The following is a 72089-nucleotide window of genomic DNA, read 5'->3' on the forward strand; positions in this document are numbered from 1 at the left end:
TCATATGGGGACCTCATCTCTCAAACCACAATGACTGCTCAGTTTAACTTCTGTTGTTTTCTCCCTGCTATACCCTCCCTGTTATTTCCACTGCCAGCAATGGAAACCTATACGCGAGTGAGAAATCATACTTTGTGTAAGAAGAGCAACAGTCTCCTTAAATCTATTTCAATGGGGAGTACAATATCAGTTCCTGCATAAAATGCTTTTAAGTTTACTTTTTTATTGTAAGATTTAATATATTTATGCAATGCAACATTACTTACCTGCTGCCTCTCCAGTATTAGCTATTCCCCATGTAACAGCTACAGGCAGGTTATTTCTTCCTTAAACTTATTACACACAGCAATAAACAATGTTTTTAAGTAAAGAAAAAAATTACAACAGTACTGTTCTGTTCGTAACCAACACCTATTCACAGAAAGCAGGAAACGAGTCATGACTTGATACAACTTTCAGTTTTACAAAACTTTAAAAGGCAGTTTTCATTTGCAAACAGGATTAAACAAACATGTCAAATATCTTCTCAGTAGCAAATAGTTCAATAAACACCAGTGATCCCATGCATGAGGAACTGAGGTACACAATTTAAGGAAGAAAAAAATAAAGCAGGGGTGAGAGTCTGAAGCTGTAGCCAAGTCCAACAGCATCGACCTGGCTGCAGGAAACCTGGCTGAGCGGTAGGTGACAAAAATATTGGAGCATTTCAGACTTGGGCAAAACTTTCGCAGTTGCACAGGCTACTGGTCCCAAATCAGTAAAGCATAAAAATCACTCACGTATGCAAATAAGGTACTTAAAGCATATGTTTACACTCCTTGAAATCTATGGATTGTTAGCACATGCTTTAAATGCTCTGGAAAACCAAATGGATTTAAGTGCTTTCCTGAACTGGGTAACATTTTAGGTTGGCTGTAAAATCTTTAAAATCGGTTTTAAAAAAAAAAAAAAGAAATCAAGAGTTGTCCAAGAGTTGCCTTGTAAAGCCATCTGAGGTCTTGAAACTTAACTTAAAACATTAAGTGCAGCTATTTGAATAAGTGAAAACCCCAAGAATAAATCTGTTATGTAATGATTTACAGTAGACTAAGAGTGAGCCTTTGTGCAAGGCTGCCAGAAATTAAGTTTTTGCAACTTAGAAAACAAACTTTCTATTCACTTGCATTTCACACTTAATGAAATGTAAAACAAATTCTTATAATTTGAAGTCAACTTTCACTGTGAGCTCCAATAATTTGTTTTTAGGTAAATTTACAAAACCTCATCTGACTGATTTAATTAGAGCCACTTTTTGCTAAGACATTTAAATATTGCCCGTCACTGAACGAGGCCATACAAGTGTACCTTCTCTTTTATATGCATGTGTGAATAAACCCCAAAGTATTAAGAAAATAGCAAACCCATAAAGTCTGAAGAATGGGAACATCTGGTTTCTTCTGGCACATTTCTAATATACAACTATGTACAGTCTGCTACAGCCTTGGAGGTGGAGGGGGAACACACACAAGCACTATTACTATAAAACTGTAAACAACTGCAGGGTTTTGTTTTGGTTTTTAAAGCTAACCTTTCCACCCCTTATAACAGGCAGTTTAAGTTCACATGAACAGTTTAAGTTTCTATTAACTGTAGTGTCAATCACGATCAAGTCTGTATGAGAAAATTTGAAGCATGCTAAAAATCACAGTCCTGGGACCACCTCTCCTTAAAACAATAGACCACAAAGAACTGCAGTTTTTACAGTTTTATATGTCAATTAGCAAATTCACAAGCCACCTAGGTAAACACTGCTAGAAAGCAAAATAGCATTAAAGGTTTTATGTAACCACCTATTTTCATATCAAAGTTGAATGCGTGAGAGCAACATTAGTATGTTTAACTCACTGAATGCAAGATTAGGTTGAGGCATACGCAAGAACTATTGCGATGTTTTTAAAGACAGCATCAATGTTCTTATTGTAACATTATCTTTAAATATTGCTGAACACAAGACTTTCCCTGAGGTGTAAACATCAAATAACTTGAACAGCTTTACACATCAGCCCCATTAAACAGTTTATTACAACACTACATCTACTGTAATCAAAGTGGTGCTGTGTACAGACATTATCATATGAACAGTTTAACATGAACAAACTACTATAAAAACAAGCATTTACTTGACTTTTTCCAATTGCTTGCACATTATAATTGCCAAATGTATATAACCAGTAATAAAGTTGCAAAAGCTATAAGGTTTAAATCACACAGGTTTCCCTCAAATAAAACAGTTAAGCAACATAAAAAAGTAAAAGAGCTACTGGTTACCATGTATGCAGATTTGCTTTATTCAGATCTATTCCTGTTCATTTTATCCATGAATCCTTACAGGCTCAGTTCAATCACATGAAGCAAACTGCTGGACAAGCATCTTTCCTTGAAGAATGTATCTTGTCTTGCACGCTGTTCCTCTTCCTTCAGCTGTAATGTGTCAAAATTTGTGATGTAGATTTTGCTAGTCCCCATAATACACAGAAAATTGTTGGCTTATCTATACATACACAAGTCGTGCATCTACTTCACCATAATGTAAACTAACACAAAATACCCAGAAGCAGTAGCTACTTGTTTGTGCACGAAATTGTTTTCTAATACAATAGTTAAAAGTAAAATTAATGTTGTTGTACAACAAAGTTGAAAGAATAGAAATTTCACAGTTGAAGTATTGAATGATAAAGGAAGAAATAGCTACTGTTCCTGTGACTAATGGAAACATTTATATAGAACATTTCCTAAAGTACGCATTCTGCAAGAGTAAATGAACAAGCACGTAAGGTAATTTTGCCACAACTAGATTTTTACATTTTTACCTGCCCACTTACAGAAGTTTTAGGCTGGTTTGACATTTAAGTAATGCACTGATTGTATAATCAAGTGGATGGCTCACAACTCAGTAACATTTAGAAGTGCACAGAATCTGATACCAGTACTTCAAAATTTTCAGACTAACAGCAAGCAGGATGGGCTTTGCGCATCTAAAATACACGCTTGCAGTTCAATCACAAGAACCCACTTTTCAAATAATACAACATAGATTTGCAGGTTTCCTCATCTACTTGCCCTAGAAAAAAAAACCCAAGCCCTATTTCCTACTCTCCTCTATTTTGGCAAATTAAGGAACCACACCATTCAGAGTTAATGTAAGAGTTCACAAAATACTTGGGATGGTATAATTCCATACACTGGATTTCAGTTGAATTCCATTACAAAACAATTAGCTAGCTTCATTTCATTAATAATTAACAATTTCAACATTCAATAATTTCAAAATAGTTTAAATCAAGCTGTTCAAAAACCAACACATTAAATTGTTCATTTGAAAAACAAGACATTTAGAGGAGCAATTTCATGAACGTGCACGGGTACACAGCTGTCAAATATTCTTCTACCAGTATAATAATTTCAAAGCAGTTGGGAAAACAAAGTACTCAATTTTTGCATGAATAATTGACACATTTCTTCTGCCTTTCCTCAAAATGACTGTTAATAACAACTTAAAAAAAAAAGTAAAACCAAGTAGGCTCTATACACTACCAGTATGCACATAAATTAATCCAAATCCAAAGCAGTGACTGTAATTTTTCTTATTCGCAGACTTTGCTCCCAAGTCAACCAGTCCCCAATGTATCAACCAGTAACCACTTTTGGGGAAGTTCCTTCCCCAGAGAGCAATATTTCCATAGGTGTTATGATGTTCTTAGCACCATGACGAAGTGCTGTCTCCACAAGAAGATGGGTTCAGAGCTGCGAGCTAAGTTAGCACACAGGGGAGAATCTCCCTCTGTTTTTTTTAGTGGAGAAAGTAAGTATATGACAGCTGTGAGACTGCATGTCAGAATTTGCTGCTCTCATCATACAATTCCTGTGGCAAGAATTATGGATCTTTATCACTTCTAAGGCAACAGTTAACAGATCCAAAGCACCATATATATGATTTAAAATACTCGCATGAGAAAGCTTCAGTTCCTGGGAATAGCTTGCTAGATTTGTAAGGGTACTTATGGAACTACAGGAACTTTAAAGAAGGCATGATAAACTCGACTTAGGATAAATGCTTTTCAATACAGGGCTCTTAAGATGGTCAGCACCACGCTGAATCTTTATCTTGAAAAAAAATGACCAACTAAAATCCAAAGTGGTGTACATTTTGGCTCCAAGTATTCTGCCACTATAGCTTGGCAAAATCGTAAACCTTTGTGGTTCCAAAAGGAAGAAATAAATCGGTATGGATTATACCTTCATGCTCAGCCCTTTTCAGTATTCTACAAGCAAGTAGAATATTGAAGTAAGAAACAACTTTTAAAAAAAGCTTAAATCTCTAGTCAGTACTTCTTGGCAATGCTATTTTCGATCTGCCTCAAGCTCATATAAGCTATCCATCCCAAGCATGTGTTAGCTTTGTACAGTTTAACACCACACAGCAATCAGTTTCTCAGCATTTCTACTAACAAAATCCAAAGTTCAGGCTTATCTGTTAAATAGTTACTTTGTGGTTTAAAAGTTAGGGTCTTATGCCAGAACATTTCACAAATGAAATCCCAAAACTTAAGTGATCAAACAGTTTTGTATTTATGCAAGATGCAATGTGAGCATGGTTTTCAGACGCTTACAACAAAAAACAATAGATTTTTTAAATATATAAAGCATCTTGCAGTAGCAACTATAAAATTTCTTCCTGTAATTTGAATTACCCAAATAAGCATATAAAAAGCTTTAAACAGCTTTTAAGTGTGAAAATTTTACAGTAGTTTAAAGCTGTATGTGCATACACCCCTCAAGTTTAGTTATACAAGCAGAAATTTCTGATATTTGAGATTGAATTTCAATCTCCCAACACGTTCACATTTCAGTAAAATGCATGATACACATTTGTCATTATATCCTAATAGCTCCTAAGAATTACTTCATGTAATTCTTTTATTCTATACATAAAGAAAAAAATACACAAATCAAAAATCCCACAGAAAGTATCAGCTTGAAAGCCAAAATTTAACTTAACCTACATTCCAGAACACCACAAACCTCTAAATACTGTGATGCTTTAGCCATAACACAGTGAGAAAGAAGGAATTCCAAACTTGTCTCTATATTTGTCTTTCTGCATGTAAGCTGAGATACATGTAATTCGGTTCATCATACATGTACAGACAGACTATTTTACCACCACTAGCACCTTCTTCCATTTGTAGCATACTTCCCTCCTCCCATTATTAGTGTACTTACCTGGTACCTTTGTTCAACCTTAGTGTATAATTTAAAGTCAACACCAGAACAGTTTCCTGATTTTATAAATCATTTTACATGGTAAGAAAAATAACATTCCCAAATGAGTTTCATTCATTGTATGTCTTTTCTCCTACAATCCAGGCCTGTCTATTCACCAGAAATAACTGATGAACAGAGAGGTGTGTCCAGAAAGGTCAATTTTTAGTTTACAAATTAAAGAGATGTGAATTATTGGCAGGTATATTTCACATTAATATATGAGGAAGACACAAAAAGGTAGATCAGGCTGCCACAGGAAAACATAAAAATTAAGATCTCTCTCATTTCTCTTTTTTTCTTTTTTTTGAAGAAATCTTAGTTCTCAAACCACAATGAGCAAAAGAAAAAAAAATTGTTCATTCTTTGGAGAACACTGCATCAAACCAACATTTTCACTTGCAAGTAACTTCTTTATGTTTCAAATGCTAGAAAGCCTGAAAGTTTCTTGGGGAACTTTCACACAGCTCAAATTTGTCAAAACTAGTGATTTCACAAACAAAAGAAAAAAGCTCAGGATGGGGCAACACAAAAGTATAAGTGTGTCTAATGACACCTCAGAAGACAAAATTCCAGCAACAAGTTAATGGAAAAAAAATAGTAAGTTATGCAGTTATGCATTTGAAAATAAAAAATAGCATAAGATTTTCAGTTTGGTTTTTGAATTATCACTCTCAAGAAAATGAGAAAAACCACCGAACATTAAGAAACAAGCCATATGTTTCTGTAAAGCATCAGAGTAGCCATAAAATAGACTTTAAGAAGCACATAAAACAGTGGCACAGCTTGCCTCTTTCACTCTATGGTAGATTTCAAATACCGATTCAGATGCACAAAACACGATTTCTCTGACAAACGCTAGATGGAATAGATTAGTGCCAGCCCCACATATGTGCTTCCTCAGAAATACACATTTTCAAAAGATAAATGAGGTAAATAATGTTCATAATAGCTTAATACTAAGATGATCTGAAATAATCCTAGACAGGTGCATATACCCTGGTCTTGAACAATGCTATCACATGACTCACTTAAAATTCCATTATTAACTAGAAGCTTATTATTAAAATAACATACAAAATCAGGCACTTTTCTATTAATTTACAAGGTTTCTTAAAAGGCTAATTTCATACCTCACTTGACGTTTAAGTGGTTGCTAACACACTGTTACAGGACAGTTCCTACTCATACAAGCAAAAATATAGTGAAAATTATTCAAACTACCAGTAACACCCCTCCTACTGACAAACACACACAAAAACCCAACCACGTTAGTTCTTAGATCACTCCAAAGCTGAAACTATTTCAGAGAGAGCTGAGAGCAGTTTTTGAAGAAGCATATGAGCCCCAGAAGTACATTAGACTTCAAATTGTTTTGCTTACAGTGGTTTGAGAGCAGAAAAAAAAAATCAGAGAAAAAAAACATGAAATATGGAGTACAAAGTCTACATACATATCAACTGTTACAATGTTAGTGTGGTTTTGTCTTTGCAATTCTGTCCAAATCCAGTTTAAATAGGAAATAATCAGTCCAATAACAAAAACATAAAATGAAAACCTTAACATTCAGCAGTTATAGAAATTCAGACAGGATAAGATTGGGACAATGTATCAGCTAGAAGTACATCATTGTGTATCAGTTAAACTAAAAAACCACTGTCTAAAAAAATCAGGACTCATGCTGATGAAGTTATATTACTATTCTGTTTGTACACATTAATTCTGCTGTTAATCCTTCTAAATATCATTCTACTGTATTCTTAGTTGTCTTGACTAATACAGGTTAGACACTTAAATCTATTTTTCTTTTGTATCTATAGGCTTTCTACAAGCAAAGGCAAGATGTTTCAAGAAAACATTCAGTTTTCTGTAGTAATTCTGTAGAATGGATTATCAGTGTACATGAAGCCTTACTCAAGTCAAGGCATAAAATCTTGCAAAAATTGAATTTTAAATCATGAAGTGTACAAACAGAAGTGTAAATACCTGCTATGGTACATCTAAACTTTTTAATAGAGTTTTATTATTATAAACACATTTAGTAAGTTATTCCATTTTAACCCATCTCTGTAAATGTAATACAGTACAAACTGAATTTCACTGCATACAAAAATGTTCACAATGGACCTTTAAAATCCTTCTAAACTAGATGTGTAACACTTAAAAAAATGCCAGTACAGTATCACAGTTATGACTATAGGTACACAATAAGGAGAAGTAAAGGTGCCAGTCATAGGTTGCAGGCACAGAGGCAACTTCATGTTATCTGGCAAAACACAGTAATATGGGGAGTAACCCTTTTCAGCACTGCTGATATTTATTAATTAAGACTGTTAAATCCGTTTATGAATATTAATCAATGTAAAGAATGAAACAAAAAATGTATGGCAACATACATCTTAGTGAAAATGAAACATACAAACCAGAAGATAACTGTATTTCTTTTTTGGGGGTGGGGTGTATGTGTATATATATATATAAAAAAACAAAACTACAATAAAGCCCTTCATTAAGACAGCAACAAGACAAAATGTTTACAACTTAACTTTAAAAAAAAAAAAAACAAATGCTTTAATTTACATGCAGCATAAGTTTCCCCTTTAAATCAAGTATTGAGGACCTATTGTCGTCTTTGTACAAGGGAATCTTACCTACTCAACCTCTCTGAAAGAAAAGTCCCAGTACACAAAGTTGAAGGGAGCTGCATATATAAATCCCACTGGAGCTGAGACTGAAACCACAGTCCATTTCTAAAATAGTGCCTTGGAAAATATAAAATGCAACCTAATGCTATTTGGTATGTTTTCTTGGGGTGAAAGGGTAGGGAATCTGTACATGGTACAGAAACTCCATGACTACACGCACGACACTAAATACACAAAAATTAAAGCTAGATTAATAAAAGGGTACAAAAAAAAAAATCTTTAAATTCCAGGTTACTAACAATTTTTAGTATGGCTTGCTCATCTCCACCAGAAGAAAAACACGCTGGAAATGCATCCATCACAGCTCAATAGTTACCTCCTATTAATAACAACTATTTGCAAATATCAAATACTCGTCATCATAAAAGGTAAAAATCCAGTTCAACAAAAGAAACTACATTTACTTTTGTTAATTCTGTATTTTTATGTTCTGATATTTTACAAATAAAAAAACACAGTTGCTATTTTTATGCAAATGCAGAAGTAATTCTACCAATCAATTTTTTATGACAAAAAGTGGCATTGAGAGATAGATACTGCCAACTTTATTTCAGCTGCCATATTTTATCTTCCTACTTCAGCTTCTGACTCCCCTTCTCTAGGCTGATTACCTCTTTGCGTGTCCCTGTTAGTATATAAATCCAAGACAACATCCCACTTAATACTCAATAGACTAGAGCATTTAGTATCAGAATTTGTTCCCTCCCAAAGGAGTTGGCAACAGAAGCCTGCCTGAAAAACTGAAAATTAACTAATACAAAATTATATTTTCACTTAGGAATACGCTACGCTTAAATAGATCAAAACCTTTTAGAAATCATATAATCTTCTGTAAATGCACTTCCATGCAAATCTGGAAACTAAATCTGAGGGTAAATGTAAGAACTAGAAGCTGGGCAGACAGGCAAGTCTGCAAACTTCAATTTTAGTGTAGACGTAGTGGAAAATTCTTCGAAAAAGGATAAAGTCTACTACAGGGAAACTAATAGGTAGGGTTTTTCCCCCACTGTCAAATATAAGGAATTATGGGTAGCTTGAGTTCCCAATTCTCAAAATGCTACATTATATAATGCGATGAACATTTCTGTGTGTTTTAAAGCTCTCAGCAGTACACTGAAAAAAGTATTACTTAGCATGCTACTCTGTGGCTATCTAAACATTTGATGCATGCACAAGTGCAGATATATGAAATAAAAGAACACATTAGTTTGTGAATAAGCAGAGAAGAAACAATCCTTGTGTCATACATTTGTTTACTAGTCTTCAGAAAATTATTTTACTATCAAAGGGGGGGAAGAGAATGAAAAAATCAGGGTAGCGGGGAACAAATGATCATAACTCTTACTGAAGATAATACCTGAATTTAGCTAGAAGGCAGCAGATACTGAAAGGTCACATTTCATAAAATAAAGATTGAAGTCTGGCTTTATTTCTTGTATTTGAGTAAAATTCACTGGGGAGAAAAAAAAAAAACCACACAAACCACACAACACCCAAACCACAAAAAACCAATGCTGTACTTGTGCAAGGACAGCAACTGTATGTACATTGTTCCCTAAATTGAAATAATCCACATGATATGAAGGGTTCAATGCTGCAGTCCTTACACAAGTAGATTTTAAAATACAAAATTAGTATTTTAAAATACAAATAAGAAATACAACCATAATTTTAACATAATCTTCTAAGATTACAAAGAGAGCAGACTTATCAGTCTGGCTTACCACTTGGTTTAATTGCATTTCATAAAAACCATGAACATTAATAGCACCTGAAATTAAAAAGGCAGCATGCAAACTGCAGAAGGTAATCACACAAATACTCCCTTCCCTCCCAAGACCAGTTACCTGCCATTACTTACCTATGTTCGTGTCAGATGCTGCAAGAAGAAAGTGATTCAGTACATACTGCAGGACCATTTAAATGCAGATATTAATGCTGTAAATAATCCCAAACCTAGCGTAGTTACTTTCAGTGGGTCAGTAAAGTTTAAGAACATGAAACAAACGCTCACCTTCTTTAGCGATGACGATACTCTCTCTCTCTGTCTCGTTCTCTGTCGCGATCTCTGTCGCGATCACGATGCCTCTCTCTTTCACGGCTTCTTTCCCGATAATAGTCATCGTGACGATCTCTACTGCGTGATTTGTGGCGCCTACTTTTTTCTCGTGACCTACTGTGGTCCCTCTCTCTGGATCGCTCACGTCTTCTAAAAGAAATTACTTCATTAAATTTGTCTTCAAAATACAAGCCATCTGCATGCCAATTTTGTATTCTGTTTATGAATTTCCTCAAAAAAGGACATGAAAGAAATATCTGTTCACTGTGATGCAAATATGTTTTTGTACATAACATCAGAGCACTGGTATAAAAGGTGATGGCCAAGAACGCAGTTACAGATAGTAAGGTGCATCCACTTCCTAATCTATCAAGGGAAAGACAGAAAGCACATACTCGGAATGGAGGACAAGATGGCTGTAATCAGCTGGGGGAAGGCACCATACTTCAAACAATCACTACAGTATGGCTGCTAAACTGCATACCGAAAGTATGTGTCAAAACCAGCTCTCTGTTTTTGACAGTCAAGGTCAACTCCACCACTGCTATAGTATCCAAACGAACTTCAGGCTCAGCATTCACCCTAACTCTGAAAGGGGTGGTGTTTAAGTTTTGAAAGAAATGTCAGTCTCTTATTTGTACTATGTAGAAGAGTCCATGAATTTCAAATCCACCTACTCTCAATTTTTAGATTGTATGACAAAGGACAAGATGCAAAAAACATTCCACTCAACCTTTTTTCCCCCGCAACTCAAGTGTATTTCTACTGTGACACGTGTAGAGAAAATTACTTTTAAGCAAAATGAAAACTGGCATCAAATATCCACAATCTTAATTTTCAATAGCAAATTCTAATAAGAATTATGCACTGGAAATATTAATTGGTAAAGGATAATTCTAGTCCTGCGCTACACCTTCCCTTTCAGAAGCAAGGGCAGATGGAAGAGGAAAGTTTTACCTGGATCCAGAACCATAAGACTTGGACTCAATTCCATGAAGGCAGTCCTGGAGAGAGCTAATAAGAACCTTACAGCGATCATCTGCAGATACTTTGGACTGTTTAATTAAGGAAATTGCAGTTACCAAGGTCTCTATAGCACTTCCATAGTCCCCTGAAAATGATATAAGATCATGATCAGAAAATTATGCAAATTACAACAAATATTTTATTATCTGTACTATTATTACCATTTCAAGTATTTTATCTTCAACAGCCATACAGATCATTTACTACAGAACCAAATGTTAGAATACTGTCCAGATCAGTACTCAAAAGGCATTCTCAAGCTAACTGAGTGCAATACAAAATCCGTCATAGGCTGTACCTAAATTCAACCTCCTGTTAGGAAAATGTGGCTTCAGGCCTGCAAGTTTCTTAATAGAAAACTATAAATTCTTTTTCAGTTGAGTAGAATAGGAAAAGATTAATCGAGTTTACTAACCAGCGCTGGCATCTGATACAGCTCTCGAAATGGCACTGCTTGAGATCGCCCTATTTCTATTCATGATTTCTTCAAATTCTGCTTCACTTAGCGGTGTCCTTGCAGCATCCATTTCTCTGCAAGCAATAAAACTAGTATTTAAAAGGTTAAAAAAACTTAAGATATTGCAGTTTTAACAATCCAAGTTTGCAACTTTAAGCAAAGTGACAAACAGAAAAGAAAGCAGGATCTGGGTTTGGTTTTGGTTTTTGTTAAGGACCATGTTACAGTATAAAATCCTGAAAGCTAAAAAAAGAAAAGAAAAAAAGAAAAATGGTAAAAAACAATTAACACATTGCTGTATAAATAGACTTATTCTTGTTCATCCCATCTGTTTTGAAGATTGAGCAGCACTTAGTATTAAGTGCTTTACTAATATTTATAATTTTCATAAAATCCTTGAAGGTACGTAAATAGACATTGTCCCAATTGAATGATGTGGAAATACATGTACATAGGCAATGCAACTTTGAGCAATATTAGAGATAATTTTTATAACAGTACTGGAATTAGAACTATATGATCCTGTTTCCCAGATCTTAACTAAGACCAGAATGCTGTAACTTATGAAAAACAAATATAGTCTACCATCTTTAAAATACGCAGTTTTCTGAATGATACTTCAACATTTTACAGCTAATTTTGGGTTTTTTATTTCTGGTCAAGTTCAAGGTGCTCCAATTCAATCTCCAAACTGGTCACAGTAAGGAGGAAGCAATAAAGCAGAATCCTCGTACTCATTACACTTTTTTGACTTTATTAGCTACCTATATAGGGTTTCCAAGGTAACAGAAGTTAACCTGTATAAAAATTTTCCCAAAAGTTTTGCAGTGTCCTATTAGCCAGTCTCTGTATCATATAGAAAATTTGGAGAAATGTGTTACAGACAAATGTGGAGACTGTTAAACTGGCCCACTGCTTGATACTTCTAGAACAGTGTTAGTTCTTCTGGTAGAAAGAAAATGCAGAATAATAAGCAATGCTATCCTCTTAATTGCAAGAAGTGGAACAAGATCCTATAGCCAGTTTAGCATAAGAGGAAATGTCTAAAAATTCATACCTCCCTGAGTTTTGAGTATTATTTTTCGTGTGCCTCCCATAGAATGGAATATGTAATTTTTCTCTTATGGACATGTTATTTCCAGTGAAACGCCTATGATATATAATTAATGACAATTTAAATAGTTATGGATGATAGTTTTAACATTTTTAATGAAAATACTGGACAGTAAGTTATACTGACCTATTCCCACTCCTTCCCTCCCCAGACATTCTATAAACTGCAGAGCAGACAACCTTGATTTTGTCCATCAAAAACAACCAACACCTTATCGTTTTATTACATTTCAGGCAATTAAGCCAAATGCTTGAATTTCTACAGTTTCTGTATGAACACAGTATGTACAGATGCATGGGGTTTTTTAAACTTTGAGGTAAAAGAATCAAAGTGTCTTTGCAGAAAACATTTTAAGCAAGAGAAGTCTCATGTCAGCAGTAAAATCACAACTGAAAAATCCAAATGCAACTACATAAAAAGCGTTTTTCTTACAATTTATCCCAAAATTTTCTGAGACAAATAGAAATATGGAGGGGGGGGAAATATCAAGAAACAGCAGCATGACAGAGATGCTTGAAAACACAGATGAAGATGTTTCAAACAAGATGTGAAAAACTTGACAAGTCAAAGTCAGAGAGACTCAAGAACTCTGTCCCACATAGGGTTAACCATAGGAAAAGCCACTGCTACAAACACAGCAAGATTGCACCAAATGAGCAGAAGCACCTTGACAAGAAAGGAAGATAAAAGTCTTGCAGTAAATTCACGCCTGGCTTTTGAGACAAAGACTAACTTTGAATTGAATCCTGAAGAAAAAAAAAAGGGACAAGCAGAGCTGCTGAAAGATGAAAATGGTATGAGCTTGGTACCGCACTGCACTCAACATATGCGCATATTCAAAAAGGAGAGCTCCCCAGCATTCTAAAAAGACAGCTTGCAAAGCATGATGATAAAGCTACAAGTCAGAATTTCAAGTTAGGACATAAGCACAACCAGAAGCTGCTGCATAACAAGCGATATCTAAGTTTACATGTAGAACATGTGGAATGATGACACTGCCAAATACAAACAGTGAAGACACACAGAGCTGAAAAGGGAAAGTGAGATTACTGGTGTTGCATTTCAGGATTTTCTTACTGCTACAAACGTGTTTCTGAGAGATATTTCACTGAGAGAAGTGAAAAGGGGCAAATTAGAAGACTGTTGGGATCCCTTCCAGCCCTATTTGTTATTTCTAACATTTGCATTAAAAGGGAAAAAATCAAATGCTTCCTACAAGAGGAGTAAAATCTGCTACCAAGCACATTACACCAAAAGCACTCACCTTCCAGGTGGCCCATAGTCACCTCTGTCATATGGTGGAGGTCGGCCATATGGATCTGTTGGAGGTGGGCCCCGGCTGTCTGAAGTAGGTATGCCGCTATTGGCAGGTGGGGGGAAGAAAGCTGGATTCACATGTGGTGCAGGTGGTGGAGCACCTGGAGGTGGCCCAGGGAGATGTGGAGGAGGAGCAAGAGTCAGGGGTGGCCCAAGAGGGCCAGGCGGACGAGGGGGAAATGGACCCGGAGGTGGAGGTGGACCCTGCTGAGGTGGTGGCGGACCTGGTGGTGGCCCATAGCCTGGAACTGGTGGCGGAGGGCCTGGAGGAAGTGGCCCAAGTGGAGGCTGACCAAAGGGCTGTCCTGGAAACAGAACGGGTGGTGGTGGACGGTCACCACGATTAGGAGGTCCAGCTAACGGAGGTGGGAGGACCTGACCAGGAGGCGGAGGGCCTGGTGGGCCTGGTGGGCCAGGAGGACCTAAAGGTGGACGTGGGGGAGTTTGTCCAGCTAAAATAAATAAAAAATAAATAAAAAATAAAATAGTGTTAATAAATATAAAGAAATAAAAACCGTAGCAAAATAATTCAAATTCTTGCCTTTTTTTTTTTAAGACTTTAAAAACAAACATAAAACCAGAAACAACCCTCGCTGAACAATTTGCAACTTACACAAGACATGCATGGTCCTGCTTTGAGTCCAGTAGCTTAGAATATTTTTAATAGTAGTTCTCTTTAGATGTTGCTAGTCAAACAACAACTTGAAAACTGACAACTAGCTCCCTCCCTATCAATCACCTGCTATGTTACTAAAACCCCCAAAAGCTTAAAAACCTAGAAAACATGGCATCCTACTAACACCTGCAGCTAGTCTTTCATATGGGGCATAAGATACATTGTGTCTTAAAAATATGGGGGAAAAAGCTGTATTGGAGAAGGTAAGATAAATGCAGTATCCAAACCTACTTTCAGATCCTTATTAGTGATTTTTCAATTTGACCATGTCCCTTTGACTACTGAATGGCATTTATTAAAAATATTTAAGCAGAAATAAGAACTTCATTGCAATGCAAGCCTGATTGTTCAAAGATTTCTGACGTTTCATATACCTGACTAAACACGAATGCCGCCTCTTCAAATTTGTGGTATTCTAAGTGCCAACTAACTGACCTGTCAGTGGGCATGAATCACAGCTATATTTCTGATGACGTGTAAACTTGTAATGCAGCAAGGAAGAGTTACTTTACACTCTGCAACGCAGGCATTCCCACCCCATGTAACAAATCAGAAAAGCTGAACTACACTACGCTAAAGGTCATGTTAGCAAGCAGACCTGTCTATCTTAATTTTTTTACACTTGAAAAATACATATATTGACACATTATAAATAATGTCTCTGTTGTTATGTTGCTATCAAATTTAGGAATTACAACTCCCTGTTTGAATAGCAACAAAGAAATATTGTTAAATCCTACAATCCAGCTGTGGACACTGATCATAACACATTGCTGGATAGCCTTGATCTTTATAAACTTCCAAATAAGTATGTCACATTAATACAAGAAAGCACAAATGAAACTGAAATGCCAGATATGAATTATTTTACCTGGGAAAGGTGGTGGTGGCCCTCCTGGCCCTGCCGGTCCAGGGAATCTGTCTCCACCTGGAATGGCACCTGGAAAACGGCCTCGCCCTCTATTACTAGGTGGAAATGCTGCTCGTGAGCTTCCTCCTGGGGGACCAGCTTTACCTTCCCCAGACATCTGGCCAGACTGTGTGGCTGCAATTGAAAAGTGAAAGTGTAATTACATAAATCAAAATAGGTTAAAGCTTTTCAATACTTGATCTAAAGTTTTATGCAGCACTAAAGGATAACCTTAGGAGCACCAACCTGTTCCTCAGTACCCAAACCCGAAGCATTTGGGGAGGAAAAAGTACTTTGCTAAAATATGGCAGTGTTCCAGTATACCCCATACTAATGGAATAGCATCTGGGGAGACTGACAGCCCTTCCTTAACACAGCCCAAGGCCACAAACTATTAGGACTGGGAACCATAAGACAGGATGCTGGAGGAAAGCGCAAGGCACAATCTTTCTTTCCCTTTCTGTTGTAAGTGCAGCCTGTCTGGCATCAGAATTTAGTCTAGTTCATCTACAAATGTTAAACTTCTAAATTACCTTTTTTTTTAAAATTACATCCACAAGAAATTGAGAAAGCTTCTCTAACTGTAAGGTTAAGAGTTTCACAAAGCTGCAACCTTCTTTCAGTGAGTGCTCTCTCTTACCAAAACAGCAGCTCTTCAGGGTATTAAGTAATTTTTAGAAGTTCTATTTAGAAGGATCATCTTTAAACAAAGGTGCAACTTCATTCACTTGGGCTCTAAGTATTTTATAGCTATGTTAAACTGTGTAGAAATGGTCAGGTGCTGAGAGAAAAACTGCCGTATTATTTTTGGAATAAACTTGTTTTTCCAAGACAGCACACAAGAAAGGCTTACTTTTCCTTGACTGCATTTCAAACTGACTCAGAAATTGCTTATTACATGGAGTTACAACAGGATTCTGCCCATGCAATTCTCTTTTAGGCAACAAATCCATCAACTTTTTGGAGGATGCTTCTGATCCCACACCCACAAGGGCAAACCTGAAAGGAAGAAGAAAAAAAAAGTTACACCACAGTCTTTTTGTTTCCTGGATATCCTGATGCCTCATGAAAAAGGTTACACATAATAAGCAAAAGAATACTTAAACTAGAAACCTTTGAAACAGTTTCTGTGTAAGTCCAGTTTTCAGAACAGAAAAGATAACTCATTCTAGGACATACAAGAACCACCAAAATTGCAAGTACAAAATGCATCAAAATATATAATAACAAAGGCAGCTTTTCAACAAACTATACATGAATTCATATGACCAAGCTATCATTAAGCATTACTGTGTTCTCATTACTACTAAGGAGAAAGACACATTCATGCAAGGAAGAATAAGTTGCCAGTGAAAAATGGGTTTAAGCACTCACTTTCAACAGTTAATGGAAAATAAAGATGTAAAGAAAGATTTAGTAGTGGGGGTTGGGGGAACAGGATTTACACTATGAGGAACAACAAGTATCACCACCACACTAACTGAAATATAGGAAGATGGTCAACAAGATCTAAGTCACAAAATAATGAGACACACAATACTGTCAAAAATTTATGCCTGTAATTTAAGTCATTACTAAGAAATGATATACCAAATCATTGCTGGATATCAGTGAACAAAGATTATCAGTTCACATACTGACATTTACTCTTTCCTCATATCCACCCTCCCAAACTTCAGTCCATTTACATAAAAAACAAATGACAAGTTCTTACCCTTTAGACTGGCCATTAGCACGATTTTCAAAAAATTTTATCTCCAAAATATCATTTACCCCCAGTGAATGAACTGCTTCAGTTAAGTCTTCATCTGTTGTCCACTGAAAAATATTTTTGATATTCAACTATGAAAGCTTATCTAAAACACCAGGAAAAGGGCAACTAAGTTTTCCATGGATTTTTTTTTTTGTGTGCTTGTGTGAAATTGAAGAGGAATACTTTATTCAGGCTCTCAATATTTTCTGACTTTTGGAGAGCAGCCATTTTGCAGTTCTCAAAAAACTAATTTTAAAAATATACACACTTCCCCATATGCTACACTGCATCAACCCCTCCATGCAGTATACCAGTTACAGTATGCCAAAAAAAAAAATAATATCTGTATTTGAGTAACTTTTTTCTCTGAAAGTATAAGGCTTTAACTGGACTGTTTCAATAACTTAATTTTCCACACCCAATCCATTTTTTCTCCTAATGATTCTATTATTTCCACACAAAAGTCAGTTTAAAACACCATATTAACCAGGTGCTCTTTATGAGAGCTTTGATCAGTGAGAGTTTAGTGAACTACATATTATTTGCACAAAAAGAGCAGGACTTACCTGCAAAAGAATGGAAACTAGTATAGAAACTATGGTTAGAAACAACTGTTTCCAGTTAGCCAAACCTCCTTGCTGTAACTTCCTCTTAATTACTATGTACCATTCAACAATTTCACTCATATCCAAAGATACACAAATGCACTAATACTTATATTTTTCTTCCTACTTCTTTAACTCCATCACTTCTTTAAATTTCATAAGGGAATTGCAAAGCAGACTTTCAAGATTCTGAAGTACTTATCTGATCTCCCTCAAATCAAGGCTTTTCAAAAAATTCAAGAAATACTTCACTGAGAGATAAACACAAAGAAAAACAGAAATGCTAAAGCAGATAAACGTATTTTTTGTGTATGACTTTGTTTGTGAAGCCAAATAATGAGTAGTAGGTACAAATTGCTGAACACTGGCCTACCTGCTTTAGAAATTGTGACATTTGACTTGAATGAGTTCAGCTAATTTCATTTTACTGATTCCATTCATATAGTCTAGAATGGTGTAACTGTTAAGTCAACAGTTCCTATACTTACCTATTAGCTCCTGAAATTAGGATACTGTCATGATTAGTGAAAACACACCTACACCCCCATAAAGCACTCTTTTTCAAGTTTAGCACTAGTTAGAAATTAATCAGAAGGGAAAAAGCCTTGAGAGTTTTGCATGTGTGGACCTGGAAGAACTGGATTTCAAGTAAACAGATAAAAATTCTAGTTAACTCAGCTACTGATCAGCTCTTGCATTTTGTTTACTTAACTGCAATTGATTTTAAAATGCTTTAATGATAACAAAAGTAATTGTCTTAAGGGCAACTGCAGTTCAGTGAGTTATCCCAAACCTATTACACCTAGGACTGCAAAAATAAGCCTCAAGGCAAATACCTGAAAACAGTTTTGTTTTAAGAGTCACTGCTCTGCAAAAATGCAAGTGGAAAAAAGCCCTGGAAAAACCTTTAAAAGTAATTTCAAGAAAATCCCAGAGAGCATTCTAGCTCCTTCTTAAACTAAAAACTTCAGCAAGAGTTTAAAAAAAAAATGGGTCCATTCAGTAGCCTTAAAGTGTCTGCAGGCATAAAGTTTAAGCTTGTTCTCCTCTTTCATTCGGTTCCCTGAAAACCTTAAGAAGATAGTAGCATAAATATCCCTTCATAACACTTAAAATGCAAGAGGAAACTTTATATTTACTGAAGATTTCTTCGATTTTTTTAGACATCAAGAGAGCTCTTTTACCTGAATTTCAGGTAAAAGAAAACAACACACAAAAACACCTGCTTTTCTGTATTCATAACATTTAATACAGAACTATTTTTAAGCCAAAAATATTAACAAAGAATTATGTTCATAATTTTAAAATTCCTGGCTACACCTAAATAGTAGTAAGATACTTACCCAAGTAAGATTTCCAATGTATAAGGCAATTCTCTTTCCAGTATATGTATAGACAACATTTGGTGCAGCTCCTTTACCTACATCATCCCCGACAGATGGTGGGAGTGAATCCATGTAATCACGATCTTCTGGGGCATCTCCATTATTTGCAGATGGAGAAATTACATCATCATATAAATCAATCTGATCATGTCCACCATATTCAGCTTCCTAAAATACAAAAGACACCTTGATTATATTTAACATTAGCCACTCTTAAAATCTACTTGAAACAAAACGCTGTGATAATTGCCATGTTCTGCTGACGTGGAAAGTCTAATCCAACACCTACACAACATACCTGCTGAAAAGCTAAGCCCCAGCTTCTCCCACATTAGAATATAACAGAAATCATAAGAATTTTATCCACTTTAAACTGACGAGGAAAAAAGAAAACTCAACAAAAAATACTGTTTTGCATTGCAGTACTTTTGCCCTTGTGACGTAAACAGAAATCCAAAAACCCCGAAGCCCTTCTCCCAGAATTATAGACATTAGCAAGCACAAGCAACGTGCAAAACGAGAAGCTAACATCCACCCTCAAGCAAATCTTTTTTCCACCAAAACATTTGGTAGTGAACAGACCGAGCTTCTAGAGGAGCCCTATCGACAAACACAACATTCTACCTTTCAGATTTCTACTGCATTCCTAAGTTGATTTTTATCTCCTTATTCACAGAGGGGCCAGACAGGGACAGAATTCTATTTTGTTTCACCAAATTTAATAAACCCAAAGGGTTTGTGTTTATTAAACATTTATTTATTCATGGGCCACAGAGGGACTATTCTACAGCATCACGGCTGCCTCTGGAACAGTTTGGTTCAGACAAGCACTGTGGGGTTTTGGCGAGAATCACTTCCTTCTCCCTTGGGTTGGTACAGGTTACAGCACAGTTCTGCCCAAGTGAACTAAACTTCTTTCAGAGGGAATGGAAATGAGAGTTTCTTTCCAGAAGCCCTACTTCATATGCTCAACAACTACATTCTACCTGCTAAATGGGAACAGACGGGTCAAGATCCATCAGTAGTCCTTCAGACAGCTTTGACTTATAAGTGTGGTAGGAATCTTTGGTCCAAGAAGCCAGACTAAATTTAGTCAGAAGTAGACTATGCAAACTGTGTTAGGTAGACAGAGGGGCCTGAGCACCAACTCCCTCAATCTGCTGATGTGCTACTACCAAGCCATATTACTTTATTAGAAAGACAGCTGTGCTGTCATCACTGAAGACAGCCAATTAAGAGAAGGGTAAAACATGATAAAAATCTCCTTCACAAAAACATGAAAAAACTTTTTTAAAAACACAGTGTAACCTTAATCAGTTTGATTTAAAAATAAATAAAAATCATATTTAATACCAAATATGAAAGAAGCTGTGTGTTGTACATTTGCATTAAGGAACTATTTTTAACACAAAGACTTCTTTTGATACAAAGACTTCTCTTGCCATTTTTCATGTTATATACTGTCACTCATATTCAATGGTGATCAATTCCATAATGGGATCCTGCTATCCTTTTTTATTATCCTAGCAATCATTTACAATTGAACAGCCCAATCTGTGTGAGAGAGAGGCACCATCTAAATGTCTGCTGACAGGAAGGCAATAAATTCTCAGTGAGCAACAGTGGTCTGACAAAGCTTAGGAAAGCCTAGCATTACTCAATGTTAACCTTCAGCTTTTATACTGACTTTCACAGGTTGCTTTGCAACATGTGAAAGTTGGGCTTCAAAAGCCAGCAGAGGCTTCCTGGACTCTTCCACCCTGATCCAGAACAGAAACCACCTCACCAGGTTTTGATATCAGAGATATTTCAGCATTCACTATACTGTGAATTTGTATCTAGAAACCCACATGAGCATCCTAGACAGGAGAGTTCAATGTACCAGATATGGCAACTAGAGAGAATCAAGTTGGAATCCACAGAAAACAGGCTGCAAAGCTAGCAGTCTTGGCTGAAAACCCAGTATATCTACAACCATCATCAGATGATCAGCTATCTTGAAAACATGAAATTATCAACTGCTCCTCACACAGAGACAGTAGCACTTTAAAAAAAGAAAAAGCAAAACCAAAACAAAACCCAAACACACACACACCCCCCAAACAAAAAAAAACAACCAGATAAGCTGAATTTTGGCACTGTCAAATAGATTTTATGTTCAGTAAACTGCACTGACCCAATATACCCTAAAGTTCAGCAGAAAATTTATCTCAGAATAAGTTTATAATAATTAAATTAAGTACAGGTTTTGTATTTTCACCTAACCTGTCCATTTCTCTATCTCAGTTTGCGTCCTCCTATCATCATAGCTAATGAAAGTAGGTTCAAAGAACTGCCTGGGACAGGCCTAAACAAGACATCGTACAGCAAGATTAAGGATGATGCCACAAGGCAATTAAGGAAATCCTCTCCTAAACGTACAGTAATTCTAGTCATCTGTGTGTATGGATGATGACTTCAGGGAAGTAGAATTTAGTCTTGGTAGACAGATCCAAACAGGCAGCCACCAGTCTAACAGCAGATGTACACTAACTTATCTCTCCGAGAAGGCTGAGGTCAGCATTACCAAAATGCCAGAGTAGGCAGCAGTCCACAGTTCTGCTGCACCTTCCTAGTGGCAAGAAGCTCCTCTGAAACAGATTAAGTTTCCATCACATAGGCTTTCAGGTCACCATCAAAGGAGGGAGAGAAGTATCAGGGCAGTGCAGTCTGCATCTAATTTTTGGAGGGCCCAAAGAGCCCGACAGCATCAGTGCCTTCATCAATAAAGACACAACAGAAAATCTGATGTTGTTCACCATAATCTCTTCTTACTTTGTGCTGGTTTTGCAGCCAGCATGGAATTCATTCCGTTACCAGCCTGTCAACAAGGTGTGTGGTTAGATGATTTAAGGATAATCTGAGTCAGCAACTGCAGGTGTAGATGGAAGAGAGGTGTCTTGATGGCTGTCGCACAAGATCCAACAACCCTCCCTCCTTCACACGTGTACCATGGAAACTTACCTAAACACGCCTTTCTTTCCTAGATGCAGAAGAGGAAGAAAAAGAGTACAGGAAGTGTTACTCCTCTGGACTTAGCTATTTCAACGAATAGCTCTGCCTGTACCAGGAATTGGTTTTGACCTCTTCCGTCTTCCTTAGTTAAGAGAAGAACATCAACCACAAAAGAAAATTACTTTCGCTCAATTGTAGTTGTTCACAATCTTACAGATAAACATACTAAGAAACAAAGTTAGCATCGTTACTCCAGCCCCCTCTACAACCAACTCAGTACTGATGCATTTCCAAAGCCCATGTTTAACTAGACCACAGTCTGAAATACTAGATCATTTGCTCTGGAAAATGACAACTGAAATTCCACATTCTGCACTACTAAGTGGGACTGGGTGAATAAAAAGGGTACTGAAAAGATACGCTCTCAAAGATTCATGACAGACTAGCTGTTACACTTCCAGTTACTCAGCCCTTCCTCAATACTTTGTATTTTAATTAGTTTGCGGTGTTTTCCAACATTCAAATATGAAAACCATAAACACATGGAACATCACGGTCATGTCCAGAAGGGACAAATTAGGAGTGTTATTTCTTTTCGGAATTTAGCAGCCATACTTCTGAGTTGCAGAGAACTGGTCACTCCCTTTACAAATGCTGTTTTGGAAACGGCTTTTTAAAAATAGAATTTCTTTAAACTATATGTACATCCCTGACACTCGCTTTTCTGCTCAACTGTGTTCAATTTAAGAGTTAAGCACTAAATTACACCTCCAAGAAGACACTGGGGGGGTGGGGGGGGTGTAATTGGTGACATAAATAAAACTTCATTTTTAAAAAAAATTTGTTTCTGGAAAAAACATCCAATTAAGAAAAAGCAGATTATCCAGCTTCTCCCTCACCACTTTTGCATTCAAGTTACAGTATATGTGATCAAAACCTCTAAATACACATTAGCATGCTCACTTTAAAAAAGGTTTATAGGTCCTGAAGAATAACAAGTTAAAGAAATACGCAAAAATCTTTCTGTTTTCTATTAGCTGCCTGAACACAGACAGGAACCTTAACAAAACAGCAGGCATTTGACGTTTCTGAAATAGCACACTGCCTGTGGCAGAAACATCCACCACGGTGGGCAAGTTTGTTAGACCACAAGATTCAAGCTCACTCTACAGGCCCAACTGCTCTCGGCTCTACAACTGGCACACCACTAAAATTTAAGCAGTCTGATCCCTTGTTAAATAGAGCAACTGAAAATTCACAAGTCGTCAAAAATATAAAGTAAACGTAGGTAGTATTGCTGTTTGCATTAGAACAAAGCTAAAAGGAGCCAGATGAGATGGTCTCAAGTTTTCTTTGTAGTTTGATATTTGCAAATCTACAAAGGTTATCTCTTCCCCAGGCCCCTTTCAGCAGATCAACAGAACTGACAAAATACGTACACAATAAGGTCCTGCACATTCATTTTATAATAAATTCAGGTCTGCCAGCATGTGTTTTTTATGACCAGGACATCTCTGCTCTTTTGGGTAGAAATTTTTTACACCACAATGTGTCCATCCCCTCCCATAACGAGACAACTGTCTTCCTGTTATAAAGGCTGTTTTTAATAACCTGGTTTAGGTGGCCATTAAATGCTAGCTTTTATTATTACACACAACAAATATTTTTCTCTCTGTGTTGTAGACAAGAAGTCAAGAGAGTAACTAACAGGTTCTTAAGAATCTGTAGCCATAGAGGTTTCCAGATAATTAGCCTCTTAGCTGCCTACTCCATCTAAATCACTTTTATTATCCAGTTACAAAATAAAACGTCAGAACTCTTTCATTTCTAATTTGTTAGCATTTAAATATCAAACTAGAACACTACAGGCATGTTTAGACATATGCACAATGCAACTATGCAAGTATACTCATTAGAGGATAAACAAAGCAAGCGCTTTTTCCACAGCATTAGAATAAGAGATCCTTAAATTGTTTTGTATCCTCTGCTTGGTCAGAAGGATTTTTCTATGCATACGTATGTCTAATAAAAACAGTTTTTTACTGTTCAATTATGTGCATGCGCATATACGAAAAAAATAAAAACCTTAGGTAATGCAAAGCTGATCAGAGCATCAGAGAACTTGACAATACATGGTCACATCTTCGTGGCTGTAGGAAAGTAACCCAGTTTGCTGGCCACAGTTGCAGGCAACCTTGAGTCAGTCCAAGTCAGCCTCATGCAGAGGCTCCTCATTATCTCAGTATCATGGACTGATACTCTAGGTTTTTGTGTACAAAACCACACCCGAATATTTGCTAAAGCGCCCCTAATCTTACTGCCACCTTCTGCCATCTAGAGAATGCCAGCCTCAGCCATTCGTATGCAGATAATGCAGTTCTCAGGTGCAGCACAGATCTCTCTTTCTTGAGGAGCAAGATGTGTAATACATAGGGAGATGGTCAAAGTAAAATATGCCACACAATAGCTATTGCTTACAGGTCACAAGCAGAAATTATTACTTTGATGAGAGTCCCATCTCAAAACAAGACTTTAAATAAATATGAAAGACCGCTGGATGGGGAAGCCAGCTTAGAACAACAAAATGGAAAATGACTCAACCAAGTTCTCAAAAAAAAAAAGGGGGGGGGGGGGCAAGGGGAGGCAAGAAGCGAAAGGAAAAAAAGAAAGCACAATTTAAAAAAATAAATAAAACTGGTCAGAGCCAAACTGAGTAAAGCTGTAAGCCCAAGGACAAAGAATACAGTTATGATGAACAATAAGATACTGAAAGGCTAAGAGGCAGCACAGACAGACATAGTTTTGATGAGCTCCAGATGGGATGGGAAAGATGCATTTTCACTAAAAAGATCTGACTTCAAGTCAAGTTACCCAGCTCATTGCAACCCACGCTAGATACAACCCAAGACAGTTCTCAGTTGTGATCCATCTTAGCCGGCTTCTAAACCCGTGGCTCTGCATTCTTCACTTCACCCTTATAACCTGTGGTTCATTTAGCACTAACCAAGCAGAACATCCCTCCCCACTTTCTCCTGGAAAGAGGCATTAAAAAAATAATCCCAGAAAAGCCTGAAGGATGAGTACCTCGAGGCCCAGAACACGACAAAACAACAAAGGGAAGTTCATCCAGCCACAAGTCCTAAATGACCCACTTACTACAGATGCAAACAAAAGTTTTGTCCCAGCTCAGGTATAAATACAGGTATACTGCACCCAGAACAACAACAGAGCCACACAGTGTAATTTTCAGTCCCTGCTACTGGCAAAACTAGAGGAAAAGGTTCCTAGAGTCCAACTTGAATGACTATTAGTAAGTCAAATTAGTGTAGCACAACACAATCCAAAACCAATAACTTTCTGCTTTACACATAAAGCAGTTTTTCTTTACAAATATGCTGTTCCATAAAATGTCCGCAAATCACTTTCTCCCTACAGCATTTTCTCAACTGTCATCTTCAACCATCCACAGATATACACAGCCATGTCCTGTCTTATCAATTTAAGCTGTCAGCTTCAAATCAGAAACAGTAGTTCACGAACAGAGCTTCTCGAGGGCCCATCACGACGACGTCAGAATAGGGGTAGTAAGTTATACCGTAGACAGTAACAACTAGCCCCCTTTAGTACTTGACAGAAGGAAATGGAAAAGTGCATACATGTCAATCTCTCCCAGTAAAATTTTCTATTTTAAAGTAATGTAGTTCAACTATACTACACTCAGCAGGTCCTGAGACAACATGAAAATCACAAATATGAAACTTGGAAAAGAAGAGACAGCAAAATTTTGCTAAACACCATCCCACCCCAAGAAAAACCCTAGCCAAACAAACAAAAAAAAAAACCTGCACGAAAAGCAAAACAAAGCTGAGGGAGAAGGGGCATGAACTCACTTTGCTGCCCTATATTTTGCAAGGTTCACAAACTGAGGAAGCAGACTGCAGAAATGCAGCCCCAGCAGGAGAAAGCAGGGTAATTACAGTGAAAAGAGCAAAAGGGTCTACTCTCTGCTGTTATAAACTAAACCAAATTATTACAAGACTCTTCACCTGTACCATCATCCTTCCTTGCACCATGACTATAGGGGATATCAATATTAACCATAACCTGAGTAGGCCAGGACATGTGAGTGAAACACACCATTTCCATCACCAGTATCTGCCTGCACTATATTTACAGCACATAACTATTGTACTCTGAGGGCTTCTGCACGAGTTTACACAAACACTACTAGATTCAAATTAGGTTTTTCTGAAAAACTTGATTTGTTATCAGTGTTTTACCTGGAACTGATTAAAACAAAACCAAGTTATTAAAGAAAGTGAGGAGATGTACGCTAAATGGTATTTGTACTACGGTTCATCCCAATTTAAAAGCATATAATGGGTTTTCAACTGTAAGGGAGAAACCTTTACATGTTGACAAACTTAACAGCAAATCAGTTCTCTCCATCATCTGCTCGCTGGTATGGCATTCTTTTATAGTGCACCTTTATGAGATTACTAGTCTTCTGAATTACTTTAGGAATAAATATCTAAAGAATTAAAGTTTCTTGAGATAGTTATAAGTTGCTATCCAAGTTAACTGTGAATTCCATAAGCTATCACCTATTTCCCAGTTCTCTGCGGGGTAGGCAGGCAGGCATACAACTGGGCATCGCTCAGTAAGCCCAGTAATGTGTGAAAGTGCAGCTGTTCTCGGTTGTTTACATTCTTGGGCAGGAACAATGCAATCCGGGGGCAACACAACCTGGAGAAGCGCAGGAATCACGAAGAGGGCAGAAGGCGACAAAACTGATGCGAACATCGGGTTTCGGTAGGAAATAGGCACACGGCTTTTGGGGAAAGATATGGGGTTAAGAAAAAGGAAAAAAGAGGCTTAGAAAAGTGGATTACTCGTAAGCCAGGGAAGTTCTGTTTATTTCGTCCACGGCTCCTCACCAAAAGATCAGATCGTCCTCTAGAGAAGGCCTGCGCGACTTTTTTAACGACTAGGAGAGACTAACAAATAAAAAAACAAAAAGGAAGGAAGATAGTTTCTTCGGTGCTGCAGAATAAGGCTGCACTAGTTCTGCCTCCCCCGCAAAGAGCGGCCGAGAAACTGTAACCGCTCGGTGGCTTTTTTTATTCATCTGCGAACAATGGCAGTATTTCCCCTTCCCGCCGCCGGGAAGGAGCTGCCGCTCTCCCCGCCGCACCCGGGAGGGACCCCTCGGCCCGGGGCGGGAGAGGGACCCGGCGCCGCCCCGGCCCGGGCACTCGGGGCGGGAAGGGAAGACGGGAACGAGGGAGGGAAGGAGGGAGGGAAGGAGGGAGGGAAGGAGGGAGGGAGGCGCTCGCTCGCTCCCGCCGCGGCCTCTCCCGCAGCCTCCCCTCAGAGACGGCGGCCGGGCCCCCACAGTACCCGCGGGACGAGCCTGAGACACGGCCCGCTCCCACGCCGTCCCCGCGCACTCCGGCGGGGGGCAAGCCCGGCGGCGGAGCCGGCCGAACAATGGCGATGGCGGCGGCGCGGCCCGGCGCTGAGGGCCCTGCAGGCGGCGAAGGCGGGCGAGGGAAGGGAAGGGAAGCGAAGCGAAGGAGGGGAGGGGCCGCCCCGCGCCGCGCCGTACCCGCGCGTACCTGGTTGAATTCCTCGCCCACATCGGCGTAGATGTCGATGTGGTCCACGCCGTCCGCCATGATCCCGCCCGGCCGCGCCTCGGGCCGCCGCCAGCCGCGCCCGGCTCCCGAGCCGCCGCCGCCGCCGCCGGGAAGGAGGGAGGGGGGAGGGAGAGGAGCGAGGGGAGGAGCGCGAGACGTCACTTCCGCACCAGCAGACGGGGCTTCCGGCAGCGGCAGAAATGGCGGTTGCCCGGGGTAGGGGCCGGCCTGCTCCGCCCCGCTGGGGCCGCCCCGGGGGCGGTGAGGCCGCTTCCCCGCCCTCCAGGGCCGGTTCCCCGTCCGCTAGAGCTGCTTCCCGCCCTCCAGAGGTGCTTCCCGCCCACGGGTCTCGCCACCCACCTGAGCTTCTCTGGGCGGCCATGTTAGGTTGCGGGTTGGCGGCGCTGCAGCGAGTGAGCGGAGAGTTGTGGGGGCCCGGGCTGCGAAGGGCCCGGTGCCGGCGGGACCCGGCCCTCCCCGCACGGGGCGCGCTGCATGGCGGCTGTTGGGGGCTCCTCGGTCCCGGGGGAGGGGGCTCATGCAGGCCCGGCCGGCTGCTTACTCGTGCTTCTCGCTCAGCCTCGGCTCCGAGGAAAACGCTGCCCAGCGGAGGAGAAGCGCGTCCGTTAATAGCCGAGGACTGTAATTAACGCCTGTAGAACGAAGCAGTGCTGCGTCGTCAAACCAGGGGTGCACGCGCTGGGCTCGGGAGCACGGTATAACGTGCAGAAAGGAGATGAACGATGACATGCTTCTTCCTTTAGCCGGGCTCTGAAATGCTCTGCTGTTGGAGAGCTCAGTTTTAACATCACAAAGTGAAGAGATAATTAGTGTCACATCGAGATTTAAAATTTTTTAAATTTTTTAATTTTTAATTAAATTTTAATTTTAATTTTTTAATTTTAATTAGTTAAATTTTAATTTTTTAAATTTTTTAATTTTTTAAATTTTTTAAATTTTGCATCGAGAACTGTTAGGTTTGCCAAGACAGCTTCAAATTATTTTTTAATTAATGTGCCTGTTGCCTAGATCTGTGTTTAAGCTCCAGGTGATTTTAAAAAACAGCAACTGCTGGAACGTAATGCACAAAATGTTCAACATCATTGATTATGTTCTGCATTGTACATTATGTTGCACATCCAAAACTAAAGCTGCTTTTTTTACCTTACTGTGAGCTGGCAATAAGAACTCTCTACTTCTCAGACTGAATTAAAATACTTTAGTTACTACAAGGAATAAAAACGCTGTGTGTTATTTTTATCTTGACTCAAAATCTCTTTTTCCGTGCCTGGGAGTGTTTCCCTGATCTGCATCCACATCCCAAACTGTCCTGACTTCATCTTGGGTTCAGGACTTGGGTACAGACCACCCCAGTCTACCTTGCTGCCCCCCATGTTGTAGTCTTCATTGGAAGGGAAGATGAGCAGACCAGGAAAGAGCTAAAAAGTCAGGGAACCACAACAGGGGATGTGCTGTGGAGCACATCTGCCGACAGTCCAGATGTACCTCAGGTATGGAGATGCTTAGGAGTTCTTACCCAGCCTGTGGCATGTTAAAATTGGTCAGGTGCAGATTTAGTGTAATTCCTGGTGACAATAATTCTGGAAACCAGAAACGCTGTAGTGGAGTTTGTTTTTAACTCTCTTGGAGTTTCCTGGTTAGAGGAACTAGCGGATCCCTTACTCTTTGGAAAAGTTCAGAGTACCATCTGAAACAAATGTTTTAGAGATTACACTTAGGAACAAAAAAGCCTTAATTGAACTTCTAGTGTCAGTTACAATTATGATTGATAATACTGTCTTTGATCACAGGTTACCTACAAGTTCACATCTATGAATGTGCAAGTTACGTGTGAGTTAAATAATTCATTGGGTTTGCAAAGAATATGCACTTCTGGATTTGCCACAGCGCCTACAGGTACTGTTAAAAGTACTGAGATCTAACTGGGTTCACATATTTGCTTAATGATTGGCTGATTTAGCAACTAGTCTAAAGAACAAAATGAAGCACTGTGACAGTATTTCTGGCCGCACTGAACAAAGTTACTGAAGTCAAGAAAACTTAACCCTTGCTATTCTAGTGATCTGACAAAAATTCACAGGAGAATTTGCAGGTTGTGTGCAGTTGAATGTTTTATATACATCTGAATATCTTAAGAAAGTTACGCATAGATTGTAATTATGTTTAAAAGGGTGAGGAAATGAAATATGAATGAGAAAGTCATTACAGTCACCTCAGAAACCACCTCAGGGATTGTTGCTAGCATTTGAAGGATCCTGCCAGGGGTCTTTGAAGAGGCCAGAAAAGGCATTGCCGTCTCTTTGCTCTTTAAGATAATGAAGGGTGATCAATAAAGCCCTTCGACTCCCACCCTGTGCTGTGTTTCATGCTCAAGAGGCTTTTCCACTTCAAAGCATTTCTAAATAGTTTGACTTGCTAGATTTACTGCCCACAGGCATTTACAAAATAGGCTATGATATTTTTTATTCTTGTATACATATCATTAAGCAAATGCTGTAAACAGTGTAGGAGACTAAATATTACACAAGCTGTTCTATTTATTTTTTGCTGTTTTTTCAGTCTTTTCATGAGTAGACTTACTAAATATTTCTTCAACTTTCTTCTGGTCAGCAATAGCTTCTTTGTGGATTATTATCTCTCCATGGAGCAATTTCAGAGTTGATCCACTCTAGTGAAAATGTTAATGTTTCGTATTTTGTACACATCAAAATTATTTAGACCATATGTTGCTTTCACCCAGTAAAATTCAGAAGGCTGAGGTGGAGCATGGGCTGAAATAGAAATGATGATTGTGAGAGAAAGAGTTATCAGTGGTACAGCTTGGTCTGGGAGAAGAGTCCTGGTAAGGTTTGTTAGGGACAGCAAAAGCCACAGGTTGTGAAGTAATTGCACACCTTCCAAATCACACTGCCCACCACAAGAATGAGTGGCAGCAGATGAACTTGTGTCTTCCATCAGTTCCTCTTTCACGCTGTGGGATATTCTTTCATCTGACAGCAACGGTTGGAGCTCCGTCGATACCAGAAGCAGGAGGAAAGACACTGGCAGCTTTACATGAGAAAGTAGCCTATATGTGAAGTCCCTGTTTCTCATGGATCTGCAAGAGCCTGCTTGGTTGTATATTGTTCCTTTGGTCTCTTGTGTGGTAACGACGCAAATTCAAGTATAATCCTCATTCTGAACATCAAAGCAGCAGCTGGTGCTCTGAGAACCTTATGAAGCGTGTCATGTTAGCCCACAAGACCTCTCCACGCTTCCTTCTCCCAGGCCTTTCGGAGCCTCTTCTACTAGGATGTTGCTGCTGCAAGACAAAGGGGAGGAGAACACTTTTCCCACTCCTTTGTATTGTATGTGATTACTTCAAAATACATTTAGATATACTACTTTAGGTAAGAGTGGCAGAACCAATCTCAAAAAAAATAATGTTTTTTAAAAGTAATCTGGTTTTGCTAACATGAACACAGCAAAACTATACATTAAAAAAATAAATTTATATTAGAAATTTCCCTGAGGAATCAAGACTGAGAACGGTACCGGAATTTTCAAACAGACATTTTATTTCAATATCAGAGTAAACTCCGTGCAGTAACGTTAGAGACAACAAAGTGAAAGGATAAGATATAAGAAAAAAATTCTGTGTTAATCAGGATAGTACTCAAAATTAGAAGAGGCCTCAGCTTAGTTGATATCTGCAGTGTGTATTTTGCTCTATACGCTTACGTCGTAGCTGTGTTAATCCAACTGCACTGAATATGTTTTGTTTCTTTAGTTGTAGTCCTGAAGCTTTTGATCGTTCCAAAGCTGCCTGGAGACACTGTGCATGTTCTTTTATTGTTTTTCTCTCAGTAAAATAATCCAAATGGTAAGAGTCTGTGTGCTCTAATCCGTAAGAAATTGTCTTTCCAACTGAAATGTCTTAGTTTATAAAACTGCACAGACAACAACTGAGAAAAAATGTTGTGTTCCAAATGAGGTGGCAAATAGGCACAAATCCTTGACTGCATACTTGCTTTCAAAGGCCAAAATTTCAAGTTTTATTAACTCTAATGTAATTGCAGGCTGACAAGGGAAGAGGCAGTCATGTTCCCATTCCCAAACAAAGGTAGCAACAGCCTGTGCTGGGAAGGGGGGATATTACCTCATCATTTGGTTGTGGCTCGCAGTTAGATTGGATTAAGTGTACCATGAAACTGCATCCAAAGGGCATCTACAAGAACTCCCACTGACACAGCTATCATGGGAGAATAGCTGGTATTATTCATCTCTTGCCCAGAGTTGTCTACCTCTAGGTATTCAGTTGTTCTGGGCTCATACCTGTGAGCATAGTGTTCCATCTTTTTTTTCCCCTGTAACTGCTCGTCAGTCTGCTCATTCTCTTGGTTCAGCTGTTCACTCTCTGGTTCGGACCCAGGTTGAAGACTATGGGTAATCAGGAGATAATTCACAAATGGCATGGATATCTCAACTCTCAAGGCAGGAAGGTGTATTAGAGAAGGTAAGTATAGTGTGAGAGGTGATTATAAATTCAGTTGCCCCGTTTGAATCCACTTCCATATGAGCTGCTAATCAGAAGGCTCAGTTACCTCAAGAAAAAGTATGAAATTGAATTTTCAGCTTTAATTCACATCCTGGTTTTTGGATAGCTTCACTTTCCCTTTGTTTAAGAACGTTCCTCCAAAATTTCATTTTTACCATTAAGGTGGGCACTAATCTATTTTTGGCAATACCTTTCTGCCGTTAATCTCCACTTCTAAATTGACTGAAACCTCCTAAACGTGTTAAGTGCATTAAACATACTGTTCTTTCTCTGAATGGGCTACATGCATATATTCAAACAAAGGAACAGCACTATCAAGATCACTTTCAGATGGTTTCAATTTTTCAAATAATTTATGCTCTGGGAAAACTTATTTGCATAAGTTTCTGTTCATTTTCTTTTTCCTTTTTAATATCTGCTTACTTCTGATATAAGGAGTAACTCTGAATTTGTAAAAAATCTTCACTGCTCACTCATGTATTGCACCTGCCTTAGCACTTCAAGCACAGGCTGGTACAACACTGTTCTCCAGGCTTCCTCTCTTTCAAGTTCAGCTATTTAGAGATACAGTTTCAGACAAGAGAAGCCCCCTCCATAACGTTCAGGTTTGGTTTTTTGAAGTTTGTACACTTCCAGCAGCTGCAATGTGTATCGTTACTGTGTTGTAAATAAGCAGAATTAGTCTGGAACTGGAAAGCAATGTATCTTACTAAAATAGCATGCCAACCTGCCTCACCTGCCTCGTCCACATCTACGCAGCTCTGCTAAGCAATGTCCGCGTGAGCGGTTAGCAATGGTCAGAGGGGGACATGCCCATGCCTGTGCCCTCCAGGAGCTAACTGCCCCAGCTGCAGGGACGGTGTTTTCTGTGGCATGGCAAGTCCCAACCCCTATCCCACTGCTGGGATTGCAGCAAAAGCGCTGGGTGTCCCATTTGTACCACCGAGATTTTGAGAAGTGGCTGTGCTGGGGTGCGGCAGGCCAGTGCAGCAGGATGGGCTGCACCAGGCACTTTTGCAGAAGTGCACCAGGGAACAGGGATCACTTTTATCTGCAGCTTTCCCAGGGGCTGTCCTCCCTGCAGACAGCGGAGAGGAAAAGTGTTTCAGAGGTTCTCCTTACATCACCTGAGAGTGCCCAGGGGATGAGGCTGCGCAGACAGCCACGGGATTTGCTCCTGAGGATACTGCAGAATAAATCACTGCTGTAAGTCCCAGGGCAGCTTCTTGCTACCCTACAATTCAGGGTGGAGAGGACTTACCTCAGTGGAGGAGCTGTCAACCACTGCCCATACCATAAATCACAATTACCTGTGCACTGATTACAGTTATTACAGGACAAAGGTTTTAGATTTAAAGGCAGCAAAGGGAAGCAAATAAGCAGAATATGAATTGCTGAAAGCTGTGTGCACTAGCGAGCTGACACCACCAAACTTACCATCAGAATACTTGTGATACAGAAAAGTTGTGGTTTTCAAGGCCATTCTTAAGGAATGCTTCAGCATTGTTTTCACGTGTCTAAATTGAACATACTTTTGCTGTTAACAGCTTAGTGGCAGAAAATTATTCTCAACAAGGTTATTTCCTCAGAAAGTTTAAGTGTATTTTAGGAATACATATTTTTCGTATGTAATAATTAACTTCTGGTGTGGAAGGTCTCATTCTGAATTAGTTTTAGCCCAACTTCATTTTGTGTTACAGAAAATACACAAAGTACTCGTAATTATTTTGCATTTTCCCAACACTTTAAATATGAGTTTATCATGTAGTTTACAAATGTTATAATACATTCATTAACTCTCCCTCTGTAAGTTAGGTAAGTATACTAGAATATTTATTTTAATCAAAAGGAGGCATTTGGGCTCAAATTTCTAAAAGCACTGAGTTTGTGAGAATCTGACATCTAGAGTGCCAGCCACTGCAGTACTAGCAGAAGTTGGTAAACACTGATGGAATTTAGCACCTTTATATATCTGAGCTACTCAGAATAAGTGAACATTTTAAAAAACATTTATTTTGTCTCCCTGAAGGTGTGAGGTCATAAAATAGCATCACTAAAGCAGAGCGAAAAAGAGTAGAAAATTTCAGAAATATTGGAAGAACACCTCAATCAATGAAAACAATCACAAAAACCATATAATTTGACTAATTTAAAGTGTAAGTAAGTAAATACAAACTCCTGATTTGTGTTTGTAACCCATCTGGGATGACTGAAGATGAGCAAACTAGGAGAACAGATGGGAATCTATATTAGATTAGTGAGAAATGAGATATCGTCCTAAAATTAATCTGATACTCATTTTATTGCAACAGAAAAGGAAAGGAAAAGTGTTTATAACTAATTTTGTTTTGTGTGTGTGTCTTTATTCCGTTTGTTTGTGTGTTTATTTTTAACTAGAAATATATATTTTTATTATGAATTTAGCACATGTATATGAGGATCAATGGAGGATTTCATGGACAAAAATTAAAAATTCATATCCATGGTTCAGGTAGAAGAAGTTATGTTTCTGCCAGACATTTTACATTGAAATAAATATCAGACATGGAAGAAAAAGAACAGAAAGAAAAGCAAGAGAGATCAGAAAATGTGGGGTTTGTCAGCCAGATATAAAATGGCTCTAATGGCTGTTTCTATGGCAACTAAAAATGAATGGCCCTGAAGATAAACTCGGTATTTTAGCTCAGCAGGGACACTAACGTTGCTGTCTACTGGCACACACTCCAAATGGTATTCTCTACCCCAGACTTGAGCATGTCAAGATTCAGTATCACCATCACATAATTTCACACATATGATCTGCAACAACTTTTAAGGACAGGAGCTGGTCCCTGGTAGAGTCTCAGCCACTCTGCCCTGACCAGGATCCATTTCTTTTCTGAACTAAAGCCCACCAGTGCTCACCCATCTTTTACATATGTCAAAGCCAGCTCAGCAGTTTTTAACTCCTTGGAAGCATATTCCCTTTCATTAAGATCAGTTTACTACACGTCATTGCTATGAGATTCACGATGTCCTTCCAAGACCAGCTGAAGTCCTCCAGGCACTTGGAGCAGACATTGCCACTGGAGGAAGGAGGGCTGCCCTTCTGCAACCCCTCCTTCTCCTGCCTGCACCTCCTCTCTGTGCCTGGGCAGATTCACAGTACAGTTCACTCTAGGATCCCCCTGACTGGGCAGGATGGATGAGACTTTGCTAATTCCAGGTTCCTCTGTCCTACACATTCCCCTGAATTTACTCCCTGCTCGTCAGTCCCCTCCCTGCCCACGCTATCGCAGAGCGTGCAACACATACCCACTGCTTTGTGCAATAAAAACCTCTCCTGGTAAGCTGCAACATGGCCATCCCATTCTTTCAGACTCTTCGAACTGAAAAGAAGCAGACAAAAGAATAATTATGTCTTGGGGCCACAATGGCACTATGTGTGATCTGTAAAAGACCAAGGGCCAGGTGGTTTGTGGAGAGGAAGAGGCTGTTCTCCAGAGGTGACCAGCCATGAAAAGACTAGTTGCAAGTCCCTTTGCACTGCTTGGCACTCTCTTAATTAGCAATAAAGTCGTAAGTCATGTAGACCGTGGTGAACTGGGTCAGAGCAGCGGTCTGGCTCAAAATTACCATGGTAAAAAGAATAAAGCTGACATGAGGCCATATAAGCCTTTGTATAAGCAGATGGGTGTGTCGGGGGCCGCGCGCCCAAGGGTCGGGGAAGGGCAGGGTGACCTCTTTCAGTGGCAGCTCTGGTTTATGCCAGTTTCAAACAACTGTGATACTATGGCCTTGCTTAGCACCTCAGCACGCCTTTTAGTTTGTTAAAGGTTTGGTTTTTTTCCACAAGTTCTGGTGCCATACACAGTTAAAAAATAGCCATATTTTTTTCAACTACGTGTGCTATAAATGTGTTGAACAAAGGATTTTCAGAGAAGAGCACCTTCAAGCAGTGAAGTGTTTTCACCCTCGCTTACTAAAATGCCCGGTGTCAAACTCAGCTGGTTGATACTGAATTAAAACCTTATGAAGACCCATCTTGGGACACAAGCAACTCGCACAAGTCTTTTTATGAGATGACCTCTCAGTGAACTACAATATCATGTGCTTCTTTAAGGTTTGTTTTCCATTGCTCAATAAAAATTCCAGCAGGGGAATCATTCACAATACAAGCAAAAAGGAGAAGGGCATAAAATGCAGTTTACTGGGAAGAGGGAATTAACCAGCTGTAAATCTCGGCTGCCTTTGCAGTGCAGCCATTAGCTGCAAAACAGTTTGAGGAATCAGCAGAAAGGGCAGGCTGGTTTGAAGAGCAAAGAGAGCCCAGTCAGTCTAAGACATGAAACAGAATAGCTTTGTATTGAATCTGATGTTTTGTGATACAACCAGGTGTATCTTAGATGTGAATCCTCCTGACTTTACTTGGAAGCTGATGCAAAGGTTTTGAGGAAGGTATGAAATGCTGTTTGCCTGCAGGTTCAGTAAATTAGTGGATGTTGCCTGGAGTATGAACAGAAATCACAGACTACAAATGCTCAGTCAGTCTTCAGGGTGAAGATTATTTTCTTTGCATATAGAAAACTAAATCCTGATATAGAAATAGTACCAGCACCTTTTTCTTCATAGTGGTATGTGATGTAGTTACACATTTGCATCAGTGTAGAGGGTCTCTGGAACATAATTACTTCTGGTATAATGAACATGTAGAAAAATGAGGTGATTGTGTATCACTGACTACTCTGCAGCACTGTCCAGACTGCGGTAGCACAATGAACACATGGGCTGCAAAACTGTGGGCTGTGTGTGAACTGTCCCTGTGCTAAGAGCTGGTTATGTCCTAGTCATGATACCAACGTGCCAGAAGGCTCTTTGGAGGCTACTCTTCATCTGTCTCCACATTGCTTGGATCAGGGGAACCATCTCTAACCAGCGTCTGTCCCTTCAGTGTGTTGCAGTTGTCTACAAAAAGACAAGGTTTTCATCCCCAGCTCTGTGTTTTTGATTTCAATGTCAATGTCCCGTGATATTTTACGTATGCTCATTGCACTGGGGCATTGGTGGAGGGTATGTATGGAAATGTACAACTTTGCACCTCTGCTCTAGTAGATGGGCACAAAATTCAACTCTGTGGCATCTTTTTTTGGGGAGGGAGGTGGTTAAGGTTAGCACGGAGTGCATTTAATAGAGCAGAGTACAGAAAAAAAATCTCTCCTGCAGCAGATTTGTTCATCTCTCAGAGTATCTTCTTCGGCACCTCCACTCTCAGTAGTTTCAAAAGAAGCTGTGAAAACTCCAAACCTGGGAGGTACAGGAAAACCCAACAGCAGGAAAATTTCCTTCTCATTTCAGTATCTAAAGACTGGCTTTTTTGGCCATCCTGAACCCCAAAGCAAGAATAATACACCCTCAAATAGTCTTTATTGTAGTTTGTAGGTCTCTGTCTGGTTTCTGTTTTGTTGTAACTCTGGATGTCCCTTTATTTATATTCATATCTGATATGATTTTTAGTGCTTCAAAACTCATAGCTTGACTTGATTACAGCTACAGAGGAAAATAATTGAAAAAATAAACTCAGGAGAGGGAAATTTTATAGTCTATCTGGACTCTCTGTGGCTATTACTACAGTAGATGGCACTATAACTTCAGTCAAATGAGCAAGTCAGCTGAACTGGGGATCTTACAGACTCCTAAATAATAGGATTCTTTGTGCAATTTTAAAGAACATTCCAACAAAGTAAGTAAGGATTAGGCCTTTGGCATGTATCTGTGTTGTGGCCAAATTCCAGTTTCAGATTCTTCAGGTCAAATTATTTCCTTAGGAAAGCTATGATTCATGCATTCACATAATAGTTTTTCCATCTGCTTGCATTTCTCTACTAGAGACTTACTTTTGTTCCTTTTAATATTTCACCTGAAAACACGTTTTCCGTACTAAATTCTGTGAAAATCTTTGTATTGCTATCAACGACATAACACATAATGATCTAACCTTGCTGTCATTACTAACAAAACTAATTGTGCCTTGCTATAAGTTGGGAGGATCACATCCTGGAACGATACTGCACGTACTCTGGAATTGCACATTAATTTGATCTATCTGAGCTAGAATGTGTATCTGAGCCTTTTACCCATAATATTGGAGCACCCCAAAATGATTTACTGCTTGCGCTCTCATAATATTCCAGGAGATAAGATGGCAATGTTACTCCTATTTCCAAACAGAAAATCAAAGAACAAATAGGCCAAATGGCTTTGCTTTGTTCACGTAGCAAACATATGTTGGAACAGAGACTTGCATTATGTATGGAATCTATCTGTATCTCAGGTATACATAGAGCACATTTTTGTTCTGTGTATCCCATTTGAACAAAATAGTCTTCATTCCTCTACACTGGTATTTAGGTGGTTCTGGTGTTTTGCAGAATGAAGGCTTGGTCTGAAGGGAGTCTTGCTGTTAAGCCCTGTATTCTGGAAAGGGCCCTAAATAATGGAGATCTGAAATAAAGATGTTTGCTTTACACAAGCCTAAGGCATTTGTAGCTGTTAGTAAATCTCATTCCAGTGTATTGAAAAAATCACAGGGCTGTAAATAAATTATTTCACTGACTTGATAATGTATTTAAAAGACAAGTTGAATCTCTCCAAGAAGCAGAGAAAGAAGTAATTCCACAAGAAAGCATGAGAGATGCAAACCTTCCTATGTGTATCGTTTTATTGTTCAGTGTATATCAAAATACAGCTGGGGCAGCTACTGCATTCCATCAGGGTCATCGCTTTCTTGAAGATAATTATGGATATGTATGGACCTTTGTTTCTTCAGTAACACACAGCCAGAATAAAACCAGACCTTGAGGTGTAAGGGGTTTTTTTTGATTGTGTTAAAAAAGAAGTGCAGAAAGGACTCTAGTTTATATTTCATTGGCATGTATATGACTGTGCTCATCAGACCAATTATGTTGCTGGTACTTCCTATAATGCAAGGACATACTTTTCTAGTTTAAATAAAAGGGCTTTAAAGACAACAAAAGCTGAATCTGAAAGTCAGGGAGAACAAGGCAACGCTGCCTTAGGAACATTATTAGTGTAAAGAGCTCACGAAGCCTCTCCAAAAGCTAAATCTGTGACTCAAGTTTGCACTAGGGTACACTAGATTGCCAGAATAAAAGCAGAGAGCATGCTTTCATGCTAACAAGGAAAATCTTCAGAATTGTTATTCATAATGTACATTTTTCACAAGATCGATTTTTTTTCTTACTTTGACACATAAACAATCATAACACATAAACCTCACACACATAAGCATCAAATGAGCAACTATTCAAGACATAACTTGAAACAGTAAACAACTGGCTGTAGGTAAGACAAATAATTGAAAAAATAAAAGAGTGAATCCGAACAAATAAGTGCAAACTGCAGGCGTGTTTTTTTTTATTCCAAAAAGAGCGGTTACCAAGGACTATTTTAGAAGAAAAATTTACGGTATAGATTTTGAAGGAAAGTATATCCACTGTGAAATACAGGTCACAGGTGTCTTCTTTCTATAGAAACTGTCTTAAAGATTAACCTAATGAGGGTTTTCATATACCTCATGTTTAAGGTCTTTGTCTAATTATTGGAAATAAGCTTCTAAGTGAAGTTCTCTGAGTTAACCTGCAGAGAAGCCTCACTCACTCCATTAGCAAGGGGCTCCTGACCTAGATGCCTTAATTCCAACTGTGTAAGTGTCCTTCTCAAGCTACTATAATTTTGTAATATATTTCACTGAAATATTGCATACTATTCTAATAACTTGCTTGTTGGATGTGACAATTACATTATTAAACTACAAATTATTAAACTACTTTATTAAATTATTAAACTACAAATAATAATGGAATAAAATACAAATAATAATGGAATAAAAGGGTCATAATCCTTCGTTTGTACCAGGATACTGCTTTAAGGAGTGCGTCTCTGAGAAGATTATGGTTTAATATAAGCCATTTGTATATATAAGTGAAAGAATAATCTTGAAAATATGTTCTTATAATAGTGGTTATATTAATTTTATAGACAGAATGATTCTTTTCATCTGCCATAACAGATTTACAAATTAAAACAAGCTCACCATGGATGTACTCAACCTACTGTTTGATTCTGCTTTGCCAAAATTATCTGAAGTCCCTTATTTCTTCCACAGGTACTATGAGGTTATGAAAATACTTGAAAAAATTATTCATTATGAACTCCATATCAGTAGACAGTGTAGCTTCCCTGCTTTTGACCACCTGAACAATCTGGGATGACTCAGAATCACTTTACTTTTGGGAAGGTTCATTTTAGAATGCTTATCTAATTTTTTTTTAACACATTATTTGCAGGTATCTTTTCTAACCCCTTCAAACTTGCATTGCAGTTTGTTTCCTGAAAAAGAAACTCATGTAGACAGTGCCTATCACTGATCTTCACTTGCTTCTTTTCCAGTTCTTCAGCTTTCTCATCATCTGGGGATGGAAAAATTTAGTCCTTTTTACTTTGTTTGCAGGAATGTAACACCTACGCAAAACTGTATTAAATAGAGGCCTTATGATTTAAAATGTTGGCCAAAAAGCTGAATTTGTGTACCATGCTACTACACACTCTGACTCAGTTTTAATCTGATGGTAGGTGAGATTTTCTCCCTATCTGGTCCGGGAAATGTAGCCCATAGGTAAGAATGAAAATGGTTATACTTCCTATTATGGAACAAACACAATGTGAGCGAACACATTTTCTCATACAGTCAAAGGTGTCCTTTAACTAGGAATGCTTTTTTTTAATGTAAAAGTAATTACAAATGTTTTATATTGCATTTAGCACACTTATGAGAAACAGTAAGTTTATAATAATTCTGTGATTTCATGTATTACCTGGTACATGACCGTATTGGCCAGGACTGACAGGGGAGTTACAGACATTTTTTTGTTTTCTTTAATCTTTAAGGGAAATTCAACATTTGAGTCCTCAGTAGATGACTCTTTTCTTGTAGACATGTTGATATTCCACTTGCTACGGTGAATTTAACAATCGTAAGCCAAATGAAGCACATTCACTTAACAGAAAGGCCTAAGAACTGGACAGAAACAGAGGGAAGACATCAATGTGACACTTGCATTTGGGGAGAGCAGTAACAGGCAATCACATGGTTTCTTGCATTTGTAATTCTTGGTGCCATGCCAAAGTGATCAGAGTTGTCAGCTGTTTTTTTTTTTTCCCAGCTACAAAAGCATCTCCCAAATCCTCAGCAAACTCTTTAGCCTTAATTGAAAACACCTCATTGCCTGTGTTTTCTGAAAGGAGGAAAAATGTCTAAATATTTACCTTAGAGAAAGATTATTGGAAAAAATGGTGCCCTGTAGATAATTTGATGGGACCACAGGATAGTTGGTTGGTAAAAGGCGGTGATTTATGATTTACACGGTTCTCTGCACTGGAGTCAAATCTCCTAGTAAATGAACTTTTCTTCTGGTTCTGCCTCATGCCATGTCATTTTAATGCCTACAGTGATGGAGGTGGGAAGAATATCAGGAAGAAATATTCTGAAGAAACAGCAGACATTTCTGTTGCTTTCAGACATTTTAGTTAATGCTTTTCTACCTTAGAATAATAGGTGTGAGCTTTTAATTATTAGTAGGATCTCAAAATAGGCTAAGCATGGGCAAGCTGGTAGGAAATCTGAAGAAAAACTAGAAACTGATACAATTGTTCCGGTGGTTTAGCAGCAGCATTTCTAACTCATACAAACCTCTGGAAGCAAAAGGGCTTCTTGCTGAGACGACAGACACAAATTGTTGATTAAATCTAGCAGAGGAATAAAAGGGTCACTTTTGTAGGAGGTAGGCAATACCTCTCCCAGTTACAGCAGAGCGCTTGAGTTTCTTAAATGAGCTTTTGTTATGTTCATGCTCACAAGGGGAATGCTTGATGTGGATAATCTCTCTAATCACCATGCAATCTGAAAGTTTATTTTTTCTGGAAAGGTCACTGCAAGAGCTTTGCAAGCACTGCAAGAGAGAGAGGATGCAAAGGGTGTGAACTCTGAGAAGTTGTAAACCGAGAGGGGAGAAAAATCCTGTGCTTGTAGGGCTGAGGAGAGGAACAAAAGAAGGAATGAAGATGAACCAGAGAACAGAGGGGAATACAACAAAAATGTCACAAGTGGCGTGAAATGTCTTCTGTAAGGGAATCAGTGGGAGTTGTATGCTATCGGTGTCTAAAGCTGGCAACAGAGACTCTCAGGACAGCAGTGAACACTATTTAGCTGAGGAAGGATATCACCAGATGTTGTTTCTTTTCTCTTGCATTATTCATTATTTTGTCTGTTCTGGTTTGTATCCTCTACTTTTACCTTCTGTGTGTGAGCAGGTACATCTCTACTCTAAAAGCATCCTTCATCATACGTCATGTGAACTTCCAGATATGGTAAATGGAAAGACTGAAATATTTTCCCTATGCATTTCAGAGGAGGCAAAAGATAACCTTAATGTGTATCTTTAGACATATTTTGTGGAAATATTTACACTCTGTGCCTGGTTAGTATGAATAGTTAAAATTATCACAAACACTGTAACTTGAAACAGGATATTGTATTGATTTCATTGGCTTACACAACCAGGACTTACAATGTGGCAGTGTGAAGATTATCTAATATATGATAGCAAAACTCCCAAACCCACTGAAAAAATCCACTATATATAGCAAAACTCCCAAACCCACTGAAAAAATCCACTACATATATCTGTCTTCACTGTGTAGTCCTAGAATCCCAGGATTACATGATAACTGAGTCTGGAAGGGATGTCAGGAAGTCTGCAGCCCAGCCTCCTGCTCTAAGCAGTGTCAGCCATGACATCAGACCAGGTTACTCAGGGGTCTTTCCAGTCAGGTCTTGAAAACCTCCAAAAATGGAGACTGCACAGCACCTCTGGAAAACCTGTTCCAGTGTCTGACTCTCCTCAATGTGAAAAATGTGTGTGTATATACTGGTGAACGCCAGTGAGCCAATATTGTTCTTCAGAAAGATGTATGGGTCAGAAGCATATAAAGGCTTCAGGTTGATACTTCTAAATATTCATACCAGGATTCCTGAATTATGTTTTTTTAACCATGCTCTATGTGTGTAAGTGTATATATTTCTGGAAGGCTGAAAAGAATACAGAGGATTGCTGATTAAACAGAGCCCCTCACAAATGCCCAGCTGGCTAACATCCAAACCAGATTAACGTCTAAAAAAGGCTAGAATTTGTACATTCAGGTGAGTATTTTATGATATGTAATACAAGAAACAACTGTGGCTCCAATCAGCTTCTCAGGAAAGGAAGCTCTGATTACAAAGCTGTCACAGCAGTATACGCTAATCTATATATTTAATGGAAATTTCAAGGAGAGGAGAACACTGAACAGTTCTCACCTCTGGAGGTGGGACGTAATGTGAATCGCAACCCTTCAAAACCCCAGAGACAGAACCCAATGATTCATGAGATTAAAAGTAGGGGGGTTAAAAGTAGTAAATGTTCTTTTTGTTGTTCTGCTCGTTCAAAATCCATCTAGTTCACATTTTCTGGCTACACAGGCCTGAAACCTATTGAAAAATGCAGCTACTTAAAAAGCAATTGAGGCCATTGTATAATCCAATGGAACTATGAGTTTGGCTTTATACTGACAAACGGGGCCTTTACACTGCAAAAGGGCCTTGGTGTACATAAGAGTCAGGCCCAGGAGTTTTAGTCCAATCAGATCAATATCTTCTACAGCAGGATGATAATTAAATCCACCAAACCTAAGGCATGAGTTTCTGCTTTTTACTAACAAAAATCTCAGCTCAAGAGAGAAGAAAGCTGATGCTTTCTTCTGAAATGCTGAACTGATCCTGCTCTATAGATCATCCCTCCTCCCTAAGTAATGTAGAGGCATGTGCTGGTTTTGGCAAAACAATTGGAAAAGTGACACAAGCCCTCAGCCTCTGGAGGCGACTCCTGTCCGGAGTAAAGGAAAGGTATCCCTTCAAAGAAGATGTTACATATTGACTAGGAAAATGGACAATCATGGAGAAAGGAATCCAGTATCTAAGGGAATTAGCTGTGCTTGAGGTGATTTATGGTGACCTGGATGATCAACAGTCATCCAAAGATCCAGATGAAGCTGAGTGCACACGACCCGTGTGGTAGAAGTTTGTACAGAGCGCACCATCCTCGTATGCAAACTCATTGGCAGTAATGTCCTGGAGAGAGGATGAGGCACCAACAGTGGCAGAGGTGATTGATAAACTCTGGGAGTATGAAGCAAATATCTCTTCCTCGCTCATCTCTGCTGTGGAGAAGCTATCCCAAGGGGTCCAGCAACTCAAAGAAGATATGTCCTACTCCACACCTCTACAGAGTAGTGTCTCAGCTGTTAGGAATTAGCGTACTTTTGCTCAAAGGAGAGGATACACACCATGGGCCACCCTATGGTTCTACCTGCGTGACCACGGAGAGGACGTGAGGAGGTGGGATGGTAAGCCTACCTTGACCCTAGAGGCACAGGTATGTGAGCTGCAAGGAAGAACAGTCACTCAGGGAGGTTCTTCCAGGAAAGCTGCTGCTCCAGTTTCCAGTGGGCAGGTCCCCAGAAAGAGGAGTAGAAGTGCTGATTTTATTTCTGAGCTTAATAGAGAGACTCTTGATTCACATTTACGAAGTGAGTTGCGAATGCCATGATCGAGACTAGAGGGGCCCTGACTCCAGCCAGGTGGAGGAAAGGGTTAAGCGGGTTTACTGGACTGTGTGGATCTGATGGCCTGGCACATCTGACCCACAGGAGTATAAAGCTTTAGTGGACACCGGTGCACAGTGCACCTTAATGCCATTTAACTGTATAGGGGCAGAACCCATCAGCATTGCTGGAGTGACCGGGGGATCCCAAGAGCTAACTGTGTTGGAGGCCGAAGTGAGCCTAACCAGGAATGAGTGGCAGAAGCACCCCATTGTGACTGGCCCCGAGGCTCCGTGCATCCTTGGCACGAACTACCTCAGTAGAGGGTACTTCAAGGACCCAAAAGGGTGCAAGTGGGCTTTTGGTGTAGCTGCCTTGGAGACAGAGGAAATTAAACAGCTGTCTACCTTGCCCGGTCTCTTGAAGGACCCTTCTGTTGTGGGGTTGCTGAGGGTCAAAGAACAACAGGTGCCAATCACCGCCACAACAGCGCACCAGCGGCAATATCGCACCAACTGAGACTCTCTGATTCGCATCCATGAGCTCATTCACCAACTGAAGAGCCAAGGAGTCATCAGTAAGACCCGCTCACCCTTTAACAGTCCCATATGGCCAGTGCAGAAGTCTAACAGAGAGTGGAGGCTAACAGTAGACTATCGTAACCTGAATGAAGTCACTCCACCATTGAGTGCTGCTGTGCCAGACATGCTAAAGCTTCAATACAAACTGGTGTCAAAGGCAGCCAAGTGGTATGCCACAACTGATATCGCTAATGCATTCTTCTCAATCCCTCTGGCAGCAGAGTGCAGGCCACAGTTTGCTTTCACTTGGAGGGGTGTTCAGTACACCTGGAATTGACTGCCCCAGGGGTGGAAACACAGTCCTACCATTTGCCATGGACTGATTCAGACTGTACTGGAACAAGGTGGAGCTCCCGAACACCTATAATACATTGACAGCATCACTGAGTGGGGCAACACAGCGGAAGAAGTTTTTGAGAAAGGAGAGAAAATAGTCCAAATCCTTCTGAAAGCTAGTTTTGCCATAAAACAAAGTAAGGGACTTGCAGAAGAGATCCAGTTCTTAGGAATCAAATGGCAAGATGGACGTTGTCAGATCCCAATGGATGTGATCAACAAAATAGCAGCCATGTCTCCACCAACTAGCAAAAAGGAAACACAAGCTTTTTTAGGTGTTGTGGGTTTTTGGAGAATGCGTATTCCAAATTACAGTCTGATCATAAGCCCTCTCTATCAAGTGACCCGGAAGAGTGATTTCCATTGGGGCCCTGAGCAACGACAAGCCTTTGAACAAATTAAACAGGAGATAGTTCATGCAGTAGCCCTTGGGCCAGTCCGGGCAAGACAAGATGTAAAAAATGTGCTCTACACCGCAGCCAGGGAGAATGGCCCTACTTGGAGCCTCTGGCAGAAAGCACCAGGGGAGACCCAAGGTTGACCCTTATGATTTTGGAGTCGTCGATACAGAGGGTCCGAAGCCCGCTATACTCCAACTGAGAAAGAGATATTGGCAGCATATGAAGGGTCCGAGCTGCTTCAGAAGTTGTTGGTACTGAAGCACAGTTGCTCCTGGCACCCTGACTGCTGGTGCTGGGCTAGATGTTCAAAGGAAACATCCCCTCTACACATCAGGCAACTGATGCTACGTGGAGTAAATGAGTTGTGCTGATCACCCAATGGGCTCGAATAGGAAACCCCAGTCGCCCAGGAATCTTGGAAGTGATCATAGACTGGCCAGAAGGCAAAGATTTTGGAATATCACCAGAGGAGGAGATGACACGTGCTGAAGAAGCCCCACTGTATAACAAACTGACAGAAAATGAGAAGAAATACGCCCTGTTCACTGATGGGTCCTCTCATCTTGTGGGAAAGCACTGGAGATGGAAGGCTGCTGTATGGAGTCCTACATGACAAGTAGCAGAAACTGCTGAAGGAGAAGCTGAATCGAGCCAGTTTGCAGAGGCGAAGGCCATCCAGCTGGCCTTAGACATCACTGAACGGGAAAAGTGGCCAGTGCTCTATCTCTATACTGACTCCTGGATGGTGGCAAATGCCCTACGGGGCTGGTTACAGCAGTGGAAGCAAAGCAACTGGCAGCGCAGAGACAAACCCATCTGGGCTGCCGCACTGTGGCAAGATATTGCTGCCCGGGTAGAGAACCTGGTTGTAAAGGTAGGTCATGTGGATGCTCACGTCCCCAAGATTGGGGCCACTGAAGAACATCGAAACAACCAGCAGGTAGATCAGGCTGCCAAGATTGAAGTTGCTGAGGTGGATCTGGACTGGCAGCATAAGGGTGAATTACTTCTAGCTCGGTGGCTCCATGACACCTCAGGCCATCAAGGGAGAGATGCAACATACAGATGGGCTCGTGATCAAGGGGTGGACTTGACCATGGACGTTATTGCACAGGTTATCCACGAATGTGAAACGTGTGCTGCAATCAAGCAAGCAAAGTGGGTAAAGCCTCTGTGGTATGGGGGACAATGGCTGAAATATAAATATGGGGAGGCCTGGCAAATTGACTATATCACACTCCCACAAACCCATCAAGGCAAGCGCCATGTGCTTACAATGGTAGAAAAACGACCGGCTGGCTGGAAACATATCCTGTGCCCCACGCCACTGCCCGGAACACTATCCTGGGTCTTGAAAAACAAGTCCTGTGGCGACATGGCACCCCAGAGAGAATTGAGTCAGACAACGGGACTGATTTCCGAAACAACCTCATAGACACCTGGGCCAAAGAGCACGGCATTGAGTGGGTGTATCACATCCCCTATCACGCACCAGCCTCTGGGAAAATTGAATGGTACAATGGACTGTTAAAAACTATGCTGAGAACAATGGGGGGTGGAACATTCAGGCACTGGGATACACATTTAGCAAAGGCCACCTAGTTAGTCAACACGAGGGGATCTGCCAATCGAGCTGGCCCTGTCCAGTCAGAAATCTTACATACTGAAGAAGGGAACAGAGTCCCTGTAGTGCATGTAAAAAATATGCTGGGGAAAACAGTCTGGGTTCTTCCTGCCTTGGGCAAAGGCAAACCCATTTGTGGGATTGCTTTTGCTCAAGGACCTGGGTGCACTTGGTGGGTGATGCGGGAGGATGGAGAAGTCCAATGTGTGCCTCAAGGGGATTTGATTTTTGGCAAAAACAGCCAATGAACTGAATGGCATAATGCAAACTGCTATATAATATTGTGTGTCACCTCTGTGTTGTATCAGTGATACCATAGTACAAACCTCCCAATCCATGGAAGATAAACTTTGAAACAAGCAAAGTGCAGCAGTGATGGAACGATGACTGACTTGGTGTGCAGCAACCCAACACCACACACACCATCTCTCCTGCCCTGAAAGATGATGGAGCCCGGAGTCATGGACTGGATGAACTCAATGGACATTTTAATGGACATTCTACAGGGAAGGTCCATAAACTAAGGGAATGATGTCTGTGTATTACGTCAAAGGATGGGACGGGGAGGGGTGGTGGTTGGTAAGGTTGTATTGGATGGTATGGGTCCTGGGCATAGTGTAAATAATATGGAACAAGGGGTGGAGAATGTGCTGGTTTTGGCTGAGAAAGGGTTAATTCTCTTCACTGTAGTGCCTGTAGTAGTCAGGGACCTTTCCAGCTTCCCATGCTCTGCCATGCGGGCAAGAGGCCAGGAGGGGCAGGGCCACAGTCAAGACAGCTGACCCTGACTGGCCAACGGGATGTTCATTCCATACCATGTGATGCCGTGACCAGCACATTAACGGGGGCAGTTGGCGCGTGGGGGTTGTTGCGGCTCAGGGACTGGTGGCATTGGGTCAGCGGGCGGTGAGTGCCTGTGTCACGTGCATTTTGTTTTGGTGGTTCATTCCCCTTTCCCCCATCCCGCCCCGTGTTTCGTGCCTCTCATTGTTTTCCTTTCCATTGCATTGTCGTTTTGTTTTATTTTGATTATTAAACTGTTCTTATCTCAACCCACAAGCTCTACCCTTCTGATTCTCTCCCCTGTCCCACTGGTGTGGGAGGGGACGAGCGGCTATGTGGGGCTGAGTTGCTGGCTAAACCACAGAAGAGGATGGATGGGTCTGACATTGGCTCTTCTGCATGCTATCCTGCTTGCCCAAAGATCTCACCTGACTTCAGAGCTGTGTGTTAAAACTGTATTTCTGACATACCATCCTCTGCCCTGTCCTTGCAATGTCCTTTGCACTGTGACTTGGTGACATTACTGGAAGACAGTCCTAAAGCTGTTTTCCTTAGTGCCTGACTGCACTCCAGAAACTGTCTCAGCTGCTGAGTGGTTAGGACTCTTCCAAAATAGTTATCTTTTTTTCAGGGCATAAAGGTTTTAGGGTGACAATGCAAAATCTGAGGATAAGCCAAGTCCTAACATCCTTCCTGAGATATTTCAATTTTACTCTGTCAAAACTCCCACTGACTTCACTAAGTCTATTGAGATTTGACCTTATCACATTAGCACATTGCAATCAGCTATAAAAGCAGCAACAGAGCTGAATACCAAAGAATAACATCAGAGCAATATACGTTATTTCCATCCAACTAAGAAGGTCTTCTGGGATTTTCTTTTCTGGCCAAATCTAAAGCTAAACACATTACTCATCTGTGCATAAGTTTGCTTTCCAAGCCAAAACTCACTAGAAAAACAGGAAATAAGAAGATTGTGATATATAAAACTAGGTTGCTCTGCTCTGTTAATTTGTCAAAGCCACAAAATATGTTTTCCATTAGCTTTCAAGTACGGGATGTAATGTTTAGTGCATCTGTCTACCCATCAATCCGTCCATCCATGCATCCATCCATGCATCTTATTTTTTCTGAGCAGAGCAAAAGTTCAGCGCAGTTTTCAGCTATACGTACTAGAGTCTTTTGTTTAGAGAAAGCAACTGGCAACAAAATTAAGATTGCATTTTGCTTTTACAGGTAAGACTATCTCTGTGAAAGGGGAGGAAATCAGAGCCAAGAACCTCATGCTTAAAAGCGCGGTTCTGCTAGTGCCAGTCTCAGCAGTTCAGAAGGTGCAGTTCTTCCTAAACTCAGTCCTAAGCAGCTCCTACACTCCTAGGCAGCACTAGGCACTCTTAGGTCAGCTAAGAGAGAGGAAAGTCATTGGAAAAATCCCATTGATTTCCAAGTGCACTGCATTACGCCCTAAAGAGTAGCGTTCACCCTTTGTTTCCACACTCGTTAACTTGCATCCTCTTACTAAACCTCCATGCAGTAACCAACCCCTGTAGCTCTGTATCTTCTGACCATGTTTTCAGAATGGGATGAAGTGATTTGGTGACTGGTGATTTTTGAAAGACTTAGGTCTTAACAGTTTATATACTGCATTTAAGCCTTGGAAACTCTGGCAACTTTGGCCGCCTGTGCTGAAAATGGAAATAAAAATTTTCATTTTTTATTTTTGTAAATTCCAAATATATATATATATGACTATGCTGTATAGATGTGGGAAGTAATGATCATCATTGAATCTTGATACATCCGAGCACTCCAATTTTTAAGAATAGATTTTGCTAGAAGTACATGGGGTTTTTTACTTACACTTCTATATTAATTGTGCTTGTAATGATTATATGGGAGAAATCGAAGCCCCATTTACTTGTAAATATATTGGTCCTAAATATAGAGCCCAGGCAAGTATAGTTCAAGTCTTTCTCTTAGTTTATTAAATCTTTGGACAGCCTTGTTAAAGCTGTGTTAAAGTGTAGAAATGTTTCTGATGATACTGGTATAATAGCACCTGAATAGACAAACGGATGTATTTAAGCTAACTTTAGTAAGACTCCAATACATACACAGAAATTTTTGAAGATAAGTTATTCTAACCATATACTAAATTTGTTCAAATGCATACCTTGTCTTGTATTGAACTTGCCCAGGCAGGTGAGCCTTCAGTGGCGATGTCTCTTTGTCTGTTATCTGATCTTTGGATAGCACAGTTTTCAATTATTAAATCCATACAATCTTCTGTGCAATTAAAAGTGTGTCAGTCCATTAAATGCCAATGCTAAACTAGTGGTCTGTCCTTGTCTTCTTGTTGTGTTCCCTTCAAAGTTCATATTTTATGAAAGAAAGGTGGAATTGCAACACCAATATGCATAGATGATGGGGTAAAACTCAAACCTTTGCATACTTCCCAGATTATTAGCACCATACTTGAGGAATCCACAAAAATTACAAATGCAGTCTTATGGCTTAGTGTTTACAATAGACAGAATAGATAGGAATTACGGCTAACAGGCAAGTTGGGTGATTGCTGCTGGCAGTCCTTATAAAACCAAGTGAATGCTGGGAATGCTGAATATGTCTTTTAAAGAATTTCTTGAACATTCAATACAGAATACAGATATGAAGTCATTGAAATAATATATTAGCAATTTCTCCCCTACAAAAGGTGGTTTTTAAAATGGCAGAAGCTATAATGAATTTCAGGACTTTGGTGCGGATCACATAGTGACAGTACAGCTGTGATTTTGCAAGGAGGTGAAGCCAGAAAATGTCATCACAGTGGGGAGTGAGTGGGCTTTTTGTCAAGACTAACCTTATCTTTGTCCAGGTGAGCTACAAATGTGAAACTGAAGCTAGGTATAGGCTTGGCCTTGTGTGAGAAGCAAACTACATTTTAATATATTAAGTAGGTATTTAAATCATTGCGCCAAGTTTCTTACTGGCATGGACAACCCTAGGTGCCAGTAAGCATATGCTACATATATTGTAGCCATGTAATCGCTATTATTAGTACTGCTTATTTTTTAATAACAGTTTAAAAAACAAACCCAGAATTTGTAGCTGATATATGCTGCTAAACACTATACACTCCAAAGAGTGTCCAAAAGTCTTAAGCAATTCCACAGTTCTTCACAGAAGCAGAGTTGCAAGATAGGACCCAGAAGCAAAGCCAAAATATGTCCAAAATTGTGCCTAATTTCTGTGGCAGGAACATATTCTTTCAGTGGTAATTGAGACGGGTTCAAATATGCTATTGTACTTTGGCCTGGAATTTTTCAAATCTGAAACATCAGATACTGATGACCACATCTGTTCCTAAGGCCAAAAGACCAGATCTTGTGAAGGACTTTGGTACCCATAGTGGACCATGAACACCAGCACCCAAAATTGCCACCCTTCAGACCAGTGCTTAGATATGACCTCAGCAGAGAGGCATCTAAAATCCTTGGCTTTTCAAAGGTCCTGAGGGTTCAGCCTCTGGACATGAGCAGAAGCACTTCAGTTCCAACAGGGCTCAGCAAATTGTTTTCTGTCTCGTGCATGTACTGCATGTACCTCACCAGAATTCAGAAACAAGAGTTTATCTGCTGAAGTATCTTTGGTGGTCTGCTCCAGGAGGTGCCAAAGCCTCTCTCTCATGCATCAGCAGAGACATTCTCAGAGGGTACTGATTCCACTTTTGTGGTGCGGTTGGTGTGACACCGTCTCTCCTTTTTCACAGGGCTGCACCAGAGTTGAAGTCCTCTCTTTTGCCTAGGAGCATTAACAGCTCCTATTTCACATCTCCCATCTCTTTTAGAGACTGGCCTAACCACTAATCTGTGAGTTACTCCACCTTCCAGTTGAATCTGTGCCCCCATGAAGAAAAGAATTAACAGTTTCTGAGGCCAGAGGGAATACCCAGATGGAGCCTGGCTTTGTAACTGCAGTCCTCTCACTGGTGGGCAGGATGCTCAACCTGCCCTAGAGGCAGCGCCTGTGATACTGGAGAAAGACCAGTTCCCACCAGCTGCTGTTTCTCCAGACAGTGGCTGAGACTTGCCACTGGGAGCAGCAGGACAGCTGGAGGAAGCTGTGAAGAAGGACACTGTGGAGGGGGCCACCAGTAGCAACGGGAAGTGCCTATAAGGAGACAGAAGGCATATCTGAGAGATGAGTGTGCCCACCTTCCTCCCTGTGTCCCTGCTCCTTGCAGCCTTCCTGGCACAGACAGCAGTGTGGCTGGAGGTGCTGGCTAGGGAGGAAGGACATTAAAGACTTGCATTTCAAGAAAGAATGAATCAATGAAAGCCACTTATTATGGCACTAAATAAACCAAAAACATCTATTCTGTGAGCAGGCGCTGGACCTGACGTGACTGGCCTGCCACCTGAGCAGCACTCACCCTTTCACTGGCATTTTGCCACCCTTGGACGTTGCCTGCACCATTAGGAGCTAAACGCTTGAGTGGTTAGCGTGCTGTGCGACCAGATTCACACTCTGCAGGCATGCTCCTTAACTGAGGATGTGTCTGCCTATTATGCCGTCTCTGTGATTTATCATTTGCCAGACTGAATACCCTCATCAACAGCCTTGTGTTCTCAGTGAGATGTTTTGTGCTGGGGGAGTGGGAGGGTTCAGCAGAGTCCTTCTTCCCCATTCTTCATAAGCAGGCAGTCTCTTTCCTTCCCCCATGCAAAGCAAGCATTCAACTATCGGGGGAAAAATCAAGCTGCTGGGACAAGTTGTAAACTTCTGCAGCAAAAAGCACAGGCAATTAAGTCCAGGGACTGGTTCTTTATTATAGGCTTTTCATTCCAGGTTCATGCATGGGACATTTGGATTCATGCGGGGTGTGAAGCTGAGCAAAGGGGCATAGAGAATGAAGGATTAAAGCAAAGGGAGGGTGGGGTGATGGAAACTGTGGGAGGAAAGAACGAGTGGGAGGAAAGAAGGGAGGAAGGGAGGGGAGATAGGAATGGTACAGACAGTTGAAGAATGGGAACGGGTTAGTAGGTGATCACACAGATGATGTGAATCATCCTGTGCTGATCTCTTCTTCCACTCGGTTGACTGCTGGAGCTATCATTTGACATTTTTTCATTATGTCTTAGTGAGAATAGAAATATCTCTCATGTTTCTAGTGAGCAGAAGTTAAAGACTAGAAACAAGTAGCTTTTGGAAGATATGCAGTTCCTCACTGATCTGGAAACAGAGCTGAACTGGAAACTTCATTAAAAAAAGTTTAAGTCCTTGCCAGGTGGCAGATTTCCTACTTTTTAAAGGGGTGATTACAGTTCAATAATGTGTTTTGCTAAATTGTGGAAAATGATTCATTTTTAATGTGGCATCCCCAAAAGTTTTTTTCACCGAGTCATTTTTTCTTCTCTCATAATCAATTTGAGATGTGTAAATATCGGTACATGATATTTGCAACTGGACTCAGTTGCAGAGCTTTTCTGGAATTAAACTCACCATCTACCAGACATCTGAGCATTTTTGTAAGGAACAGTAAGACAAGGTTTAAGGGTTTGTCTTTCCTTGTGGGCTGCAGGATTTGGCTAGACCAGTTGTACAGAAGATATATCTGTCTTGAAGACTTTTCTGGATCTGAGCAGGGATCTCTGGTGCTGCATCTTCCACCACAAATATCCCCCTTGAGGTTCATTTGTCTGTCCCAGTAGTGTTGCCAAGAAGAACTAATTGAAGTAGCATCTAAGAGTATTGTTGGACACTGTGATTTTAATTTCCAAAGTGGCTACAGTAATTTTTTTCAGCTGGGCCTCGGTGCTCTTGTTGGCAGCCATCTTGTTTGAGAGGATGACTCTCCATTCTTCTCAGCTTTCAGCAGAGTCTTCTGTCACCAGATACTTTCTTGACGGTATTTTTGAAAGCTTTGAGGCACCCACTGTTTTATTCTGGAGGGTTTGGATGGAAGCTCTGTAGGTAAGTGGGTATCCAGAGACATCTGACCCTGGCTGAGTACATCCCTCTGGGCCACGTGGACCTCCTGGGGTCCCTCCAGCTGTGCTCCCCAAGGTGGACGACAAATCAGAGAGAAGGTGGCTTTGTTTTGCTTCTGCTGCCAAGTGTAGCAGAAGCCTAAGGGCAACTTTTACTGAGTGTAAAATTTCCTATATATTATCAATTAGAGGGGGTTCTCTTGACCACAGTTTTGCTGGTGAGCCACCAGTGTCGTGTCAGGCATTACAGAGACAAAACCCCATCAGCTAGATTACCATGACTATATCCCAAACACTGCTGTACACTAGAAGGAGCTATGTACACTATACACTATAGGGAGGTAATCTAGCAGCCAAGGTCTGAAAAAGGAATGAAAGACCTGTAAATAAGGGCAAGGAGCATTAGTTTCCTGTTAATGAGCACATACAGGATGTGCATGGCAAAGCTCCTATGCAAACAAATACAAGATAAGCCCATCCAGGTACTGCTGGTAAGACATAGCAGAAGCAGCGTTGACAGTTTTGCATATTAGGTTTACCTCCATGACTTTGGAATGAAGAGCTCTGGAAACCAAAAAGACAGGCGATCATAGAAGCACAGTTCATGGCATATTTCCAAATCAAAGCAGAAGAATCATCTTGTTAGAGGGTTTAGATTATTTGTGTCTTCTTCATCAAGTTGGTTTGTCTGAGGTTAAATTTTATCTGTATCTCATTAAAAAGAGTAAATAACCTATTGTCATGACTTGATGGTGTTGCAAGGGCAGGTCTTCCCGTAACTCCAACATCAACATGTGGAACTGCTGTAATCCAAACCTGGAACTGTTCACTAAAAAAAATAGGCCCTCACTTTGTTTTTGGTTTTCCAACCTTATTGCAAATCCCATATCCTTTTTTTTTTTTTTGTTGAAATGATGCTCAGCATTCCAGTAAGACTGGAAATCTTAATTAATTTATAAATCATACTTTATTTCCAATGTGATACAGGGAACAGTTTCATCTATGCCTGCTGTCAGAACTCTTCAAACTGGAGGTGTATCAACAAAAATTATATGTTCCTTGTTGTGATTTGTGTGTTTTATGACAACAAGGTAGAAACGGAAGATTTACTGGGAGAAGATTGCCAGATGCTGTCCAGAGAGTAGAGAAGGTCTTTAGCTCTCAACTAGGCTGAGTGCTTGTTCCTGACCAAGCCAATAAAGTCCTGGCACTGTAACAAATGCTGCATGTGTATTTGAAGGTTTGGGAGGGAGACAATGAATAATAAAATATCACAGAATGGTAGGGGTTGGAAGGGACTTCTGGAGATCCTCTTGTCCAGCCCCCCTGCTTGAGCAGGTACACCTAGCGCAGGGGGCACAGGAACACGTTCAGCTGGGTTTCGAATGTCTCCAGGGAAGGAGACTCCACAACCTCCCTGGGCAGCCTGTTCCACTGCTCTGTCACCCTCACAGTAAAGAAGTTTTTTCTCGTGTTTAGCTGGAACTTCCTGTGTTCCAACTTGTGCCCATTGCCCCTTGTCCTGTCATTGGGCACTGCTGAAAATCAGAGTTTAGTCCCATCATCCTGACACCCACCTTTTAGATATTTATAGGTATTGATGAAATCCCCCCTCAGTCTTCTCTTCTCCAGGCTGAACAAACCCAGGTCTCTCAGACTTTCCTCATATGGGAGACGATCCAGTCCCCTGATCATCTTGGTAGCTCTCTGCGGGACTTGCTTGAGCAGTTCCCTGTCCTTCTTAAACTGGGAGGCCCAAAACTGGACACAGTACTCCAAATGTGGTCTCACTAGGGCAGAGCAGAGTGGGAGGATAACCTCTCTTGATCTGCTGGCCACACTCCTTTTAATGCACGCCAGGATACCGTTGGCCTTCTTGGCCACAAGGGCACATTGCTGGCTCATGGTCACCTTGCTGTCCACCAGCACTCCCAGGTCCTTCTCAACAGAGTTGCTTTCCAGCAGGTCAGCCCCCAGCCTGTACTGGTGCTTGGGGTTGTTCCTCCCCAGGTGCAGGACCTTGCACTTGCTCGTGTTGAATTTCATGAGTTTCCCCTTGGCCCAGCTCTCCAGCCTGTCCAGGTCTCGGTGGATGGCAGCACAGCCTTCTGGTGCATCAGCCACTCCTCCCAGCTTGGTATCATCTGCAAACTTGCTGAGGTTACACTCTATCCCATCATCCAGTTCATCAATGAATATGTTGAACAGGACTGGACCCAGCACAGACCCCTGGGGAACACCGCTAGTTGCAGGATATCCTAATTGAATGAGGGTAGAGTTAGCTTTGAAAGCCACAACAGCATTTTTTTGCAGATGTCCAAATGAAAGCACATCTCATTATAGATATAAAAAAATAATCCTAAGCATTCCAATTATCTATTAAAAATGTGTGTCTCCTATAATTTATGGAGACTGTGAGCTTTAGAAAGCTGTTTCCCCTGTTTGTCCTCCTTGCCACTGCTGATGGAATAAACCACAAACTCTGAATTCCAAGAAAACAGCTGAGTACCAATCAGCTAGTGATTAGTAAAAGTAGTAAATATGAAAGATTTACTTTTAGTGATTACTAAAAGTAGTAAGTATGAAAGAGCAGGTTTGTTCCTGTGCTAACCCAGTTGCTGTCTCCCACTAAACATACAGACCTTCCAAGAGAAGGAAATAAATCTTTCACTCCCTAGAGTAAAAGGCACAAGTCAGAAACCATGGGAGAAACAAGCAACAGAAATAAGAGAAGCTGTACCAGCCTGGAGAAAGATGACCAAGTAAAAGAAAACCTCCAAACAAAGGAATGATTTAGATTCTGTACAGAGGCTCTTCCTGGGGCTTCATAGTGACATTACAATTTGACCACTGTGAAAGGCTCACCATTCTGTTGGAATTAACGGGTGAAAAGGGACCAAACAGTCCTTAGAGGCTGCTGGATATTGGGATATCATTTGATATTAGCTGCCAGATATTGGCATTCTATGATATCCAGCAGCATAATGAAGAAGCCTAGATACAAGATATATACTCTCATGAAAAAGAAAAAATGAGAAAGAAAAGAAGAACCATTTGCTTCTATTGGGCTTGGGGTTCCCCCCCTCCCCCACCAATATTTCGTTTGTTGATTTTTTTTTTTTTACATTCATGGAATCTCTAACATGGCTTCCAAAATGTTTTAGAAGTAAAAGAGAGCTGTACACAAAAAAGTTGCTGATCATTAGCAAATTTAAGGCAAATAAAATGAGGGATTCAAGATAAGGAAATCTAAGAGGTATCAAGATTAAAATTAATAGTTGAGGCTTAATGACAGTAGTACTATGAAAATCGGTAATGTGTTTTCAAGTAAATATATGAGTATGTGCAGGAACAAGATCTTGGAGGAGTGTGTACATCAGCTGCACAGTAAGCAGTGGAAAGAAAGCAAAAAGGATAAGTTTAAAATGAGAACCTGAATAAGTGCTGTTGGTACTGAAGTGATTAAACTGAGAGAACTGTGGGTTTAGTATGTGTATTTGAAGATTTGAGATTGAGAGAATGAATTATATTCTTATTGAAGAAGGATACAGTTGTCTTTGATAGCCAGAAGTCAGCTTTGTGTGTGTTTCTAATTGATGTGTTAAAGCCAATTTTTCTGATTATGTAAAGAGGGACTGCTGGTTTAAGTTAAGGCATAAAGTTCATCTTTTGTCATAGAGAAGAGGTGGAAGCAATGGATAACATACACAAAGTAAAGACTGACAAACAGATCACCAGAATCTCACCAGTGGAGAGAGAGGTTCCTTAGCTTTGTTTTAACTGTTGGTTGTTTTTTTTTTTTCTGGTTTTATTATCATGTATGTGCAAGTGAAAGGGAAAAGAGATAATTTTATTATCAGATTGATTGCTATAGCTGAACTTAAAAACAAGATAAAAATATTTACAAATTGAGGTAACATGGAGAAACATCTCCCACTTTAACCATGCCTCCATCTCCAAACACGTTAAACTGCTTTCTCTCAGTGAGGACAAATGTACCTGCATTATTAATAGGAGTCGTGACTAACAGATCACTAATACATAAATGAACCATGTCTGTGCATGTAACAAAGTACATACAGGTAGCTGTGGGTTCATGTCTAAAATGTTGAGCACTATAAAAAAAGGAAAGGTGAATCAGTTAAGTATAGAAATGCTTATTATGGTAAAAAGTACTTTGAAAGATTGTGTAGCATTATGTGTAGTTTTGCAGCATTGAGGTCAGAAAAAAGTCACTTTGTGCAGAGCTATATTGGGGATATTTTTAAATTCTTATGGGAGGAAATTGATGGAAAGGAAATACATGGTCAAAACCAGAGGTTTGTCATTTGTGGAGACCAACAACCAAAACTTTTTGTATGTGTACAATATGCAAGCATTCCTGTTCAATGAAAAAGGAGTTTCTTTGCTAAAAGAGCTGACCAGGTAATGTTAGAAATGTACAACAATGTTAAAATAAAAACATGTTGCCACTGGGGTCATATAATTGCAAATCCACCTGCTTACTCAAGGTGTGCTAACCCAAAATATATTCTGTTTTAACCTTGCTATTTATCAGTTGAGATAGATTAGAGCAAGAGAAAACTTTCTGGGTGGCTTTACTGTTCAGATATGGCTAGTTTAAATTGCAAATCAGCCTGTGCAAAACATGTGTGAAAACCTGCACCTACAGCCATCAGATGATTGCTTATATTTTAACATAATCATATGTGACCTTATAGATTGGTTAGAAACAGGTCAGTTGTGTATGTAAGTCGTTTCAGTGCATAAAGTGACAAAAATATATGTATTATTTGTAGTGCAATCTCCAGGAAGGGACATGATTACAGGTACATGACATGCACGGAAATGGCCATCAGACTCCATCACATAAAGGCAGTTGTTTGATAACTTTAAATTGGTGCCTTCAGGTACCTGCTAAACTACTGAGGTACATGCTAAAACACCCCACCTTTACTGGATTCATCAGCTAGGTAGCTTTCCAGAAATTACTGTCTGTTAGAATAACAATAATACTCATATTGCAGCCATGGTGGGAATATAATGATGGCTGAATAGCAGAATGCTAATGGTGGCTTCCCACAGTTACAGGCATTTTCAAATGGGGCTTTCCCTTTTACAGATGTCATTTTAATTGTTATAATGATTTTGTTAACTGTGCAAATTGTTTTGCCTATAAAAAGGAAATGCTTAGCAAATTTAGTAACCAAAGCTGTGAATTACAGGTCAACCACAGGCCTGTAACCATCATTATGAGGCAGGATCAGGTAGAAAAGAGCAGATGATTCCTAGAAGAGCCTTTGCTCAGTCCTGATGAGGAGCCTTTAGCCAAAAAGGTGTTCCCAATATCCCTTCTGTTCTTGTAAGTGATATAGCTTGCAGTTTGCAGACTATCGGAAGGGGAAGTTTTGGTTGCCTGTAACAACACTGTGTATGTAACATCAGAAATAATACCTGCTGTAGGATGGGTGACAGTGAACCAGGTTTCATGGGCTGGCCCTGCAGGAGTTTCTCCTGGAATCACAAGAGCACTTCTCTGAGCTTCCTTACTTTTCCAAGTAATAAGTTTGTGATGCAACAGGACAGATTTTGTAGAAGTTTGTCTTCAACTGAAGAAAGAGATTCTGGGGCCAAATTCCTGTGTACCAGAATGGAAAGGGCATGCTGGTAGGAAACAGCATTACAAAGCATATAGTCACAGAAATGGAAACAAAACTGCAGTGTCCCAGACCTCAGAACAGTCCAGATACCACCAGTGAAAGGACAAGATTGGCTCAGAGTGATGTGCATCCCAGAAAGGCAGGACAACAGCCCTACTGTAGCTTAATTCTCTGAATACAGAGGACTAACACAGTAACAGCCCAGTCAAGAAGGCAATAGTGCTGTGTTAGTGGCTTACGAACAATATTAAATCTTTCCGAACATAGAAAAATATCCCTGCAAAGCAGGGTGACTTTGAAAAGACTGCTAGTGAAGGGTAAGGGAGCCTGACGTGCAAGTCTTCTCAGGAAACTTGTTCAAATACTATCTAGAGAGTCCTCGTCATTACAAAGATATGCAATACCTAATATCAGTTTGTGGCAGCCCCACAAGCCATCACAGAGAGATGATCATTTATTGACACGGGATGACTTTTGTGTGACTCTTCACTCAATGAATTTATTACACAGAATTATTCACCCCACAGTTTGCAAGAGCCCGGTGTTCCCAAATTAGCCTCAGCGGTCTTAGCATCATGTAACAGGGAATCTAACAATCTGTTTCCCAGAAAAATTGAAGGGTCACCTTAGCCTCCTGTGTCAGGGCTTGATCCTATACTACAGTATATGTAAATAGTATTCTCAATTGTAACAGCACTTTCTGGGAGTTGTAACAACATTTTAAATGGATAAATCCTCCTGAATAATATGTTCATACGTTTTAAATGTCTGCGTTTTTCTTTCTTTACCTTAACTTACCATTTGTGGATCTACAGTAATATCAGTGGAACTACAACATTTATTATCAGCTAAAGTGCACAGCACCTGTAAAATAAGACCAAATTGAATATATGGCAGTTTAGGCAAAATAGCATCATTTTCCGTAATTCATAGAGAGCTATAGTAAACTTATCCTCTTTTTTCTGTGTTTGTTTGCAGGGTATAACCACAGATTCACTATATACTAGTTGGGATTTTAATTAGGTGTCTAGCTTTCTGAAAACCTTGAGCAGACCATTTTGAAATGTCCATAAAATTTACATTTTAAGCAAACGGGGCACCAAATTGGCTTTCAGTCTTTCCTTACAAGTTGAAGGAGCCAAAGGTGCAACAGGGCTGCTGAAAACTCTGTTCTGTGCCCTGGAGCAATCTTACACTAGCAGGATAAGCAGTTTATGTGATGATCCAATTTAAAGCCTTTTCTGATGACAATGAAGTGACAGTATCCTTCTGTAATAGGAGAGTTTGTTATAGGAAAGTTTAGTGAAAGGATCTTTTGTTCTGCCTTTACTATTTTTAAAATCACTTTGTATTAAATGCATTTATGAGCCTTCTGTCAATTTACTTCGTGCACAGCCTGAGTGTTTTAAGTAGAGATGAAACAAAGGTTCTGACTTTTGAGACTTTTCAAAGTATGAAATATTGGGTTTGTCCTTTTTACAGAGAAAAGGATAAGTCAAGATAGCCAGTTCCAAGACTGGATTTAGTCTTAAGGTCAGGACTCTGTGACTTTCCAAAAACTTCAGTGTTTTTGCCTTGGGTTTTAATACTCGCTTATTTCAGTTTCATTAATATTTGACTATTTTTATTTTCATGTCCTGATAATGTCATTTCTCTGTGTATGTCTTGTCATTTTTTATGTCCTAGTATTTTATATGAAGACTTTCTTTCTACTCCCAATATCTTCTTTATGAAACTTACATTTAATCTTTAACTATATATATATTTAGACTTAATTCAGCCCTTATGTCAATGGATATATAACTTGATGGCACTTGTAAGTATTTACGAATTAGACCCACTGCTTTCTTTGCAAATAAGGAAAAAGGAACAACAAGGAGCTTAGGTCATGAACCAGGTAGTTAGTTATACAAAATTCATTGGACCCATTACTTTGCTGATGTTACATAAATACATCAAAGCCTTCACACCCATGAATTGCTTGGCAACTCATGCGTTTTGTGTTTTCTTGATAAGACTCTTGAGTGCTCAGAGTTTTTTTGCTGGATGAATGGTATTGAATCAGAACCTGAGATCCTTAGATTACCAGCCTGATTGCTGTCTCCAGTTTTATGGGTCGCCCATTAATCAGAACTGTGTATTTAAACTCCAGGTATGGATGGGAGCATAAAAAATGTGGAAGAGGTTAGATTTTGAAGGCTGGGGAGAGATAAGTTCACACTGTTGCTCAGAAGATGCTCTGTGTATTATCGGTGGGTACTTGCAAGTCAAATTTTCTTCTTCCCTCATTTTTGCTGATAATTTATCCTTTTAAAGGAACATATCTGCTCTCCCTTAGTTCATTTAGATGTTTTCTGTATCTTCCCAAAGCTTGTTAACACACTCCTTTTTAATAACCTCCTGACTGTTTTCCCCCCACTTTTATCTCTTTCACAGAAATAATCAGGATTGGCTGAAGCTCCCAGTACACACTGGCTATTCCCACAAAGTTAAGGAAATAGATTAATTAAAATATCAATGGCTTTTAATGCTACCCTTCTTTAAAATCCAAACTATCCAACTTAAGCATTTGACTGATACTTTTTTATATTAGTTGAAGTAAAAAAAAAAAACTTTTAAAAATTACTGAAAGAAAGATTTCTACCCAATTTTAAAGATGCAAGGAGGAGGACACCAAGACAACTCAGAAAAAAAGGTCCTTGAGTATTTTTGGCTAGAAAACAGCCCACTAATTTTAAATCCCAAAAGCACTTCAGCTAATAAACTTTGGGAAAGTATATATGCTACATAATGCACAGTCTCAGATAATAAAGGTAATTTTTCTGTTTAAACATCCTGCTTGGGGTTGTGACTGGACATTAACTTATGATGTTCTGATTATTACTGAATAAACAGTTTAAACAGGTTTTATAAGCATTTTTGCAACTCAAGAATATTCTTCCATGTAATGCTCACTTACGCACTTATTTAATTATCTGTATACTTGTGTAATTGTTTTATATTTATATATGTTATCAAGAAAAAGGTTCAACAAAAGGGGAGAATTATGTGAGCAAAGAGAAGAAGATATCAGATTTGTGAGAACTCATACACTGCAGTATATAAAAATATGCAACTCCTTTCAAATTAGATATTAAAGTTGAAATCAGTAGCTGGCATGACACAGAAAATCAGTGTCACCTATTAGGTCATCAATCCAGGGTTCTGAAAAGTCCCAGTATCATTTTTGATTCACCCTGAAAACATGGCTTAGAGTGGAAATTATATTCTTGTATTTTCTTAATTTCCTAACTATCATTCAAAAGAATAAAAACCACAAAACATTTCTTTCACCGCATTGCACTGTCACGGTCCTGTTAGTGGGGCAACAGCAGGTAAAATAGAAATCACAGAGCCAAAAGTCCCTAAAGGCTTGGGAGATGTAGCCGCTGATGACATGAAGGCACACTGAAATCTAAGAGAAGTGGAGCGGCTGATCAATGAATGGTTAGAATGGCTGGGCTTACTACGACCTAGACTGCTTCCTACATAATTCTGAGAAGGCTATCAGTTTTTCCCCAGTGTTAACAGAGAGAACGAAAAAAGTGTCTGTAGCCTTTAAGAACATCTGAAGAGTGCCCTAACGACCTGCTGGGTACCTCGTGATACAGGGTAATCAGGCTGAAGGGGAAAAAAACAATTGTTGAAAATTCCACAGCAAATGGTTTAATTCATTGATTTTTCAGTCTTCACAGTACTGTCTTTGCAGATTATTAGGCTTTTAGCAAATATGATAAGATGATAGACCATGTTACAAAGAGAATAGCAGTTACCAAATATTCATACAATAATTCACTTGAGCTAATATGGATAAGGTAGACAGAAGTGGTAGGAATCAACCAAATTAACTGACTAATGTTATGGACCCTGACTGTGGAAAAAGAGAGGATGTAAGCTTTTAAGTGTTGTCCAGATTTATCTAACATGACAGGCAAGAGTTATAACCATTTCAGGGGCACAGACGTTCAGTTTATTTTAATTCCTTGAGTAGTCAGCTGAATACAGTGCCATGAATAGAAATGTAAGCACAGAACTTTGTTAGCCCTGATGATCTTGAAAGTGAGAGGATGTTTTCTGATGCTGTTGTCTGTACAGAAAAGAAGTCACAATGATAGCTTTGAGGCAGATGAGTACTTTTAGTGTTCAAGTTTTGCAATGTCAGCTTTGGTTGGAGGTATGCAGCTTCTCTATCTCCAGAAAATGGCTAAAAATCAGTCAGTAAATACAGTGTGTGAAACAATACAGAATATAATAGACAATTTTAGGTAAACAGGCAAACTGGGCCTAGGAAAGTCTTTGGTACATCTTGTGAGTCTTGTTAAGTAAAGAAAATGGAACTGGAAAAAGAAGCCAAGCACCAGGATGAATCAGGCCGGAAAGGAGAAGGTCAGTGTGCAGAGTGTATGAGAAGTCAAGCCGGGTCAAAGCAGCTTCTGTGCCCTCGAGGCCAAGGAGGATCGCTGAGGTTCCCAAACCTTGGACGGCACCAAATATCTTTGAAAGGTGCTGGTGCTGTCCCAGATGAACGTGTTGACACAAAAGATAATAAACCATTGCTGGTCTCATTAACCCAATCGGCAGAAAGCAAATATGACCTTGTTATGAACCATATAGAGGATGACGTTTCACAGGACCAAATACCTGTTCTTTCTACTTGTTTTGGATTTTTCATGTGGAAGATCAGATAAAAAGCCTCTTCACTAAAGGAGTAACACTGCGAACTAGGATGTCCTGGCATACTCTTGCTGGCTCCTTCATGTGCGGGCCCTGTAACAGGCTTACTAAATGACACTTGAATAAGGGTCATAGCTGAGTTTAGTCTCATTTGCTGCTGAAGCTGGAAGGGATTCTCTGAGACCACAGAGTGCAAGAAGAAAACATAGTTATGCGTTTAAGGTGGCAAATACTGACCAATTGAACAGGATCATGTCTCTGCCTCTACTATGTGATGCCGCTTTGTAAAACTACTTACCAAATGTACTGTGTTCCTTATTTTTGGGGACCTAGACTGATAAGGAGGGGTCAAATCTGTAAAAGTTTCCAGTATTTACAGCTGCAGCTGAGTCAGTTGTAGTTTTCTTTTAAGCATAAAGAATGTAATATAATGCTAACTATCTTCAAAAATCAGTTTGCTGGTGTTTCAGATTGGTTCCTAAGACTGATGAAAACATTTGGTCCGATTTTTCCTGTGGTCCAATGCCTCATCTGTAAAATGAGGATAACATCAATCTTCAGAGAGACTTATGAATGTATGTTAATTCTTGTGAATTATTCATACTCCATTGTTATGAACATGACAAAAGAGCTTGAGGAAATTAACAATTTCGTCCTCCTAACAGTGTTTGGGATGTCTTTTTGTGGTTAAAATAGTGGTTTATTGAAATGTACCAGTATCACGTAAATTAAATCGGTTTTAAAGTTCTCCCTGAATGCAGAATAGAATTACACTTCTTTTGAAAGTGCGTCAGCTGTAAATACAAGTTATATAAAAAGTTGGTCAGAAGCTGAGCTCCCTGGATGAACATTAGTTGGAGAGACTAGGTATTGTTTGATGGAGATGCCAGTGGAAGCAGGACAGAAACTAACAGCAGCAGAGTTAATTCTAGTACTGCTTGAAAATATAAGAAAAGAAAATGCTTCTTGTTTGACTCCTACTGAGTTCAGCAAGATATCATCACTTCATGACTGGCCATTATTTCTAAATGAAAGGAATTGAATTGACAAAATCCGTGATTCCATCATTAGTCTCCCCTTTTACAGGGAACACCCACAAGATCTTGTATGTTGACTGATGCCTCAGATGAAAACAGGCGACCCTCCGAAAAATTAATATAAACAAAAATATTAAAAAGTTGTTCATCAAGTGTCACTACTTATTGTGTACTTTGACCAAAATTGAGGTCTTGGGTGCAGAAAAAAAATTGAGCGTGTATAATAAATATCATAATACAGGCACAAAGTATCAGAGTAACTGTTGCCCCAGAAATCTTTGTTCTATGCTAGATTTATTCTTTAAATCTTTATTCTATGCTAGATTTTACAATTCTACTAATATTTTTTCAATTCTGTGTATACATCACATAGAGGATCGCTACATTAACTGAGATCAACACACTACCAATTCTCCACAGAGAACTCAATCCCATGTATAATAAAAGATTTTACATAAACCTTTATGAATTCATGAACAGTAGATGCTTCAAAGGAAGAAACTAAAATATTGTACTAAAAACTATGCCTTGGTACTTCTAACCATATTGAAAATAGAATCATGGCTGAGATTTGCAGAACAGAGTGGAGAATATAAACTAAAATCTTCCATTAAAATTAGTTAAATTCAGAGTTGATCAAAGCATTTTAACCACGTATTCTGTCTCATTAAAGAAAAAATATTTAGTGAAAATACATCTATTTTCATAACACCTTCCTGTGGACATCTTTTGAGGTAATTTCTGACTAGAGAGAGAAAGAAAGTGAGCGAAAGATGCTGACAGACCAAACCTCACTGACAGCCTGAGTGTTCTTTGAATCCCCAGACAGCTCCATCTCCTCTGAAGCCTGCCCTTCCCATCGGCTAGGGACTCTGGTCCCTCTGGTCTCAAGTTCAGATACTAGAACCATTCCTCAGCAGTGTGGCAAGTAGTAAAACCAGTAGTAAAACTGTTGGTCACAGAATACATAGACAATAATATGGTGGTGTTTGGCTTTCCAGCAGCCGGAAGCAAAGACCATTTACCAAAGCCTCTGTATTCTGTGGAAGGTCAGGTAGTTGCTAGTTCAACATTAGTTACTCCATACACATGAACCAATGTTCTTACCATGTTTGTGATATGTGCATTGTTGCCTTGTTTTTAGACTATTTTTGACTTTCAGTAAACCTTTTGAATGAGCTGTTGCTACCTACAAGTTCAGATAAAGTCAGCAGATGTACAAGCACCGTGTCTTTCTAATTAATTCTATTGACATAATTCAGCAATTAAATAAACACAAAGCTTCTGCAAGCAGCTCTGCTTTCATTTTACTTGCCCATGGTCTTTGAAGAATGTCAAATGATTGTAGACCTATTCTCCACAGCCCAATCAATACATCAGTGCCAAGTGTATAAAAAATGCTAATTTATCACTTTTGTATGGTCTTCAGTTACTCTGTGTACATAAATGACAACACAGGGCGATGCAAAACTGAGTCTAGAGAATCTAGAATCCTGAGTGGAGCAGAAAGATAAAGCATTCCCACTTCTTCATTTCCTCGAAGAGAATGGAGTAAGATCTTTTTCCACATTAATCAGTTCTCTACAGAACATAAACACAGAAAGAAAAAGATCTTCAAATAAGAGTAAACAACAACATCGTATTTTAACCAGATAAAATGCCCATAGGAGACAAGGAGAGTCTGTGAAACTGCTATTGGCCTAGCAACTCACTAAAATTTTGTTTCAGAATAGGGTGGAGGGCATTAATGATGACAAAAATTCTGGGCCCAAATCATTAAAAGAAAACTCAATAGAAATTACAGACATGTATGTCCATGGATCAACTTGGGTTTTATATAAAGCAATATAAACTCTGGAGCGAGTAATGATAACAGACATTTCCAGTAGAAGCCCCAACAATGAAAGCGCCCAAGCTCCCTCCCTCTCCTATGAGATAGCACATGTGTCATTGTAATAATATGCTTAGCTGTGTTTGAAGTCCAGAGAACTTTGGCATAAGTTTAAAGTTGTTGAACATATGGTTGTGTGATTTACTGCCTCAGATTCTCTATTTGCAGCTGGGTAAGGCTGGAGAACAGATAGAGATAAAGATCTTTCTGTAATTCTAGATCTAGACAAAAGTACCAAAAATACTGAGAGTAATTAGTACAACACTGGCTGGAGAGGAAGATGTAAATTTTAGTCTTTTTATAAGGAATAATGTCATAGATATAGACTTAGGCAAGGAATAATATCTTTTGTGTTTTTTTCTCACATGCAGTGAAAAGAAATAATCCTTTATTTAAAGACAAAGAAAGAAGTCTGATAAAATTACCTAGTAGAGGGACCACCTGTTTTGGTTACATTTAGACTAAAAGACCAAATTTAGAGGTCCAATATAATGAAATGTGAAACTAAGGGAACCAAGACAAGTAAAAATTCTGAGTTTACATTAATATAGCTTACATTATAGGATGAGGAGATGATGCAAGTCCTGCCAACTCAGGTTCTCCTTTAAATTTAGTCCATTATTTAAAGTGATTAGAGGTAAAATAAAAACAAGAACTTTCTTCTGTTCACATAAGAACTGGATAACATTCCAGTCCAGTAAAACATCTATCTGCCACCATGAAGCTAAGATCTGTACCATGAGTCTGTAAGCCAACAATCACATTAGGCTTATACTGTAATACATTTCTAATTGTGATAGCCACTTTGAAATAATACCAAATGCCGGAGCACAATAGATCTATGAATATCAGGACAAGATGAAATAATTTATGTTCAAAGAAGGCAGATATGGGAAGTGGGAAATTTTGAATGATCAAATATCTATATTCATGAAAATCTGTGGCAATTTTTGTAATATATAGTGCAATTTAAAGTATTAGCCCACAATGAGATTGTTTTATGGGCCAAATAATTCTCTAAACAGTCTGATCTGATCAAAGACAGAATTCTTTGTGTAGTTAGGCTTGCACAGGAGCAGTCATGGTAAAGGAAAGGCTCAAAAAAGTTGCTTAGTGTGTAATGAAAAGGGCAGATTGAGGCTCCAGAATCATCCATGAAGAACCCTGTAGGATGAACAATAATTAAAACTAAATGACAAACAATCAACTACAGAAAAGCTTTTGGCATGCAGTGTGCCAACCTTTGCAGCGCATGCAACATTCAGCCTTGTGATCTGTTATGGAGATTTGAATAGATGTCTTGAAATTAGGGCATCCTTCAAGTTATCTTAATTTAGTGATCATCCTACCACAGGCTGTCTGGGGAATTCATTTTTTTCTTCTTGTGTATTTTCAGGCTTCCTGTGTGGGAGACTGCCAAAAAAGATTACTAATGCAAATGAGATGAGGCTACTCTTTCTTCAACACTTGAAATCCACATTCCCAATAGAGGAGTTTATATTATATTTACACAGTCATATATTAACAAAACAAAAATGAAGATATTTGTCCCCCAAGATTTGCCTCCTTCTGAGGCTGGTACAGGAAATTGTTCCACTCTGGGACTGGCTCAGATGTCAGGCTGGTGCCTGATGACCACACTCAAGGCTGCTGTAACATATGTTGTTTTGACCCATCCATACCAAGGATGGGCCAAGAATGCAAGAGTGTCCCTTATCCTACACATCTCTAAGCACGGATTCGACAGGAAAAATTGCTGAGTGGTTACTCTTAGGGAAGCACTGTGGTAGCAAAATGATTCTTACACAATTTAGTTTAAGTACAAAGCATCCTAAAGCAAGAAATCACTTAAAAGTCTTTGTAAATAAGTAACATTAGAAGAAGCTTAATTGTATAAAAATGCCATGAGCCAAGACAAAATTAAAGCTTACTTGGTCTTTCTTGCTCCATATCAAAGCTTGACTACTCTTATAGTTTTCTAATCATTCCGTGAAACATGAACTAGGTGTCAGCAACAACTTTTTTCATCCTGATTTTTGATTTTCTGATTAGGTTGTGCATGACCTCTAATACACTACCTTCAAAGCCTGAGGACTGGAAGATTCTTTCTTTCCAGGTTGTGTCTTGTTAAAGGGTGCTCTTTAGCCAGCCTCTATAACCACCGTGGGAACAGCTTTTCTCTGTGGACTTATAAATGTTCGTGAATAAAAGCTATATATTACTTCCTCTTTTATGCAGGCTATTGTGTTTGTAAATGCTGTTTGTATCAAGATAACATTAGTAAGCTTTCTGTCATGACAGGTTGCCTTGGAAAGCTCATTTGGCTGGAGGAACTATCCATGTATTATCCCTTTCTACACAGACAAGTGATAGTATCAGACTAAGCCCAACAGAGGTTTCCATATTTGAAAAAGCATTCTCCTTCTTCAATTTTTATTTTATTGGCATTACAAAATTGCTTGCCAAGTACTAATTAATCAGCAGTTAAATTCAGCATTACTATTGCCATATCATTAGTGGGGTAGGAGAGTAACGGGATTTCATGTCCAGCCTATCTCTAAGGAACAAGCCGTTCCCAGAACTGAGGCACAGCACAAGAGTCTCATTCTTCTGAAAAAACTCTCTGCTGACCTGCAGTATCACATCCTTACCTACCTCTAGCCAGCAGTTCACTCTCTGTTCATTCTCACCCTCCATGGGCCATCTAGCTGTTCTGCACCCTCAGCCAAGGCCAGTGCTTTTACAGGCTGGATCAGGGAGCTGAGCCAAGTGAAAATGAAATTAATTTTTGGACTTGTTGTGTATGATTGTGCACCCATTCCCTGGTCCATTATTATGTTCTAATAAATGACAGTCCAACCAGTACACAGCCAGTACAATTAATCCAAGAATTAAGCCAGTTGCTTTCAGTGAGGTCAAGCAAGTGGCATATTTGTTTACTGCACCACTAAACATTCCTTTTTAAACTGCTCATTAGCAAATTCATAGATATTGTATATCTAGAAAGCTCCCTTTTCATTTCTCTCCCAAAAGAAAAAGGTTAGTTCAAAACATCATAATGTGTACTTTTCACTGACAGGAGATTTCAGCGCATACTGTTTACTCGGCTCTCTGCGTAGAGGCCTGTTATGCATAAATCAGTGCAGAGAAATAGAGGATTCTTTTATTACACAATGAAGTTTTTAAAAAATGTCTTAATTTCTTGTTTAGGAAATGGCACCATTGTTTATTTGAAATAGATATGTTATGTGGCCTGGAGGAATTTTGTTTAAGGAGCCAGCCTAGCCATCATTGTGAGTAAGGGTGCTGCATTGTTCTTGACCGTGGCAATTAGGAAGATATTTTGATCTGATGGTAATTATCAAAAATGGCAAAATGCTATTCCAAAACTTGATGAATTTTCCAAATGTTGAAAAGCTGAAATCAGTCCAGTTCTTGGGACAAATTTCAGATTACTCAAAAGTATTGCTTAATATCAACAAGAAATCAGCTATGGAGAATTGCTGTAATTTCTGTGGTATTAACTGTAATGCATTTCATATACAAATTAGCAGTCCCGACAAGATGCCATGTCAATGATTTATCTCTCAAATTTTGTTATCCTGGGGTCAGGCTAGCAAGATGTTAGTGAGCAGAAAGACTACTCTCAGTCCTTTTCCAGATGACCCCACCCCTCATCCTCTCAATTGCTTTTTCCCAACAACAGTATCCATAACCCTCCCACCTTCCAGCCCCTTCTCCCCAGCCTCCAGTCCTCCCACCTCCTCAAAACCTCTGTGGACATTCCTCACCTTCCTTCTTCTCATTTACTTCCCTGAAATCCATCCGTCCCCAGCCCACCAAACCTTCCTGGCTTTCCCCATTTTTAGTCCGGTGCT

At 39.6% G+C, this 72089-nt stretch overlaps 1 protein-coding gene across 4 annotated transcripts; it reads right to left on the reverse strand.

Annotated features, from left to right (window-relative positions):
- Positions 1-2042: 2042 nt before the first annotated feature.
- Positions 2043-28086, reverse strand: CPSF6 (cleavage and polyadenylation specific factor 6). Of its 4 annotated transcripts, none has more exons than XM_075080833.1 (11): positions 27921-28086; positions 19267-19476; positions 17280-17383; positions 16419-16564; positions 15527-15700; positions 13927-14431; positions 12606-12698; positions 11507-11622; positions 11023-11176; positions 10021-10215; positions 2043-2460 (listed from the first exon to the last, which is right to left on the reverse strand). In XM_075080833.1, the coding sequence occupies exons 1-10, from the start codon at positions 27978-27980 to the stop codon at positions 10026-10028; spliced, it is 1752 nt and encodes a 583-aa protein (XP_074936934.1). In that variant the 5' UTR covers positions 27981-28086; the 3' UTR covers positions 2043-2460; positions 10021-10025. The 4 variants fall into 4 exon arrangements, with proteins under 4 accessions (XP_074936934.1, XP_074936931.1, XP_074936933.1 ...); XM_075080830.1 differs by having other exon boundaries at positions 10021-10212; positions 27921-28084; XM_075080832.1 differs by lacking the exon at positions 12606-12698 and having other exon boundaries at positions 10021-10212; positions 27921-28084.
- Between the last annotated feature and the right edge of the window lie 44003 nt (positions 28087-72089).

This window comes from Phalacrocorax aristotelis, chromosome 1 (genome assembly GCF_949628215.1).
Source record: "Phalacrocorax aristotelis chromosome 1, bGulAri2.1, whole genome shotgun sequence".
NCBI classification, from domain to species: domain Eukaryota; kingdom Metazoa; phylum Chordata; class Aves; order Suliformes; family Phalacrocoracidae; genus Phalacrocorax; species Phalacrocorax aristotelis.

Excerpts from the sequence above, each read along its gene's own strand:
- CPSF6 (XM_075080833.1), bottom strand. The coding sequence starts at position 27,980 with ATGGCGGACGGCGTGGACCACATCGACATCTACGCCGATGTGGGCGAG. Across the intron at positions 15,701-16,418 it reads TGAAATGCAGTCAAGGAAAA|CCACACAGTCTGGCCAGATG; the intron begins GTAAGCCTTTCT and ends TTTCAATTGCAG. Across the intron at positions 11,623-12,605 it reads AATACTCAAAACTCAGGGAG|AGAAATGGATGCTGCAAGGA; the intron begins GTATGAATTTTT and ends TATTGCTTGCAG.